The 72,089-nt window shown below is 40.0% G+C and overlaps 1 protein-coding gene and 1 pseudogene across 2 annotated transcripts; both read left to right on the forward strand.

The window, feature by feature from the left end:
- The first annotated feature begins 25,295 nt into the window (after positions 1–25,295).
- On the forward strand, positions 25,296–49,466 carry LOC149259672 (peroxidase 41 pseudogene; annotated as a pseudogene).
- Positions 49,467–61,715: 12,249 nt separating this feature from the next.
- Positions 61,716–62,692, forward strand: LOC149259673 (uncharacterized). Of its 2 annotated transcripts, none has more exons than XM_089376685.1 (3): positions 61,716–62,046; positions 62,170–62,229; positions 62,331–62,692. In XM_089376685.1, the coding sequence occupies exons 1-3, from the start codon at positions 61,785–61,787 to the stop codon at positions 62,420–62,422; spliced, it is 414 nt and encodes a 137-aa protein (XP_089232811.1). In that variant the 5' UTR covers positions 61,716–61,784; the 3' UTR covers positions 62,423–62,692. The 2 variants fall into 2 exon arrangements, with proteins under 2 accessions (XP_089232811.1, XP_089232809.1); XM_089376683.1 differs by having other exon boundaries at positions 61,718–62,046; positions 62,158–62,229.
- The last annotated feature ends 9,397 nt before the right edge of the window (positions 62,693–72,089 follow it).

Consider the following 72,089-nt stretch of genomic DNA (forward strand, 5'->3'; position numbering starts at 1 on the left):
CGGTATCAGACTCAGACCACTATTTTTCTTAATATCTTTGTATGTTGTGTGTATTATTTATTTCGGCACCATGTATCTACAATTGGTACTACGCGTTGTTCTATATTTCATTAGTAATTGGTTGTCGTTCCATTTCCAGTTGCTATCCAATTTACCCTCTGAGTAAAGATTGACATTTGATTCCTATAGGATAAGATTGTTGTACTTGTTTCTGTAGACTAAGGTGTTGCTGTTCATCAAACTCAGTTGCTGTTACATTTTCTAGTTGTTGTTCCATTTCTTAATTGCTATTCCATTTCCTGATTATTTGCGTTACCGATTGCTTTGGTGTGCAGAACGATCTGAAACTGTAGTGGGCATTGGCATTTGCTGTCTAGTCCCCAGATTGATGATGTGTTCCTTGATTACTTTTAGTCACATCAGTTTCCAAAGGGATGAGTTATTGTTACTGGACCCTTGACTGATAAATTGCTTAGTTTCTGAATGCATGATTCAGGCTTTAAAATATTTTGCTGTAAGTAGATTTCCTTTCAAGCATCTGTTTACTCTTGTGTTTTCTTGAGCACTATACTACTGGCATTACTCTAACAAATGACAGCCTCAAACTGAGTACACTCTTTGAGATAAAAAATCGTTCCTGGATTGACAAGTTAATGTGAGGTAATTAGAGGTGAAAAAGACCCTTTTTACGGCTCAACATAGGCCAAGGAACGGTGGAATGTTGAGCTCGAAGGCATTGTCCCCTAAATCCTTGGTGATGGTTTACTGCCCATATCAAAGAAAGAAAAGCTTACAGTGGGGCCCAATGAGGTGCTCCTTCTATAAATGTAACAAAACTTTGTTGCCTTCCTGGAACTTATGTGGTGCCATATGTTGATCATGACACTGCTTGTACTTAGCATTGGCTTTGTCCACTATTTCATGGACCTGCTAGAGGATGTGTTGAATGCACTCAATGAAGTTGTTAGCCCTGTTAGTTTTAGACTTGACAGGAGTCAAATCTGCTTAAGTAGTTGCAAATTATATGGCCACATCAATGGGACATAGTAGTTGGAATCCCAACCCCACTTGAAAGGGGTTGTAGCCAGTTGAGCTATGGAGAGATCGATTGTGGTTGTGCTAGACATAGGGGACACTTTCATCCCATGTGCATGGATGCTTTGAGTTGAACATGTGTAGAGTGTGTACAATCATCCTACAGAATATGTGTGCATGCCTTTTGGCCATCAGTTTGGGGGTGGAAGGTCGCATACTTAGTGAGCTTGGTATCCAACATCGACCAGAGACTTGACCAAAATGTACTCAAGAACCTGATGTCCCAATCTAAGATAGTGGATTGTGGGATCCCAAAGTGTACCCACACTCATTCAAAGAAGAGCTTAGCAATGGATTTTGTTGTGATACTCTTTTTGTGGATCATTAAAATAGCCATCTTAAAGAATTTGTCAACGAACATGAAAACACATTCATTTCCATGCTTATTAGAGGAAGGCCTAACATGTAATCCATAGTGATGGATTCTTAAGGATGACTAGGAGTAGGCAGAGGAGTATATAGGCCTTGATTATTGATTTTGGGTTTGGCAATGGCATAGGTAGTATAGGATCTGATGTACTTCCCAACATCTTGTCAAATATTTGGCCAATAAAAAAACTTCTACAACACTACCATTGTTTTCTCTACTCTAAAATATCGAGCGACCTAACTATAGTGCAACTTCCAAATCATCTTTTCACACTGGCTTGAAGGAACACAGAGGTGTCCCAAGTGGTATAACAATGCATCCTGGAGGTGAAAATCTAGCACTTTTTTTCCTTCCAGGAGCATCTGGTATGTCTTTCCAAATTCTAGATCGCTCTTGTAAAGATGCAGCCACCCTGAAGTCTCATGTCCACAAGAGTCGAGCAAAGTGGTCAGCACCATAACCAGTGGTCAGCTGAGATAGTCTGCAATATTATTAGTATTTACCTTCTTATACTTGATGTTAAAATGGAATAATTGATGATATGTGGACCATTTCTGATGGCGATCATTCTACAAGTTTCCTTATGTCTTTCTAAACTGCAGGGGTCGGTGGTCTGTGTGGACGATTGTTTCCTTCCCTAAAATGTAATGCTTCCATTATAGGTAGACCTACACAATGGAATACATCTCTTTGTCATAAGTTGGATAATTTTGGATTGTGTTTGAAAGTGTCTCACTGTGATATGCCACCGGATGCCCCTATTGGGTAAGAATTACATTAATAGCATAGTCGGAGGTGTTTGCCTCAATTCCAAATGGTTGTTGTAGGTCTGGTAATGTGAGCACTAGTGCATAGCATAGGCGATGCTTCAACTCAATAAATTTATTCTATTGGGATTCAGACTAAAATAAATTTGCTTTCACTTATCCCTTAGTGACTTGACTCAAAGGCCAAGTGATATGAGAGAATCCCAACGGAAACCTATAATAGAAATTGGAAAGACCTAGAAAGATGTGAAGCTTTTTTAGAGTGGCTAGGGCTAGCCAATCCCGAATAGCTTGTATCTTGGTTGGCTCCACATGCACACCCCGCTCATCAATGATATACCCCATATATTGAACATGAGTCATATCAAAAGTGCATTTCTCCAAATTGGCACACAATTTGTGTTGTTGCAGGGTTTGGAGGACCTAACCAATATGGTGTATGTTCTCTTCCCAACTCCAGATAAAGATAAAGATGTTGTCTAGGTACACTACCATGAATGAGTTGGTGAGGGGTCATAAGATTTCATCCATCAACCTCATGAAGGTAGCGAGGGCATTCATCAACCCGAAAGGCATGACCAACCATTCGAAAAGGCCCTCCTTGGATTTGAAGGCAGTCTTCCACACATTGGAGGGTTCATTTGGTACCTAGTGATAACCAAACTTTAATTCAATCTTATTGAAATATTTGGTACCTTTGAGCTGGTCCAAAAGGTCATCAATTTGTGGGATTGGATACCTATTCTAGATAGTGATCTTATTCAGTGCTTGATAGTCAACACAAAGCCTCCAAGTTCCATCCTTCTTCAGTACCAACATGATCAGGCTCCCATAGGGTGATGAACTTGGCCTGATGTTCCTTTCTACAACTGAATCTGCCTCCTGATCTCATCATTCCCTAGAACAAATAGTCAGTAGATTGGTCCATTGGATAGTAGCATGCTTGGGGTCATATCGATGGAGTGCTTGACTTAACATTGTAGGCGTACCCCTCTGGGTGAGGTGAAGATGTCCCGATATTTCCCCACTACCTTGTCCATTTGTTGTTGTCGTGCAAATGAGCCCTATCTGGAGGTTGTGGAGGTGGTCACAATCTTCTTCTTTACCTGAGGGCAAATCATAAGGAAGATAAACTTCCTGGTATGGGAAATGATCTTACTTCATTACTTCGCAATGATCAAATATATGGCAGTAGGTGTTGCTAACTCTGGTATCCTGTATAACTTATTTCTCAAAGTAATAATAACAGTGCGAGGCCTAAACTCACACAGCATGATGCTTACACAAGTATGGTTGGCCCAATAATACATCACAAATTTCAAGAGGATAAACATCACACATTACCTCATCTGTGAAGGGCTTGATGTTGTATGAATGGCGGCACTATTGGCTCACACGAAGCTCTCGTCCTTGGTGAAGTCACTTGATGTTGTATGGTTGAGGGTGTGGTGTGGTCGATAGGCCCAACCATTTCATGACCTCTTCTAATGAGGTTATTTTGGCTCCTTATATCAACAATGAACTGCATGATCCAGGTAGATGTTGGTGGCCACCCACCTGCCCCACTTGGACCCCCAAAAATGTCTCTTTCAGTCTTTCAGTTTCCTTAATTGTATCACAATTTACTATTTTTAGCAGTTTTTCGGGTCCTGAACTTCCGGAGCCGTTTTGAGGCCCTAAACAATGTTATTTTGGGAAATATGGGAGCAACAACAATCCATGTTCCCAAAGTTGTATTTCTCGGTTAGATCTTTCTAACGAGCTATTGTGCACATCAAACAGAGATCCTATACCAAAGTTACGACCCCGGAAGTTGATGTACCAATTTACCTGAAACGTGACACACAGTTTGGTGTTTCATCTCCTAGGGTTAGGTTTTTGGATGTTTAGGGTTTTCCATTGTTTCTCATTAATAAATAGGCCTGCGAGCCTCATTATAAGATAGTTCAGAAGCATGTAGCCACCACATCTCTTCTCAGAGATAAGCTACCATCACCCTAGCTGGTTTATTTCCATTTCTGTTTGTAAGCATATTTCAGTATTTTACATTAATGAAATGAAGTATTATTTCCGTTTCATCTCTACATTTATGTTATTTCTGTAATTTGTTGTGTTCCGATTTAAATCCAAATTAGTGGTATCATAGTGGTCTATTTTGTTTTCTCTATTTTTCTTTGCATGTCCCCAACGAGGTCAGGATATAAGGAGTTAGGGCTTGAACTGGTCGAACCTTTACAAGACCAACCTCACAAATCCCGATGGCCTCCCATGGTGGATGAAAAGAGAGAATAAGGGGCAGGATATCCTATCAAAATCTTACATGAAGAATCCCTCGAGTGACAAAGGAATGCGATGATGGATAGCTTTACCCAGATCCTTCAACAGCTACCCAGAGGCGATGCATTGGCTTCCAACAGCTACTATGGAAACGCCACACCCTTTAAGGTACAAGTTAACTTTGAAATCCCCATATTCAAGGGTCAGATAGATGCAGATGCCGTAGATAAATGGTTAAATCTGCTTGAAAGGTATTTTTATGTTCATGATTTTTCCAGTTTGGAAAAGATTATTTTCGCTCTTCTCAAAGCAGCCCCACACGTCAAGGACTGGTGGGAAACCTACTGCAAGTAGAAGGATGAAAGTACGGGCTCACTATTTTTAGCCACACCCACTTGGAATTCATTTCGGGATGCCATCATGGAGCAGTACTACCCTGTCAAAAGCTATGAGGACAAATACATAAAGTGGACCATGCTACGGCAGGGAAGGGACCAAGATGTGCTGGAGTTCACAAACATTTTTCGTACCCTTTGCACATAGTTGTGTATCAAGGACCCTGAGCTGCATTTGGTACTCAAGTACCGTGGCTGCCTACACAGATACATCCAAGACGAGATGGAGTTCCTGAACATCTCCTCGCTCAGCACGGCGTACCGATACACTATCAAAATCGAGCAAAAGTTTAAACAGAAGAAGCGAGACTTTCGATCTGTCAATTCGAAGCAAGGGAAAGGCTTCCCCAAATCGCAGAACCAAGGACAAAGCCAAGATGGGGCAACCCAAGACAACCCGTCGAAGCTACAAGAAAAGAACAACACCACGAAGTCAAAGAAGGACATAAGAAAGTGATGTGAGTTCCACAAGAGCCCCACTCACAACATAAGTGAGTGTCGGACCAAGCAGTCGCTAGTGGCCCAGTTGAAGGCTTCTAAATCAGATGCATGTTCTGACCCTGAGTCAGAACTTGACAAGGGGAATGACAAAGGGAAGCAAATCGTTTATGCAGAGCCCAGCACCACTGTTGCCACCGCCAAGGTCCAGAAAAATGAGCCCGAAGATCCAGAGGAGGGGGAGCGTCTTTTCCAATCACAGATGTGGGTGAAGGGTTTGCCGCTGCAATTCATTATTGATAGTGGGAGCTAAAAGAACCTAATTTTAGCAGAGGTAGTGAAGCGGTTGGGCCTACCGACTACACCATACTCGCATTCGTACAGTATCAAGTGGCTTCACCAAGGACGAGATCTCCGAGTTAGACAGTAGTGTCGCCTGCCCTACAGCATCAAACCCTTCACAGACAAGGTGTTGTGTGATGTTGCACCTCTGGATGTTTGTGATGTACTATTAGGCGAGCCATACTTATGGAGGCGACATGCTGTGTGTGAGTCAAGGCCTCGCGCTGTCATTATTTCTTTGGGTAGTTCATTATACAGGATATTGGAGGTAGCCCCACCTATCGCCACCTCTTTGATCACTGATAAGAAATGCAGCAAGCTCATCTCCTAGACTAGGAAATTCATTTTCTGTCTGGTTCGCTCCCAAAGTAAGGGGAAGATTTTCGCCACATTCATGACCCCCGCGAAGGGTTCCTCTATGCAGCAGCAACAACAGATGGATACAATCATGAAAGTAGACAGGAACATCTTCTCCTCACCCACAGGGACACCATTGCACTGTCAGGTCAAGCATTCATTCGATCTGACTCCCAGAGCACCTCTACCTAACGAGCTAATATATCACCGCTCCATTCTGAAAAATGACAAGTACAAGAAGCGACATGGTCCTTACACCAGTACCAAGGCTGTGGGGAACAATGCTTTGGAGCATAGCATTCCCCCATTCCTTCACTTGCACCGAGTGTTCAATGTGGACCGCCCTTGACCATGCTTCCCACCATTACTGGACACATCAGAGGTTGCAGAACACCTCACCAGGGACCCAGCTCAGAAGAAGCTTCCTCATCTCAGGGAGGAACTCAATGCAATGGGGACCATTGCTTCCTAAGGGGGGAGGAATGATCCAGGTGAATGTTGGTGGCCACCCACCTACCCCACTTGGACCACCACAACTGTATTTTCTAGTCTTTTAGTTTCCTTAATTGTAGCACAATTTACTATTTTTAGTAGTTTTTCGGGTCCTAAACTTTTGGAGCAATTTTGAGGCCCTAAATGACATTTTTGGGAAATTTGGGAGCAACATGTCCCCATGGACCAATGTTTCTCTTCCTAAATTTGTATTCCTCGTATAGATCTTTCTAACAAGCTATTGTGCACGTCAAACAGAGATCGTATGCCAAAGTTACGACCCCGGGAAGTTGATGTACCAATTTACCCGAAACGAGACCCGCAGTTTGGCGTTTCATCTCCCAGGGTTAGGTTTTTGGATGTTTAGGGTTTTCTATTGTTTCTCATCAATAAGTATGCCTACTAGCCTCATTGTAAGATAGTTTAGATGCACGTAGCCGCCACATCTCTTCTCAGAGATAAGCTACCATCACCCTAGCTGGTTTATTTACATTTCTGTTTGTAAGCATATTTCAGTATTTTACATTAATGAAATGAAGTATTATTTCCACTACATCTCTGAATTTATGGTTATTTCTATAATTTTTTGTGTTCCTGTTTAAATCCATATCACATCAGCAGAGAACCCTTCACCCACATTTGTGAGTGGAAGAGGCGCTCCCCCTCCTCTGGATCTTCAGACTCAATATTTTGGATCTTAGTTGTGGAAGCGGTGGAACTAGGCTCTGCATCAATAATATGCTTCCCTTTTTCATTCCCCTTGTCAGGTTTTGACTCAGAGTCAGAACATGCATCTAATTCAAAAGCCTTTAACTTGGCCACCAGTAACTACTTGGCTCGACACTCACTCGTGTGTGAGTGGAGCTCTTATGGAACTCACACCTATTTCCAGTGTTCTTCTTTGTCTTCGTGGTGTTTTTATTTTCTTGCGGCTTCGACCAGTTATCTTGGGTCACCCCACCTTGGTTTTGTCCTTTGTTATGCGGTTTGGGGGCGCCTTTCCCTTGCTTCGGATTTGCAGATCCAAAGTCCCGCTTCTTCTTCTTAAATTTCTACTCAATCTTGACAGTGTATCAATAGGTGGTGTCGAGCGAGGATATTTTTAGGAACTCCATCTCATCTTGAATGTACTTGTGTAGACAAATGTGTTACTTAAGTATCAAACGCCTCTTAGAATCCTTGCAACTTCATACGAAGGGTATCAAAAATATTTGTGAACTTTGGCACGTCTTGGTCCCTTCCCTGCTACAATGTGGTCCACTTTATGTATTTATCTTCATATCTCCCAACAAGGTAATATATCTCCTTGATGACGTCTTGGAAAGATTCTAAGTGGGTGCATCTAAAAATAGTGAGGGTTCCCTCTCGTCCCTCTTCTCACAGTATGTTTTCCACTAGTCCTTGACATTGGGGGCGGCTTTGAGGAGTGAAAACCTAATCCTTTCCCGATTGGAAAATCATGAACCAAAAAATATCCTTCTAAAATATTTAACCATTTATATACGACATTTGCATCTATCTAGCCTTCAAATATGGGGATGTCAAAGTTGAATTGTACCTTAAAGGGAGTGGTGCCTCTAGAGTGATTGTTGGATGAAGATGCATCGCATGTGGGTAGTTGCCGAAGGATATAGGAAAAGTTTTCCACCGTCACGTTCCTTTGTCACTTGAGGGCTTCTTCAAGCAATATTTTGAAAGTATATTTTTCTCCCTCATCTTTCTTTTGTTTGGCCAGGGAGGTCATCAGGGTTTTCGAGGCTAGTCTTGCAAAGGTTCAACCAATTTGAGCCCTAACTCCTTATACCCTGACCTCGGTGGGGACATGTAAAGAAAAACAAAGAAAGATCAAATCGCTCCAATACCACTAATCTAGACTTATATAAGAACACAACATAATACATATATAAACATAAACACAAAGGTGCAGCAGAAATAAAACTACATTTCATTAATATGAAAGAGTTGAAATATGCTTACATACAGAATGGAAATAAACTAGCTCTGGTAATGGGAGCTTATCTCTGAGAAGAGATGTGGTGGCTACATGCCTCTAAACTATGTTACAATGAGGCTCAAGGGCATTTTTATTATTTAAAAGCAAAGGGAAACCTTAAACAACCAAAACCCTAACCCTAGGAGATGGAATGCCAATAGTTTGTGGGCCTTGTTGGGGTTAGTTGGGTAACCAACTTCCCGGGGTCGTAACTTGGTCATATGATCTCTGTTTGGCTCATACGATACCTCATTGGAAAGATCTCTCTGAGTACTATAAGATTTTCGGGTCTACTGTAGAGCTCAAAAAAACATCATTTAGGTGTCAAAATAGCTCTGGAAGTTCAAGACTTGAAAAATTGCTAAAAATAGTAAATGTTGATACAATCAAGGAAATTGATTAAACCGACTGGGTATCTAGGTGTAATAGGTGGGTGGCCACCAATATCCACTTGAATCAGGGCTTGTATGTTAGTAAATTGGCAATGAAACCAATCCATTTCATTTTCAAGTAGGTTTACCTTGGGTTGAAGCTTTTGAAATTATTCATTGAGGAATAGGATGTGTGTAGATTGTTGACCAAATTGTGGCTTAAGCTCATTGGTATCATATTTTCTACAAATAGGAGGGTGAGGGTAGAGAAGAAATTGATTTGGACACTAAATCCTTAGGAATATGTACCCATATTCTCCATGACAGACAGAGAAATAGATTTGATAGAGAGGACGCACATTGAGGCATGCCCAACTTTAAATTTAGTTGAGAGATAGACTACAGAGAAATTATTTGCAAAGGAGACTAGATGATCACACTTCAGAGAGGTGATTTCTCAAATTCTGGAGTGAAGGGAGACTCTACAAAAGGGACAAGATAGGAAATTGCTTACCCAAAGAGATGGGAACCTCTAGAGAGAATTATCTAAGATATAACTAGTTGCTCCTGCTATGAAAATTGTCAAATTATTGTCCCAATCAAAACTCTAAGCTCATGGTACCTTTGAGGGAGAGAAATTTATGACCTTAGCATCAATACTTTCAAACAAAGATGGACCTAGGCCAAGAAACTATATGGGGACAATCCAATCTTCTATCCTTCTTATGATTAGGAGTCTACTAGACCAAGAGGAGCACTTGGTTTCACTAATGAAACTAAAGCAATTTCTCCCCAATCCGACGAATTTATCCCTGGAGAACACATTCTCAAATTTTCAAACCATTTGAAGCCAATATGACCCACACTTCCCTTCCATGAATGTCACACCAGGACCTGGATTTTCCCATGCTTTAGGAAGCTTGTCTATCCACATCAGCTTACATTCAATCTATCTGGACTCCATCAAAATTAAGGTAGAGACATGGGGAGAGATCTGAATCAACCTTAGATTAGTACTTTCCGCATGAATTCCGTATGGGGGTGCATGGCTATTATTCCATCTGTCTTCCACCTTACCTTGCATGACGCTAGCTCTACGCCATAGGAAGCCTTGTAGTAATTGAAGAGAGAGATGTGAAGTGATGTATGATTTAAGGGGAGTTTGTAGTTCATTATTGTTCATCAAACATTATTTCATCCAACCCATTAAGAAGGGAGGGCCTTATATATATGTGAAGGACCATTATGGGATAACTTTCCATCCTAATGAGTCATTCACTTCTAACTGCCCTGCTTCACGTTGACAAGCCATGTTAGCCTGAGCCTCTGCATCCTTGTTTTTACCTCTGAGGATATGGAAATAAGATTTAATTAAGAAGGACTCCAACATGGTTCTGATTCTGCAAAGGAGGGAGAGTTGGTTGTTCTTTGGACTAGTTCCTTTGAGAAGGTGTTGGATGGTGGTAAGAGAGTCCCTAATGATTAAAATTGAGGAAACATCCTGATTCTTGACTAACTAGAGGCCATAATATAGCCCATAGATTTCCGCAAGGTTGTTTGATTTGTGACCAAGCCCACAAGTGTACTTTATTTCCTATATTCCTTCGGGATTTTGAAGAATCTCTCCCCCTCCTACCACCCCTATTTAAAAGAAAATGTCAATAACATAAGGGAGATAACTAATCCTTCAATACTCAACATCGAATTGACACATGGTGTGTGTGCACACACATACACATATTAAAAACTAGCGTAGAACCATCTTAAATAAAAAATTATCATAAGCAAAAAGGAATCAAATTCTTAAAAAAAATTTCTTTTCTTCCTTTAAATTGGAAAATTTTGAGAAAATGTTTGCACCTTGAAAAATTTGATCCATATATTTGAAATTAAAATAAATTTATATTTCTATTAAAATTTGATTTTAAATAAATATAATAGACTTTCATGATAATAAGCATAATTGACACAATTTTTTTTATAAATAAACCACCACCACTCTAACTGGTTTATAGTAAAACTAGTTTAGTTTATAGTACTTTAATATCATTAATTTAAATTATATTAAAAATAAAACAAATATAATAATAATAAGTAAAATAAAATATAACATAGTAATAAAGTGAAACTTGCCCGCAGGGGTTTGGTCTCGTGGCCAGCGGATGACCTGCTAAGTCGTTCGTGTCGCTATGCAGATCACGGGTTCAAGTCTTGTCTTAACCTGAGGGCCGTTCTTGCGGGCTGGGTGGTTCCTCCTAGCGGTTATAGTGGCAGCCGGTAGGATTTGACCCCGTGTAACACGAGTACGATACCACCGCTATTGCCAATTCCACTGGATATAAAAAAATGTGAAACTCAAATTTTATTTATGAATAAAATAATAAAAATAGTAATTTTTAATTAACTAAATTAAAATTATTTATTTTATAAATAATTTAAAGTAAATTTAAACATTGTAATTTATTTCAACATTATTAATTTATATTATATTGAAAACAAAATAAATATTATAAATATTATAAAAATAAATAAAATAATATATAAATTTTCATTATACAATATAATAAAATCTAAATTTTATTAATATATAAAATAATTTAAACACCAAATGTCGGTGATTTAAATCAGAAATTCTAAAAATAATGTATGGTTATGGATTTGATAGATTAAAATTAATCACCTTAATAATATTCTTCTTTATTATTAATATCAGTATATTTTAATCATTAAATTTTAAAAATATATATTGACTCATTATTATCACATGTATTAATTAATAATAATTAAAATTTTATATTATTTTTATATTGAAATTAAAGTATAATAAAGAAAATTGATGGAAGAAATGTAAAGGGTTTGAATAAATATATATAATTTTAAAATTTATTGATTAATTGAGAATGTTATTGTCAATTTTAAGATCGTCGAAGCTCGGTCTAAAGAGATTAAATGCAATATCATAGTTAAGAAAGGTTGTTTTTTATCTCTTATCTTTTTTGGCATTTATATTGATAAGCTAAAAGAATGTTTAGAAGTTGCAGGGTGTGATGGACCCAAGCTTGATTAATTGAGAATGTTATTGTCAATTTTAAGATCGTCAAAGCTTGGTCTAAAGAGATTAAATGCAATGTCATAGTTAAGAAAGGTTGTTTCTTATCTCTTATCTTTTTTGGCATTTATATTGATAAGCTAAAAGAATGTCTAGAAGTTGCAGGGTGTGATGGACCCAAGCTTGCTGGAAGCCCTGATGATCTCAACAAGGAGCTTAGAATCCTCCATGATTACTACTGCAAGATGGGTATAACTATTAATTCCCATGATAATTAAATCCAAAAGGATCAACTATGATAATTTGATTTATGATAAAAAAACACTTGGAGAAGGTTTCCTCATACAAATATTTAGGTATTGACATCCACCATTTGCTCTGTAATAGCCTTGGTCAAAATTCCATGTAAAAAGTTAATAAAGGCAAAAATAAGAACAAGGTCATGGGACACGTATTCCAAGCTGAATGGTCAAAAAAACATCCTTGTGGGTGTTCATTCGGTTTATTATGGCTAAATAAATTGGCAAAGGCAATGGAAAATGCTTTGAAAAGGCAAAAGGAAGTATTTAACACGTATTTATGAAAATAATGGAAATTAGAAGAAAAGGAATGTGAAAGGTCACAAGTTGCATGTGAGGAGGAAAATGAAGGAAAATAATGGAAAATTAAGCAAATAGAGGCCTCATTGATAAAAGGCTTATGAGGATCAATGGGCAGGCTTGGTCATCATAAGTTTTTTGTCAATTCGGTTTTGGAGCTCTCATTCTATTCTCTCTCTCTCTCTCACTCTTGGACACTTTGATTTTTCTTGGAGCACTTTGGAATTGGATCAATAAAGGAAAAGAAGGCAAGAGGAAGGAAGGAGCAAGCAAGGAAGAGCGGGATCAAGCAGCTACAACATGATTCTTTGCAGGTATCGATTTGCATGTGTGATTTCCTTGCTAGATTTGGCATGCATGGTATTGCATGTGGTTCTCTGTTGTCATGGCATGGGCTTTTCCAGGTTTGACAGTGTTTTTAGCCTAGCCTTTCCATTTCCGAATAGCCATGGTGTAATGGGGTTCTCATGTTTTGGTTGAGTTGGATTGTTGGATGGATTCGAAGTTGAGTGAGGTGGATCTCCAAAAGAAAGAACATATTGTCACCTTCTGCAAAAAAAAATTCCAGCTATAAAAAAGAGTGCAAAGGAGAAGAGAGGTTTGCAGCCATCTTCCAAGCCATAGAAGCACACAAAGCCCAAATCAAAATCTCTCCAAAGGAAAGTGCTATGAACAAGATTTCCAACAGTATGTAGAAGTCCAAAAATGGAATTTTGAATCAGAAGATATGGCATGTTGAAGTCTAAGGGTATCAAAACTTAGGAAAGAGGGAAGCAGAGGCTTGATATCGAAGACCGATGATCGAAGGATCAGGTAGCATGATATAGTGGTGCCCCACATAACAAAGTTTGATATATTGGAGGTGGAGATCGGTGATCGCAATAAATCAGTGATCGACGATCGGGAATTCTATAACTGACCTCTATTAAGAAATTGCGAGAAAAAAGCGTCGATAGTATGAATTGTCAGGGGAATGCCTTGAAACATTTAACAAACGAAATCAGTCATAAAACCAAAAGAGGGGGGGCTTTTCTCTCTCCTCTAGAGGGCCACGTGGTTGAATATCATTGATTCCAATAAAGCCATGTGGAATTTAACGTCATCATGACATGGCAGTACAGATGGCACGTGGCTTGCAAATCTGGCATTTTCAAGGGTTATAAGGGGCCAAAACAGGGTGACACGTGTCACCACTCAAAAGGTGACACATGGAAGAGGATGAGGTTAGGTCACAAGTCGATCATCACAATATCAGACGTCCCGTAATATTGTAAGTCATGGAATATTAGCGATCTCAAATAGTTTGATATCGACATTTCACAGAGTAGTGTATCAAGGTTTCTTCTGATATGCATATCGAAGAAACTCCCGATATCATGGGCCCAAAGCGAGGTGGACAAGTGGCATAAGGCGGGTTGCATGAATATATGTGCCTTTTGTATCAAAACCAATGGTTGGGTGGAAAAGTTAATCAAAGCTTTTATAAAGTAGAGAGGTTGTTAAAGGTTTCTTTAAGCTTTGGTGTGGGCCCTTCCTCATTCCTTCTACGCGTGGATCGAGCCACATCATGCGTCACAATCGCAAGTTTTGGGAGGGTGCAACTATAGGCAAGGATTACAAATCCCCGATCTTCAAGCCCTGATATTGTAAAAGGGTCCCAGGAACATATGTAGTATGTTCCTATGTATTATGCATTGGGATCGGTTAATATGCAATATATGAAAGAATCAACCTCCATCCCAGCTAGAGGGATTTTAGCTTCTGAAGGCTTAGGCCTTGAGTCCCTAGGCCTTTATCATATAGTTTCCACCTAAGCCCCTAGAGCTAACGTAGAAGCGGTCAATCGGAGATTGACCTTCGCATTTTTATAAAGCCTGTTCAGTTTCAATTTCCCGAACGGTCCGAGCTTTGATACAACTGTATAACCGTTTCAAAGGGCATGTTGAGTTCCAGAGGATTGATAAAGAAGGAAAGGGGATAGATGAGTTGATAGTTGTGCTTAGGACATGTTATGGCAATCATGAGTTATCACTCCCCATTCCTGTAAGTGAAGAATTAAAGCTATTAAGATTGAAACCTATAGGGAACCGGCTAAGAGAGTATGAGGCATAATGTGGTAGAAACGTGGTTGGATGAAAGGCCAACAAAGGAAGTGGCGTGCAGATATTTTTACAGGACCATCACTTCAGTTCCACATGTTAATTCTATTTTGTTGATTTTGATTGTTTTTGTTATTATGTTTTAAAGAGATACATCTTTCTGTTGTAATAATTTGAGGCGATAGATCCTGCAAACGGAGACAACTATTCAAGAAGACAGTTGGATGCTCAGACCTGATATATTTTTGTAACTGATTTTCAAGCTCTCCCTCTCCTTATAAAAGGAAGGAAGAAACACTTAAGAAAGGTTCAGAATTTTCGAAAAATACTTCTCTTAAGAGACATGTTCCTAGTTTCATAAAGACATGTATTGAACTTGATGTACGTTGGTTTTTCTCAAGAGATTAATACAAAGTTCCATGGGATTCCAACTTATTAGATTTGCAGTATGTTCTTCTCTCTCTATTTCTTCATATATGTTTAAAATTCCTCACAAATTGCATGTCAATTAGCAGCTAGTTGTATTCCCCTTTAGATGCAGGTTCATTTAAATTAAAACATTAATGGATAATCCCTGCTTCATGGTGGAAATCAAGTCTTTAAAAAGCACACCATGTATCTTATCATTTCACAGCACTCTCTCTCACTCATTTCTCTCTGATTCTTGATATATAGAATTCTTATACCTTGAGCTTTATATGATGGACTCCTCTTTTACTGCCTTCTCCCATTACCTATGTTTCAATAATTAAATCACTACACATTCCTAATCTGATTTGACCACCTGTGAGTTCAAGATTATTTCCTGAGTACTCCTGTGTAGAAGCTACTTCGTATATTGTACCTTTAATAATGGTTCTGAATCAAACCCATTTGTATTATTTGTGACTAACTGAAGTGCTGCAAGTCTTTAATATAAATTTGTGAAGCACTCTTTAATATGTCCTAGACATTGGTCTCCCTCTTCAACCCGAGGCTATCTCTATGAAGCTTTCATATCTCTTGAATCACGTGTGCTACAAGTGCTAGAAAAAGTGATAACATCATTTTTACACCATTGACGGGGAATGAATGTGAAATACTTTTCCTTGGGTACAAAAAATATCTACATTCCCTCTATTAGGTGAGCAAGGGGAGTGCGGGTTGAAGATCCCTCACCTTGGAAAATCCATTGTCTGAATTCATTTATAAACACCTTGGTGAATCCACTGTCTATATTTTTATTTGATCATTCTAGCTTATAATAGGACCCATACCTGCTCAGATACCTCTCAGCAAAAAATGCCATTTGTATCTAACCCAGAAAGAATAATATTCAGAAGTATTTGAAAAGAAAAGACTCCAAATATTGATGCTACTGTCTCTTCATTTCCTAAAACATATTCATCCACTTCACAGAAGGTTGTAATTCATTGTTCTGAATTTCCTCCCAGAGTTCTGTGATATCCTCCAGAAAGTGGCCATTTGCTCAGTGTTGCCTCCTTGGAGGTCAAAGAAGAAGTTGAGGAGATACAAGATAAACTCCAAAGCAGTCCTACCCACAGTGTGAACAGTTTCTCATTCCATTGTTAGTCAGTTGTCTTACCATTAGTAATACCTCAAGATCCTCCAGTAAATTAAGCACTACCGCCTCTGATCCAAATGGTTGTCTCGGGTTTCTTTTTGAACAAATATGCTCCCTTAAACTTGCCTCAAGATTTAAATGCTATGCCATAGGACTATCTCAATCTCTTTCCCAGGTATAATGAAGAAGTTGATATAACATCGCAGAGACACATAGAAATTTTATGTTCCTTAGTAGAAAATCTGAATGTTGAACACCAGGATGTAGTGTTGAGGCTTTTCGTCTGATCTTTGGACAGGGAAGTCAGGAAAAGGTTCAAATCCTTTCCAAATGCTACCATTAGCACTTGGGAAGAAATGGAGAACTTATTTTTGCAAAAATCGGGTGAGAAGAGAGACCATGGATACATTCTCGCTAAGTTTAATGCTATCAAGAATAAATCTGGTGAGGATATCTCATATTTTATTAAAAATTTTAATAAATTGTACAATAATATGCCTGCTGAAATCAAATCGCTACAGGTCGTTGCTCAAGTAGTCTTTGCTGGGGCCTTTGATTCAGAATTTGGCTTCACACTTAGAGAGAGGAAGTCTCATTCCTTAGACCAAATTCAAACTAATTCTCTCTAGGTAGAAGCAAATTTTATCTCAACCAGGAAGTCAAGAGGCAGATTTGATCCCCAGAGAGAAGAAAAAGGGAAGAGAGGTGACAACTTCCTCAAGTGGGAGAGAATCCCAAGAACATAGGATAGAGGAGATGGATAAGTTGATAAAGAAACTATCAAGCAAACTGACAAAAATGGAGCTGGAGAATTAAAGCCTTCAAAAATAGAATTTCCCAGCTACTAATCGAGGTTTTAATCCCCAATATAGAAGGCCTCCCTTATAGATAGTGCAAAGGGAGAGGAAAGAGAAACAAGACCACATTCATCCTCCATTGTATATAGAAGATGATCCTGAGGAACTGATACCATATACTAGTGATGTTTAGGGGCACTTGTATTCCTCTTTCTCAGATGAAGGACTCAAAACATATGTAGAAGAGGAGGAGGATCTTGATGCAACACTGGATGATGACGAGATCGATGACTACTACAAACAGTTCGTTGATTTCATGTAGGGTCAGTTGCATAAGAAATGTGATTTGTGATCATCTAGAAAGATATTGAGAGGACAAGATTAGAATGAAGGTACTTCCTCCCAGGAGCCTCCTAAGCCTAATGACAAGGGGAAGGGATCTGTAGATCCAATTATTCCAAGAAATAAATATTCCTCATATCCGAACTACTATAAGCTTGAAGTCCTCAAAGAAGGTAAATCACCTCCCCCTACTAGACCCATCCATTAAAAAGAAAAGGAGCCTGTAGAAATTATCATTGAAGAGAAAGGCACTACCATATTTAAACTTCAGAAAGAGCTTGAGAAAGTCAAGACCTTAGTCCCATTGTTCGAGCTCTTGAAACATCCCACCTATAGGGCCCAAGTCTCTCAGTTTATGTTTCCTTCCGCTTCAGTCCAACCACTTGAAAGTTTAAACCTACAAGAAGAAAGGCGAATGGTAGTCTTTGGATCTCATGTTGAAGAACAAGATCCCTCCACTCCACCTTTTTATGTTACTCCGGTAGTAAATGACCTCCTTCTCCATAATTCCATGTTGGACTTGAGAGCTTCTCATAATTTGATGCCACTATCATTGATGGAGCAACTAGTTCTAGAGGCAACACAACTGTATAAACATATTTATTCTTTTGACTCTAAGAGGGTCAAATGCTTGGGAATGATCAAGGAATTGGTGGTGAATTTGGCCTGGATCCCAGTGAAAAGCATGGTCATCGACATTGTAGTTTCCAATATCCCTGTGAGGTTTGGTATGATTTTGTCTACATCTTGGGGATCAAATGCTGGAGGTTCCATCAAGCTAGATCTTACTTATGCTACCATTCCTATCTTTGGTGGAGAGGAAAGGAGACTGTACAAAGAATCCAGATTCGTTAAAACAGACACAAGAGCTGATTGCCCAAATAATTCCCCTGTGTATGGGACAGAAAGGGATATCTCCTGCTTCATGCTAGAAGAAGATCACTTTATCCTAGAAGAAACCCAGGAACATCCTGTAGTCAAATCAGACCAACAGCGCAAATATTATAGCAAATTATGGAAGTTGTATTTTGTAGAAATTTGAATAATATAACACTTATTCACATAGATTATTCTGATTATACACTATTTGTGGAATGCATGCATAATACATAACCTCCTCTACCATTGATCATCAATTTGCGAAATTAAAAAAAGACAATCGCATGCGCACATTGAAACATCAATCACACATATCAACACAGTATGTAATGAGGAAAGCATACAGCTGAAAACCCCCAACTATTTGTATATTATAATGATAGAGAACATGTAACAATACATAGTACAATACTCCTCACAAGTACTCAGTACTATCTCCACATGCTACACACAAACTAGCTCAGATCTGAACAAGTCATGGGTTCAAATCTCCTCCACTGTTTGCTTGCCTCTACTGCGCAATCCAAGTTGAGAATAGATAAAATCCAAGTTCGAATTCCCTTGGCTTGTACTACGCAATCCTCATTGGCAATCTCAATCAATGATTGTGCAAATCTCATGCACAACTATAGTCACAACTGATAGTATTCTCACCCTTTCACCCACCTCTAACACTTGTCTCCATTGAACTGTCCATGCACTGAGTTAACTAATGTATTCTTTAGTTGATTTATGAGTTAATGATTAGTTAATTAATTAATAATTAATTTACATCACTCATCACTAGTGTATTTGGCATTTAGACTAAATACAACTAGTTCAACTAAGTCAAACTGAACACAACTCCATCAACTCCTCAATCAACTCCACCAAACTCAATCACTTGATTTCTAACTGAAGTCCATCATGCAATAGTTCAACTAACCCATAGGAAAAGGGTATTTCCTTCTGGCAGTTGCATGTTCCACATCCGTAGCTTGAACTGAAGTGCTGCAAGAGGATAAGATAATGTTTATAGTCCAAATATTATTAAGAGCTAATAATATTCGACTGTTCTATTTTTTGACTAGCAGTCTAAAAATAGACTCTGCCCATATGTCTAAAAATAGAGGTCCATCTATTTTTACCAACATGACCAATCATCCATAAATAGCATCCTGCAACTCATAGACCATGATCCATATGTCTAAAAATAGACTTTGCGCCAAAAATAGCCTGCAGGCCCACTTAGTGAAGGCGACTTCTTTTCACTAAGCTCCATCATCTTGTTGCATTTTCAACACTCCCTCTCAACAAGATATGGATTATCTGCAACCCCTATCCTGCCTCTGTGGTATTTGAATTTTCTCCTGGTGAGTGCCTTCGTCAAGATATCAGCATCATGATCCTCCGTGGGAATGTATGAAAGTAACATGATTCTCCGCTGCACACAATCTTTGATATGATGGTACCTAATGTCGATGTGCTTGGATCTATCATGAAATACTGGATTAGTCGAGATTTTAATGAAACTCTGGTTATCACAATAAATCACAGTAGGCTCCAAGTGTGACCCAAACAACCTGACCAGGATCTTCCTCATCCATATAGCCTCGCATGCAGCCAAACTTGCTGCCATATACTCGGCCTCTGCTGAACTGAGTGCCACGGATCTATGCTTCCTGCTTTTCCAAGAAACTATTGTCGACCCGATACTAAATATCCCTCCAGATGTGCTCTTTCTGTCCGTTGGGCTCCCTACCCAATCTGCATCCGTGAAGCCACATAGCTTCACCTCATCCTCCTGTCTGTACCACAATCCATATCCCAATGTGCCTCTGAGATAACGCAATACATGCTTGCCTGCCTTCCAGAAGAGCTTGGTTGGCTTAACCATAGCTTGTGAAAGCTAGTTAACAGCATAGCATATATCGGGTTATGTATTGACCAGATACATAAGCAACCCCACCAACTCTCGATAAATAGTGGCATCCACTACCTCTACTGAAGTAGCATCCTCCTTTCTCCAACCTCCAGGAAGAGGAGTATCAATAGGCTTGCAGCCATGCATGTTGAACTTCTCCAGTATCCCCCAGGCATACATACCCTAAGAAACAAATAGTCCATCACTACGCTGCCAAATTTCCAATCCCAGGAAATAATGAAGGAGGCCCAAGTCCTTCATCTCAAACTCTCTAGCAAGATCCTCCTTGCATGAAAGTATCAACAGCTCATCTCCCATCAAAATCAAATCATCTACATAAAGTACAATGATCAGCAACTTACCCTCCACCACAATCTGGTATAGGTTAGGATCCGCCTCACTCTTGGAGAATCCAAGTCTGGTGAAATAATTGTCTATCTGTGTGTACCAAGCACGAGGTGCTTGTTTCAACCCATACAACGCTCTCTTAAGCCTGCACACATGCGACTTACTGCTGAAGATCTCGAAACCTTCGGGCTACTCTATGTACACCTCCTCCTCAATGACTCCATTGAGGAACACAATCTTCACATCCATTTGATGGATGTGCCACCCCATCTGCGCTGAGAGAGAAAGAATCGTCTGTATGGAAGAATACCTTGTGACAGGTGCAAAGGTCTCCTCATAATCAATCCCCTCTACCTGTGACAAGCCTCGAGAAACAAATCTTAACTTGTACTTCTCCACACTCTTGTCAGCTGCCTGTTTCACTTTGTAGATCCATCTCAAACCCACCACTGATTGCCCCTCCGGTCTTGGGACAATCTTCCATGCACTGTTTCTGACAATCGAATCATACTCTTCCACCATGGCATCTACCATGTGGGATCCTCCACAGCTTCCTCGAAAGAGGATGGCTCAGTCACGACACATTTGCTCATAAGAACCATGTATCCAGTGTACCGATCAAGTGACTGTCTCTGTCTGCACTGTGTTGTAGGTGGTCCTATAACCTTCTCTACATCTTGAGCCAGTCGCTCAGCTTCTGTAGTGCACTTTCGCCCTCTGATGGTTGGCGCTGCATGAGTGGTCTCTTCCACTCCATGAAATTCATCTTGTGGCTGATCCACATCCTGAAGCTCATCCTTAGGAACTAATAGCTCCTCATCTGCATGCAAGTGTGGCTCCCTCTCAAGCGAACACTTCATGGCTTTCTCCTCCTGAAATTTGATATCCCGTCGCACAACAATCTTGTGACTGTCTGGAAAATATACACGATAGTTGTGGGGCGTATCAGTGTACCCCACAAATATCCCAACCTCTACGGTCAGCTCCAGCTTCTTCCTGGCATCCTTCGTCACATGCATGCAAACAGGAGAACCAAAAATCCTCAAATGGGAAATATCAGGCTTCTTACCAGAATAAGCCTCCTCGGGTGTACTCATGCCAAGTATCTTGTGAGGACAAAAGTTTTGCACATATACTGTAGTATTGCATGCCTCTACCCACAAGTGAAGGGGTAGGCCCTGATCATGTAACATCGCCCATGCAGCACCCACGATCGTTCTGTTCTTCCGCTCAACAACCCCGTTCTGCTGTGGGTTATGGGGAGCTATGAGCTCTCTTCAAATCCCTTCTGCACTGCAGAAGTCCATAAACTCGCCAGAGATGAATTCACCACCATTGTCGCTCCTAAGAGCCTTCACCTTCATCCCCGATTCCTTCTCGACCAGTGCTTTGAACTCACAGAACTTTGAGTATGTCTCGCTCTTCTTCTGCATGAAGAAGATCCAGCACTTTTGAGAGAAATCATCAACAAAGATCACATAGTACTTGTGCTTTTTTGTCGAAGCTATTGAGAAAGGTCCACACACGTCTGTGTGAATTCTCTCAAGGATCATCATGGCGCGACTATCCTTCTCGTGAAAGGTGGCTTTCACAAATTTTCCCAAAGTACACCCCTTGCACTGATCTGATTGCGCAAGAGCGCCTTTAGGAAGCCCAGTAGAAATCTGCTGCAGTATCTTCAAGGCTCCATGGTGAAGGTGGCCCAATCTCCGGTGCCACAGCTCGCCATCATCCCGGCTCACCAATCCTTCTACCTTGCATGCCATTGCTGCGTAGCCATCTACATCCAATTGATAAAGGTTCTTGACTCGAACCCCTATCTTCCGGGTTTCTCCAGTTGTCTTAATATGCAGGAAAGCCTTTCCCTCGTTGAAGACAACATCATATCCCTTGTATTCTAACATCGCCATAGAGATAAGATTCTTCTTCAATCCTGGAACATGCATCCTTTCCTTCAATACGAAGGGTTTACCAGACTCCCTCTCAAAGGAAATGGTACCGATACTGGTCGCATTGTATCTACCATCATCGCCCATCTCGATGTGCACTCCAAGATCTTTCTCATCCAGATCAGAAAACAAATCTCGATCTCCTGTCATGTGAAAAGACGCACCACTGTCCAAGAACCATACCAATCCCATCACACTTTATACCAAGCATGTGATCAGTGAAAAATCCAGCTCAAACTGCGAGGCTAAGGCCTCTCCCACTGCAGATCCAACAGCTTGCTTATTTTTCTTCTTCTGCAGAAAATTTGTGGCATAATGTCTGTGCTGGTGATAGTGAAAGCACTTCACCTTGGACATGTCCTGCTTCTTGCCTTTCGCACCAGAATGAGAAGCTTTCTTGTTCTTCCCCTTCTTTGCTTTGGCAGCCAAAGCGCAATTTTCTTCATCAGATGCCTTTGATGAAGATTCATCCCTGGTATTCCACCTGATCTCCTCTTACACAAGATCAGACCAAAGTCTCTCCCATCCTGGAAATTTCTCCCGACCATTGATAGAGTCCTGATAGGAATTCCAACTCTTTGGAAGACCAAGGAGAGCCAAGCTCACCAAGTCCTCATCATCGACAGTCACCCCCACACTTCCCAACTCATCCCGGCATTGGGTGAACTGCGTGAGATACTTGGGCATACTATCTCCTTTATCACACTTAATGTTTCTGAGTTTATCCTTGAGCGCCAACTTCCTCTGGTTGCTCTTTCTTTGGAATAAATTTGTCAACGCTTTCCACATCAAGTATGGAGAAGCCTTTCCATGCAGGTTAGATACAATGTGATCCTTCACGCCCTCCAACAGAATCCTTCGACACTTTGTTGTCTTCTTTTGCCAAGCCTCAACTTGAGTAGCATTAGTAGGCTTTGGGACCTCAGCATCTATGAACTCCTTCAACCCATTGTCATCTAACACCGCCTCCATCTTGTCTTTCCATACAATATAATTCGAGCTGCCTTCAAGGGCATACTCCAATCGCAATCCATTGAAAGACATTTCAACTTTGACACCAAGAAAACACTGTTGCAAATTCGAATTCCACCAGCTCAAAACTCAACCGCTTCTGATCTAAAATTTGTGAGAACAAAGTATTTCTCGTACAGAGATTGACTGTATGGGCATTTACCGAATATCTCACCTTCCAAAATAAGGATGAATCCAGAGGCTACCTGGCCTGATTACAGACTCTGCCTGAAGAAATAAAAATGTAATCACTTTTTGAATAATAGATTTGATGATCAACTTCGCTCTAATACCATGTAGAAATTTGAATAGTATAACACTTATTCACAGAGATTATCCTGATTATACACTATTTGTGGAATGCATGCATAATACATAACCTCCTCTACCATTGATCATCAATTTGCGGAATTAAAAAAAACAATCGCATGCGCACATTGAAACATCAATCACACATATCAACACAGTATGTAATGGGGAAAGCATACAGCTGAAAACCCCCAACTATCTATATATTATAATGATAGATAACATGTAACAATACATAGTACAATACTCCTCACAAGTACTCAATACTATCTCCACATGCTACACACAAACTAGCTCAGATTTAAACAAGTCACGGGTTCAAATCTCCTCCACTGTTTGCCTGTCTCTACTGTGCAATCCAAGTTGAGAATAGATCAGATCCAAGTTTGAATTCCCTTGGCTTGTACTGTGCCAATCCTCATTGGCAATCTCAATCAATGATTGTGCAAATCTCATGCACAGCTATAGTCACAACTGATAGTAGTCTCACCCTTTCACCCACCTCTAACACTTGTCTCCACTAAACTGTCCATGCATTGAGTTAACTGATGTATTCTTTAGTTGATTTATGAGTTAATAATTAGTGAATTAATTAATAATTAATTCACATCACTCATCACTAGTGTATTTGGTAGTTAGACTAAATACAACTAGTTCAACTAAGTCAAGTTGAACACAACTCCATCAACTCCTCAATCAACTCCACCAAACTCAATCACTTGAGTTCTAACTGAAGTCCATCATGCAATAGTTCAACTAACCCATAGGAAAAGCGTATTTTCTTCTGGCAGTTGCATGTGCCACATCCGTAGCTCGAACTGAAGTGCTACAAGAGGATAAGATAATGTTTATAGTCCAAATATTTTTAAGAGCTAATAATATTCGACTGTTCTATTTTTTGACTAGCAGTCTAAAAATAGACTCCGCCCATATGTCTAAAAATAGAGGTCCATCTATTTTTACCAACATGACCAATCATCCATAAATAGCATCCTGCAACTCATAGACCATGATCCATATGTCTAAAAATAGACTTTGCGCCAAAAATAGCCTGCGGGCCCACTTAGTGAAGGTGACTTCTTTTCACTAAGCTCCATCATCTTGTTGCATTTTCAACATATTTTGATGGTGCCAATTTTAAAGAAGGAAGCGAGGAGGGGTATTGTTTATATCTCCATAGTGTAGCTTGATTCCCATCTCTTTCAAATTTGAATTTGAAGCAACCAACAATGTGGCAGAGTGTGGGGCATTTTTATTAGGCCTACAAGCAACGAAGAATCTAAACATTGACTACCTGATTGTATTTGGAGACTCAGAAATGGTAGTGAAGAAAATCAAGGACCAATGCCAAACCAAGCACCCCCAGCTGAGGGCTTACAGAAATGAGTTTTAGGACTTGATTGATAAAATTTTCTCATATTTTAATGTATAATTATTTCCCAGGGAAGGAAATTGAATGGTCAATTCCTTAGCTATAGCTGCCAGCAATTTCAAACCACCACAAAATCCATTTCTCAAGTATGAAATTAAAGTTAGGTACAGACCCTCAATGCCTGACAATGTGAAACACTGGAAAGTGTTTGAGGATGATGAGAAAATAAAGTGCTTCATGGAAGTCATTGGGGAATTCTCAAACTCTGTGATTGACCAAGAAGAAGAAGAAGTGATAGAAGAACATCCAACTGCCTGGGAGGAAACTATCGCAAGACATAGAGTTCTGCAGCTGAAGGGAAATGCCATTCCACAAGGTCTAGTTCCTTTGGACAGGATATTCAAATACAACGATGTGGCTTCTAAACCTGCTGAATATGAAGCTAATGAACAAGTGAAGGATTGCAATATAGGCTCAAAGGATGAACCCCAGATCGTTAAGTTGTCAAAAGGGATCCCTTAGCAATACAAAAAGGGTACTTAAATATCTTAAAAGATTATAAAGATGTTTTTGATTGGTCTTATGATGATTTAAATACTTTTGATATAAATGTCATTCAACATAAGATTCCTTTCAAGAGTGGGATGAAGCCTTGTAAGAAGAAACCCATACAGATAAATCCCCTTTTGCTCCCATCCATTGAGAAGGAAGTGAAGAAGTTGCTTCAGGCTAAGATCATTATACCACTGAGGTACTCAGAATGGGTTGCAAATCTGGTTCATGTTAGGAAGAAGAATGGAGAAATAAGATTGTGCATAGATTTCAGGAACCTCAACAGAGCTTCTTTGAAGGAAAACTACCCATTGCCTAAAATGGATCATATTTTACAGAAGGTAGTTGGCTCTGCTCGAATGTTTGTGATGGATGGTTTTTCAAAGTATAATCAAATAACAGTGCATCCTCATAATCAAAAGAAGACTGCATTCACTACACCATGGGGGACTTTCATGTACACAAGGATGCCATTTGGCCTTATAAATGCAGGAGCAACTTTCTAGAGGGAAATGGACATAGCATTCGTGGGAGAGCAGGACAAATTTGTGGTGGTTTATCTAGATGATATCATTGTTTTCTCCAAAACAAATGAGGATCATATTGAACATCTGAAACTCACCTTTGAGAAATGATGGATGTATGGGTTATCTCTAAATCCCAAGAAATCCCAATTCGCTTTGAGTGAAGGCAAGTTGTTGGGGCACATCGTAGCATATGAAGGGGTAAAGATCGATCCTAAGTGGGTGGAGGCCATCAGTCATATTTCCCTACCAAGAAATAAAAAGGAGGTCCAAGTCTTCTTGGGGAGGATTAATTTCTTGAGGAGATTTGTGCCTAACTATGCAAAAATAGTGAAAGGCATTATGGAGATGTTGAAGAAGGAGAACGAAGTAAAGTGGAGCCTAGATTCCCAAGAATCCTTCTCTAGAATCAAGAGAGATTTTGTAGAGGCTCCAATGCTAGTCAGCCCAGACTATTCAAGGCCATTTTACATCTTTTCTTTTTCCTCCCCCCATACTATAGTCATTGTGTTACTACAGAAAAATAAGGAAGGCCATGAGCAGCCTATAGCTTTCTTCAGTCAGGTGTTGCGAGATGTTGAACTAAAATATAATATATTGGAAAAATAATCATATGCTCTAGTAAAAGCTTTGAAGGATTTTAGAGTTTATGTTTTACACTCAAACATCATGGCTTATGTCTCGACAACAGTTTTTAAGGACATCTTGGTGCAAGGGGACAATGATGGTAAAAGGGGTAAGTGGATTGAAAAAATATAAGAGTATGACATGGAGGTAAAGCCCACTAAACTCATTAAAGGACAAGGGTTGGCAAAAATCCTATTGGAGTCTAACTAATAGGCCTTGGGGATCAACCTTTTAATAGAAGAAGATAAAGAGGGGGCACAACCCATGATTAAGACTTCAATCCAAAAGATTCATATCAAATATGAAACCTCTACCTAGTATCAGAATGTCATCCACTCTCTCCTATTTTTGAGGTGCCCAACAAATATGGAAAAATCCAAGTACAGAGTAGTAAGGTCTCAAACCCAGAAGTTCATTAAATCCAATGGGAAGCTATACTGGAAAGACTTGGTGGGAATTCTACTATTGTTTGGTTGAGACAGAAACTCAAAGAGTGATGGATGAGTTCCATAGTGGCATTTGTGGGCGTCACTACAACTGGAAGACCACTGCGCATAATATATTGAAGGTAGGTTTCTATTGGCCCAAACTATTCAGAGATGTTCACTATTATGTTAGGTCCTTGTAAGCAGTGTCAATTTTTTGTTGAAAAGAAAAAATTAGCTCCACTCCTCTTGATCCCTGTTTGTGTAAAAGAACCCTTCAGGCAATGGGGATTGGAATTTATCAGAGAGATACATCCCCCTTTGAGCAGCCAGCACAAGTGGATCCTCACAGCCACAAACTATTTCACCAAGTGGTTAGAAGCAATCCCAGCCAGGAATGCAACTAAAACTGTGGTAATAAATTTTTTCGAGGAGAATATATTGGCAAAGTTTGGATGTCCTGTGAAGATTTTGACTAATAACACATAGGATTTTAAGTCTGAAAAATTTAGCACCTCTTGTGATAAATTTAACATCACAGTTGGCCACTCTACTACCTACTCTCCTCAAGGAAATGGATTGGTTGGGTCTTCCAACAAAACAGTGGTGAGGTTCCTGAAGAAGGCAATTGCAAAAAGCCATAGAAACTGGGATTCTCAACTAATTTTTTCACTATGGGAAAGCAGGGTCACTCCGAAAATATCTATGGGTAAATCACCTTTCGATTTGGCCTATGGAAAATCATTTGTATTCCCTATACAACTTTGCTATGTCAGTTGTTAAGATGCTACAAGATGTGGAAGAAGAACCCAACTCCCTGACTAGAAGGATAAATCAATTAGTAGAGCTCCAGGAGACTAGAGAATAGGTAAATCACAGGTTAGACAACTACCAACAAAGAATGATTACCTTGTTTGATAAGAAACCTAAAGACATGCCTCTCCAACCAAGAGCTCTAGTTCTGAGGTGGGATGTGAGAATAGAAGATAAAGGGAAACATGGTAAATTTGATCCCTTATGGTTTGGACCCTTCAAGGTTGTTGAGACTAAAGGAAACAATAATTTTATGTTGGAGAACTTGGAGGGTGAAATGCTTGAGCTTCCTGTAAATGGGAAATTCCTCAAGCTTTATTTCCAACATTAAGAGGTTCAGTTCTCACCCATTGTACATACCGGTGAGCCATTGTAAAATATCAAAAATTCTTTCAGTTCTTTATATTTATGTTTTTTTTTATATACATGAATAAAATGACTCCATGCCCAATAGATAGAAGGTTGCTAGTCTACAGGTTCTCAACACCTTGCTAGCAAGGCACTATCCCCAGTTGGAGCCAATGTTGTCACCTTCTGCAAAAAGTGTTCCAATTGGAAAAAGAGTGCAAAGGAGTAGAGAAGTTTTCAGCCATATTCCAAGCCATAGAACCAAAAAAACCCAAGTCGAGCCCTCTCCAAAGGAAAGTTCTTTGAAAAATATTTCCAATGGTATATGGAAGTCCAAAAAACGGACTTCTGGATCAAAAGATACAACATGTTGAAGTCTAAGGGTATGAAGCCTTAGGAAAGAGGGAAGCAGAGGCCCGATATCAGAGATCAGTGATCGAAGGATCAAGAAGCATGACATATTGGTGCCTTGCATAAAAAAATCTGATATATCGGAGGCGGGGATGGACGATCGCAATAAATCGATGATTGGCGATCGGTGATTCTGGAAGTGACCTCTATTAAGAAATTGTGGAAAAAAAACGTCAATAGTATAAACTGTCGGGGTAACACCTTGAAACATTTAACAAAGGAAATCAGTCGCAAAACTAGAAGAGCGTGGGCCTTTTCTCTCTCCTCTAGAGGGCCACGTGGCTAGATATCATTGGTCCTAATAAAGCCACGTGGTGTCTGATATCATCTGATGTGGCACTACAGAGGACACGTGGCATGCATATCTGACATTTTCAAGGGTCATAAGGGGCCAAAACATGGTAACATGTGTCACCACTCACAAGGTGACACGTGGCAGAGGATGTCTTCAAGTCGCAAATCGGCAATCGCAATATCGAAGGTCCCGCAATATCAAAAGTCATGGAATATCGTTGATCACAAACAATGTGATATCAACATTTCATAGAGGAGCGTATCGGGGTTTCTTCCAATACGCATATCACTCCCAATATTGTGGGCCCAAAGTGAGGTGCACAAGTGGCATAAGGTTGTTCACATGAATATATGTGCCTTATGTATCAAAACCAATGGTTGGGCATAAAACTTAATCAAATATTTTATAAAGCAGAGAGAGGTTATTAAAGGTTTTTTCAAGCTTTGGCGTGGGCCCTCCCTCATTCCCTCTACACATGGATCGGACCACGTCATGCGTCATAATCACAAGTTTTAGGAGGCTGCAACTAGAGGCAAGGATTAGAAATCCCTAATCTCCGAGCTCCAATATTGCAAAAGGGGCCCAAGTGCATATGTAGTATGGTCCTATGTATTATGCATTGGGACCAGTTATAATGCAATATATCAAAGAATCGGCCCTTGTCATAAATAAAGGGCTTTTAGCTTCTGAAGGATTAGACCTTGAGTCCCCAAGACCCTATCATACAGTTTCCACCTAAGCCCCTAGGGCTAAGGCAGAAGGGGCCAATTGGAGATCGTCTTTCACATTTTTATAAAGCATGTTCATTTTGAAGTTCCTAAACGGCTTGACCTCCAATACAATTGTATAACTGTTTCAAAGGGCATGTGTAGTTCCAAAGGATTGCTAAAGAAGGGGGAAAATGAGTTGGTACTTGTGCTTAGGACATGTTATGGCCATCATGGGTGATCACTCCCGATTCCTGTAAGTGAAGAATTAAAGATGCTAAGACTGAAAGCTATAGAGAACCGACTAAGAGAGTATGAGGCATAATGTGTAGAAACGTGGCTGGACTAGAGGCCAGCTATGGAAGTGGTGTGGAGATATTTTTATAGGACCATCATTTCAGTTTCACATGTTAATTGTTTTGTTGATTTTGATTGTTTTTGTTATTATGTTTTAAAGAAAAGCATCTTTCTATTGTAATGATTTGAGGCGATATAACCCGCACGCCGAGACAGTTAGTCGTGCAGACTGTTGGATGCTCAGGCTTGAGACATTTTTGTAACTTATTTTCAAGCTCTCCCTCTCCTTATAAAAGGAGGGTAGAAACACTTAAGGAAGGTTCAAAATTTTTGGAAAAGACTTCTCTTAAGAGACCTGTTCCTAGTTTCATAAAGACATGTATTGAACTTGATGTACATTGGTTTTTCTCAAGAGATTAATACAAAGTTCCAGGTGATTCCAACTTATTAGATTTGCAGTATGTTCTTCTTTCTCTGATTCTTCATATATGTTTAAAATTCTTCATAGCTTGCAAGTCAAGTAGCAGCTAGTTGTATTTCCATTCATATGCAAATTTATTTAAATCAAAAAATTGATGGATAATTCCTGCTTCATGGTGGAAATCGAGTCTTTTAAAAGTGCTCCATGTATCTTAGCATTTCACGGCACTCTCTCTCACTCGTTTCTCTCTGAGTATTGATATATAGAAATTCTTAGACCTTAAGATGTATATGATGGACTCCTCTTCTATTGTCTTCTCCCATTACCTATGTTTCAAAAATTAAATCGTTACAGATTCCTAATATGATTTGGCCACCTATGAGTTGAAGATTATTTCCTTAGTACTCTTGTGTACAAGATACTTCATATAGTGTACCTTTAAGAATGGTTCTGAATTAAACCCATTTGCATTATTTGTGAAAAACCAAAGTGTTGCAAGTCTCTATTATAAATTTGTGAATCACTCTTTAAGATGTCCTAGGCATTGGTCTCCCCCTTCAACCCAAGGTTGTCTCTAGGAAGCTTTCATATCTCCTTAAGAACTTGAGCTACATGTGCTAGAAAAAGCAACAACATAACACATGGCCTAGTGATTCCTGAACTGGATTGTGGACTGTGGTAAAGCCACTGACCTAGTGACCCCTAAACCGAACTATGGGTTGCGTTAAAGCTAGGTTTGTGTGCCTCGGTGGGCCTATGAATCATCGACTGGTTAATGGAGGGATATACGGTAAATATTAGATGTAGTTGCCCTTGATTAGGCCTGGGAATCCTCGCTAGTGAATGTTTGGATATACAGTAAATCCTAAAGGGTGGAGTCTCAATTAGGGCCTAGTGATCCGGTGTAGATTGTGGTAAATCCTAGAGACAGGGAACTTCCTCACGATGTAGGTGGTGAAATTTGGTGGCATCCATGCTTGTTTTATGGCCTAGTGATCCGGGATGGATTGTGGTAGAGCCTATTTTTATTGATGAGGATGAGGTGGTGTAGCCTCGAGAAGCCCTAGTTGAGTTTGGTTTTAAGTCCCACATTCATGCTTGGCTTATGGCATGGGGGATATTAGCTAAAGGAAAGATTTGATTCAGCCAATCTATGGTCGGGTGGTTCATGGAACTCCCAAACCCAGTTAGTTGTTGCATCATTAATATGAGGTTATTTCTCCTATTTAATTCATGAGTATTATACTGGTTTATATTTGGATTATATGGTTGTTGTTTCCTCAATATTTCTGTTATTATTATGCTAGTTATGACCATGTATTATGATAGTGACTATGTATGTATCTCATCATGTTTTTACTTGTAAATGAATGAACAATGTATCTATGGCCTAATAAATGAAATTACGCTAATGTTTTCAGGCATTAATGCTTCTTAGAAAATCTCAGATAAGTATGAGACCCCTATGCTTAGTTATGTTGTTAAGGCCTACAGCTATCATGTTTGTGACATGTTTGATGAAATTCCTGTCATGGCTAGTAGGGGTCAGTCTAGTCCTTGTTTATGTTTTTGCAAATGTATCTTTGTTCCACTGTGAAATTTCATTTATGAACCTATCATTGAGTTTTGGGTAGTGACCTAGGCTCTGGGCCTAAAAAAATGGCACAAATTCTGGAGTCGCAAGCACATCACTAGGGAAAAAAGTCCCCGAAAGTTCCCTTGCCCTTGTTGTGGTACCTACTAGAGCCTCCCGGACACACCCTTGTCCATATCAAGGGAGCATGTAGGGGTTTGATGCACTACAAATTTAGTTGGTCTTAGGGGTTGGTTACCTGAGTCGTTGGGATGGATCCTAGGAGTCTTGTTGCTGATGTGGAAGGTTTGTGTGATGTGTTCCTCCATTTCATCTTCCTTAACTGACACATAGGGATTCGAATCATACCATAGTAACTTCTCGTTACATATTTACCTTGGTTTTCCAGTTACTTGCGTAGATGTGGGAGAAGGGTGTTACAAAGTGGCATCAAAGTGGGTTGTGCTCTCTTTGGGTGTTATCTAATACCACAGAGTGGTAACAGAGTGAGTTTCGTTCTCTTTGGGTGGTGTCTGGTTTCAGTTCTTTCGGGTGATATCTGATACCATAGAGTGGTATTAGAGCATGGTTCAACACTTGGACTAGATTGGCAGAATGTATTTGACATGCATGCTTGTAGGTTGTATATGTGCTTGTTATGTATGCATGATAGTGGTCATTGTTACAGTTGTGTTGTCATGTGAAAGTTGATGATGTTGTTGTTGGGATGTGTTTGTCATGAATGCATGTCGGATGTATATGCATTTTTTATGCATGTCAGTGTCTATATGTTGTTATGCATGCATTTTCATGGTTATGTTTATAATAGGATAGATATGCATTGTGAGGTCATTGTATGTGCTTATGTCATCATGATGTAGTTGTTATGTTATGATTCTAATGTGTTGACTGAGATAGAGCAGGAGATGCAGACCATCAAAGTGAGGTTGTAGCACTAGACTTTGGGGTAAGAGAAGATTGTCATACAGATATTGTATGTTTGGAATGCATGTATGTTAGTTAATTGATTGTTATATGCATTAGGGTTACATACATGTTTGTCATTTTATTGTTGTTGTGGTTACATGCATGGTAGATGTTAGTGAATTAGTGTGGTCATATAGTCATGAAGGATAGTAACATGTTGTTATATGCATTGCGGTCATATGCCTGAGGATTATGGTCATTGAAGTAGAGGTACTGATGTTATTATGTTTTGTGCTAATCTGAATTGACCTATATAGATGATCATGTTTATGACATTTAGGTATGTGTTAATACATTGTGATATTATGTCATATTAATCTAGACTGACGGTGCATATGTGATTGTTATGCATGAATGAAAATTGTTTATGAGTTCACGATGTGAACATGTTAGCTAGTTACTGCTATGGATATCATGACCTTATTTATGGTTGATCTGATATGTTGTGAAGTTATATCATGTTAATCTAGCTTGATTGTGCATACAAGATAGACCCTCCTGAGATACATTAAGGTATGAGCTTGCTTATGTAGTATATTTGGTGCTTAACTGTTTGATTATGTTGTCTATTTGGTGTTTGAGTGTTTGGTGTCTATTATGTCATCTAGTTGATTTATCTAACATGGTACGTTTATAGTTTGTTTGAATGTTTGATTAATAGCATGATATGAGTATGTGTCCGGAAGATTGCATGAAGAAATGATCTTTTTTTAAGATGGTTGTACTAACACAATATGTTGAGGTAGTTGATATGTACTTGAGTGTAACATTATGTATTATTATTGATTAATGTGAGTTGATTTTGATTATTACATGGTTGTTAGACTTGGTGAAGGTTGATTTCCAAGTAATAGATATGTTTCCTTGATCTTTCGAACATGTGATCGACATGTGTGAACAGTTGCAGGAAACATGCTTGGTATTAGCATGACAAGGTAATAGTTGATTTGTTTATATAATTATCCATTGGGTGATGTGATAATACATAGTAAAACTCAGTTGCAACAAGGTAAAGGTAAAAGAAAGGAATTGGGTGAGAAGTCCTTTGGCTATGTTTGGAAACCACAATTCCAAATGAATGAGTTCTTTACATACAGGAAGTCTTCTTAACCCTAATTTGTCTGAAATTATGTGGATATGTGTTATATTCCTGAACATGTATTTGATAGGTATATCATCTAGTTTCTAATTATAGTTGGATCCATTAAGGAATTGCAGTCCCTTGAGAGATGGCATGGATGTGTTTGGTTACAAGGCAGCGTGCTTGGCACATCAAGGTAAGATAACTCGTATATTGTTATATTGTTTATACACAGACAGTTATGTGTTTATGGTAGTATGTTTCAAGGATTGCATGGAAAAAGAGACTTCCATGAAATCTTGAAGAAGGCTCATGTTGAGATTTCCTTTGGAAGCACTGGGAAGCCATGGGCATTGAGTCATGGTGTTTGTTTCTAGTCTTATGCTTTCATTCTTTGTGATTTGTTGTGCTTGATTTCCGATTTGTTTATGTATAGTATACAACCATACTGCTTTATTTATGGTGTCGTATTGTTATTGGTTTTCATGGTTTTCTTCTTTTTTCTTTTTCTTTTCCTTATCTTTTATGTTTGAGGGTCTTGAGAATTGGTTGGGAAAAGAGGAAAGTTAGTGGAACTCGGGGAGAGCTTAATGAAATCCAGCAGGAAATGTAAGACTCACATGAAGTTGCTGCATGTATAAGGGAAGTTGAAGGCAAGAGTATGACAACCAGTTGACTTGGTTGGGTCCACTGAGATAAATGAATGATGGTAGAACAATCATGAGAAAGGTAAAGTAAATGGGCTTAAGGTAACATATGGCTTGGCTATGTTTGGAATCGTTGTTCTCAATGTTGTGAATGTTGTGAATAGATAAAGGGAGTTCTCTTAACCTGACCTTATGATATCTGGTAATTATTTTGTTATCATGATTATGTTGATGTCTATATATGTATACATGTATGTATGTATGTATTTCATGTCTGACAGGGTCATCATGGATCATGATTGTTTTTATGCTAATGTTTATATGTATATATGTGTGTATGTATGTTGTTGTCTAATTGGATCATGATTGTTTTATGCTAATGTTTATGTGTATGTATCTATGTATCTATGTATCTATGTCATTGTCCAACAGGGTTGTCAGGGATCATTCTTGTGGAGGAATGATTTCTTATGCAGGTGAATGGCATGAAGAGGTTCCTGGTCTTATGAGGAATCAAGTGGGAAGATGTTATAGCTCCAAATCTCACTCTTATGGTTTGTGACGCTACACTCACGGCCTAGGGCAACCCCTCCTTCCAGACCTGGTCCAAAATTTAAAAAACAGTGTTTTATCCCTTATACGCGACATTGCCCTGAGTTAAACGCGTGTATACGCGGGTAGGCATATACCCAACCCACGTATATGTATTAAAACACTTAAAAAAATATAAAACTCCTTAATTTCGGGCGGAGATCGCGGGTTTTACCTGCTGATCACCTGTTAGTGCCCGTGGCCCAACTGTTCCCAACCAACTCCCAACTAAAAAACTACTTTGGGAGAGGTATAAAAAGACCTCAATGGGAAGGCCTAAGGGAGGAGAGAAGAGAGAGAAAGGTTATTATGCTGAGATTTTTCCCTGACCAGGTCTAAAGATCCTTGTGCCTCCTGCACTTCCCCCATTTGTACAGGAAACCCTTGTTTCCTTGTGTGTTGATGTTCATCCACTACTTGTGACATCATGGAGTAAGTCATGGAAGGAGTTTGTTAAAGGCTTGAGGCTGGACAAATCCAGAAGAAGGCTTTGCTTGGAGCCTGCGAAAGGACGACTCAGGTAAAATTATTCCTTTTCTGTACTTTATTTGTCTATAATAAAAGAAACACATGTCTTGGTTCTTGATATAAATCTTCTTTATGTTCATGATATTCATGTTAGAATTCACATGTGAATGGTTGTTTATATTTCATAACTAACTACCTTTCTTTATAACATGAAGATGGTTTCTTTATAAGGTTTTGTCCATATACTACTGTGCTCTCTGGAATTGGTTGTTTTGCAGGACAAAAGAGCAAAAGGAACTCGAAGAAGGGTTTGGACCCTAAAGGACCTTCTCAAACATAGGACCTAAGGTATGCCCCCTTATCATAGAATTTGCTTATAATAGCATAATGGTTGTGTGAATGTGTGTTTCTCTGTATAGACAACTTTCAGTCTGCTAGGGTTTCAACCCAAAAGCCCTAGGGGAACATTTCCCTTAACAGAAGAGCAATCCTGACTATTTATTAGGTCAATATCATGTGGATATGAGTTTATATTATGTGATTATACTATATCTACATTTATGTTATGGCAGGCTATGCTTAGAGATACATCAGCGGAATGAAAACAGTGTGATCCATGACATGCTAAGATAAGCATGGATGGCAGAGCAACACTAGAAGAAAGGTTGCTTGGTAGAGATAGTATGGTTTTGGATGTGCAGTGCTATTGTTGTGTATATGTTGTGCATGTTGTATATTCATTGATTATAGCTATGGTGATGTGTAATGTTGTATAAGTAGTATTGTGTACATATGATGTTGTATGCATGTTGTATATATGGTTTTGTGTGTATATTACATATGTAGTGCTAGGTATAGATGGTGTTATGTACATGTTGTATATGCAGTGCTATGTACTTATGGTGTTGTTTGCATGTTGTACATATGGTACTATGTACATATGGTGTTGTGTGCATGACCGTACATGTGGTGTTGTGTACATGTTGTACATGTGATGCCGTGTGCAGGTGGTGTTGCGTGCATGTCAAGCATGTGGCATTGTGTACTTGTGGTGTCGTGTACATGTCGTGCTTGTGGTGTTGTGTACATGTGGTATTGTGTACACATTGTACAAGTGGTGTGGTGTACATATGGCATTGTGTACACGTGGTGTAGGTGTTTACATGTGATGTTGTGCACTCGTTGTGCAGGTGGTGTTGTGTACATGTTGTACATATGGTACTAGTGTGTATGTGGTATTGTGTGCATGTCATACATGATGTGTTGAGGGCATATGGTACTATGTATGTGAATTGTGTAGTCATGGTATTGTGACATGTGTATTTGTTGTGTTGTACTATGTGTAGAAATTCCTTGTAGGTTTAGACTACAGATTATAATATGCTAAAAAAATTGACTTGAATCTACTATACTCATTAGCGGAAATAATAAACATCGATGAAATCACAAAGCATAAAAGAGAAATAATTCAATCACGCATAACACAATGATTTTCTAGGGAAATCCACAGCTAAAAACCCTTGCTATCTATATATTTCATTAATCATAAAAATTGAGAAGATTACAATGTTTTGCTCAAGCTCAAGCAACCTCTGCACTATCTCTATCTATCTCACTACCAACTTGTGCACAAGCTTCTCTTGGCACACCATTCTCTCATAAGCTCTTCGCACAAACTTGTGTTTCCTATTGCTTGGTATCACCAACTCATGCTCACCAAAACAATGATTAAACTTGTGCCTTCATTCCTCATTTTAAAGGCAACTCGAATGGCTAAAATTAGTGAGTTTTCTAATTAAGGAATGATTTATTTTAGGCCTTTTTTTTATTACATGCACCATCTGTTTAATTTAGATGATTTTACAATTGATGGTACACTGTCCTTGAACTCCAATCTCAACTGGGTCTTTCTTTGATCTTACATGCATGAGTTAATTATGAGTGAATCTTCAGTTTACTGACTGAACAGTGTTGGTTACACCCCACTACTGCAGATTACACTCCACTATTGGATCTCCCACTAGTTCCTCCATCAGTTGGAACTAGTTTAACTGAATTAAATAATTACAACTCAAAATAACTCAACCTGGGCCCCTAAAATTTAGGAACCACTCTACATGTCTCTAGATAGACTCCCAACTCGAATTAACTGAGCCAACTAAGTAAAATTAACTTAGTTAACTATTACAAGCTTCTATGAGAATTAGAATTACAATTTAATTCCTCATTTAATTCAAGGACAAAATTAAATTAGGATTTTTCTTGATGCCATTTTTAACATTTCTTGTTTCTATTTTCAAAGTTCCCTCTCATCAAGAAAGCAATTCAACTCTATCTTGATCTGGTACCTTTGGAATGTTTTTCATGGAACTCTTGTCATTGTTATTGTTGCTACTACAACATCTGCAACCAAAAATCATCCAAACAAAATAAATTGAATCAATTGTGTTTGCAATTGTGTACTAGGAAAATTGTGTTGTTGTTGACGCTGCTTTCCACTCCTTGGTATCTGATTGACCTGGATCCTCCTACTACTAACTATTGTGGGCCCCCGTAGCAAGGTAATGATCCATCCATGGTTCGTACAAGGTGTTGCAAAAGATTGGTACTATGGAATACAAATTGGAGCTTCCTACAGCTTCCCGAGTGCACCTAGTTTTCCATGTTTTATGCTTAAAGAAGGTTATAAGTGACAAGCTCCAAGTTCAAACAATATTTCCAGAATTTGACGAGGAAGGAAAAATCATATTGGAACCTGAAGCAGTCACAGAAACAAGAACTCAAAAGCTACGAAATTGATCGATTTCAGAGTATCTCATCAAGTGGAAGAACTTACCTTCTAAAGATTCCACATGGGAGGATGAGAATTTTATACATAAGCATCTAGAACTACTTAAGCATTGAGGACAACACTTTTATGAAGGAGAGAGGCATGTTAGGCCCCTATAATACTAGTGTATTCCCTTATTATTATTGTCATTGTATCCCCTTATTGTTATTGTTGTGCCCAGGTTGACCCCATATTGTTATTATTGTGCCCCATGGAAGCCCGATGTTGTTATTGTTGTGCCCTTATATTATTATTGTTATGTCAGCTTGACTATATTGTGACCCCTTAGACCACTATATATAGAAAGGAGGTCTTGTAATTTGTATCATCCAAGAATTTTTCATTTGTGTAATGTAAAGGAGGTCTCCCCCTTGAAGAGGCTAATTTTGAAGTTGTTGCTCTATCTTTTCTACTATTTTGTGAGCTGGTTGCATAACAAGATCTCCCACTAATTCCTCCATCAGTTGGAACTAGTTTAACTGAATTTAACTCAGTTTAACTAAATTTAACTCAGTTAAACTAAATTAAATAATTACAACTCAAAAGAACCCAACTTGGGCCCCTAAAATTTAGGAACCACTCTACATGACTCTAGATAAATTGCCAACTCGAATTAACTAAGCCAAATAATTCAAATTAACTTAGTTAACTATTACAAGTTGCTATGATAATTAGAATTACAATTTAGTTCCTAATTTAATTCAAGGAAAAAAATTAAATTAGGATTTTTCTTGATGTTATTTTTAACATTTCTTGTTGCTATTTTCAACACTCTATGTACGTATATGTATTGTGTTGTATAATAGGTGTAGGTGTATGTATTGTGTGGTGGTGTACACCGGATGTAGGCATATGTATTGTGTTCTGTTGTACAGTGGGTGTAGGTGTAGGTGTTGTATATCAAGTGTAAGTGCATGTATTGCATGGTCTTGTATGTCGTGTGTGGTTGTATGTGTGTGATGCACACTATGTGTATGTGCACATGGTTGAGGAGAAGGCACTAGGTGTTTGTCGGGTGTGGCAACCGATTCAGAGTGTGTTATATGGAATTTGTATCTACGGATAAACACATTTTCCCTAAGTGGGTAGTTACACTTAGAACAATAGAAAGAAAGTGGTTTAACCTTTTCCTATAATAGATATATGAGATGAAGGAACTTAGTTGTAGTCTTTCGCTTCCTTGATCTCCTTTGAATTTCTCCTATCACTCCCACTTGAACTGAATCTGCTCAATTGGTACCTGTCAACAAAAACAGAAAACGACAACAATCAAAGCATACATTATCTATCTACTATAAACCAATGGAATTGACAACATTGAAACACATAATCATCATAGATATGAACAAGAATATGAGAAAAGGAATAAACAACTTTATTAATGTAGAAGGAAGAGTTTCACCCAATGCGGTTCGATCCCATGTCACTCATCCAGCTTCAGTCCAACCCTCGTCACACCAAAATCACACCAATCCAGCAGCATAACATTACTTGACATGAACTCAAATCTCAAACCAACAATATTTCTCTACAATCTTCAAATTCCAACCTCCTGATCACTATGATGAGTGGTCAATTTATAGGGAAATGCAGGTGGTTATGCCATAAATTGGGCATTGAATGATTTTCAAAAATTGGAGTTAGTTTCCATGGAGAAAGGGATGAGAGGATAGAGGGATAATTGATCCATAGCCTATCCAAAGTTGACCTCATAGGATGAGATAAGAGTTGAGCATCCTTCTAGAATGATCTAGAATCATATAATATTCCCATAATCCAATGTCAATTTCACTCATTCTCACCCAGCACAGGTCAAAGAGGGCCTAAGTGCACTGTAGTGTAGGCCTGAATGGGCCTACCTGCTCTGTAGTGCAGTTACCCCTGACCAAGGTTGCGCTGGTGTCCCAAGGAGGCATTTTAGTAGGGTTTCAAGCTAGGAAACTTTGATGGATGGAAGCATTCAATTTGACAACTTGTCTAGGGCATGTAAAACCTGAATTAGGGTTTGATGGGCCCTAATTGTACTGATCTGAATGTCAGGAGTGATGTGCCCAAATAGACCTGTAACAGAGTGCGTACAGAATAAGGACAAAGGTAGAAGCTAAGGATTAATTAAAGGATAAGTAGCAATATTTTATTTCAGTTTTATTATTTATGATTCTAGTCTATGATGATTACATGTGATCTATGATTTTGGTTTATGATGGTTACATGTCATTTATGATTATGATCTATGATGGTTGTGTTTTGAGCTAATCTGATGTGGTATGTTTATACATAATAATTTGGTCAAAGATGTTAGTTTGACTTGTGTGACAGGAAGCAAATAGAACTACAAATGTACCTTATTGACAAGCCACCAATGAGGTATGATTTGAAGCTATTTAATTCATTTTGAATCTAATGGAAATTATGTGCTTGGTACATGAAAGCATGAAATTCCCAGTTGGGTGGTCAAAACTGATGGCAAGCATTAGAAACAACAACAAAAGGAAATGGAATAGGAAACAGTATGTTGGTAAAGTATTCAAGAGCAGGGCCATTGTGGGACACTAGTACCCAATAGTGTTCATTGATTCCCATGAGCATGTTATGGCTGGTATGATGGTTTGAGGTAGGGATATGCCTTGGTTTTTGGATCTTCTGATGCAAGAAAACCTTGCCGAGGGATGGACTACCTGGGATGGGGGTGCCAGCAGAACGTAGAAGGTGTGTGACTGCATGGAAGGGGGTGACCGAATTGCCCAAAGGATTGTGTAGTAGAGAAGGGAAGGTCAGGGATGGATTTTTTTTGGTCTTTAGCATTTCCAGATGGAATCATATGCACATTGAGTGTGAACCCTAGAACAATGAGCTAGTAACTGTTCGCTAAGAGGACAAGTGGCATAGGACTGTAGCATTGGACATTGCATGAAACTTTGACTTTGGCAACTGTGGATTCTGGACTTCTTGGGAAGGAAGTGAATCCTAGCGTTACTTTTGAGGGTGGAGGTGTAAGCCTCTAGACTCCCTTGTTGCTGATGCAGGCATTGTATCCTTTTATTTTTTGGTTTAGCAAATGTGAATATGTGTATATGTGTATATCATTTTAAATACTGTATCAAGATGGATTTATAAAGCTCCATAGATAGTATGGTTATTTTCTTATTGAATCAAATGTGTATAAGTATATGTGATTGTTATTGTAAATACTGTAATGAGCTATGTTATAAAGCTCCAGTAAACAATATGTTTGTCATGTTTAAGTAGTGGTCATTGTAAATACTGCAATGAGTTGTGTTATAAAGCTCCATGGGCAGTACGTTTTATTTTCAACAGTTTGCTAGTTTGTAAGTTTCATTGAACACCAAGGATGGTGTTCCCCCAAGGGGGAGGGTTCTGTAACAACCTTGGTCAAAATTTCATGTAAAAAGTTAATAAGGGAAAAAATAAGACCAAGGTCATGGGACACATATTCCAAGTTGAATGGTGGGAAAAACATCCCAGTGGTTGTTCATTCGGTTTATTATGGCTAAGGAAATTAGCAAAGGCTTTGAAAAGTAAAAGGCATTATTTGACACTTATTTATAAAAATAATGGAAATTAGGAGAAAAGGAAGGTGAAAGGTCACAGGTTGCATGTGAGGAGGAAAATGAAGGAAAATAATGCGAAATAAAGAAAATAGAGGCCTCATTGATAAAAAGGCTTCTGAGAATCAGTGGGCAAACTTGGCCAGTGTAAGATTTTTGCCAGTTCAGTTTTGGAGTTCTCATTCTATTCTCTCTTTCTCACTCTTGGACACTTTGACTTTTCTTGGAGCACTTTGTCATTGGATTAAGAAAGGAAAAGAAGGCAAGAGGAAGGAAGGAGCAATGAAGAAAGAGCAGGATCAAGGAGCTACAATATGATTCTTTGCAGGTATCAATTTTCATTTGTGATTTCCTTGCTAGATTTTGCATGCATGGTATTGCATGTGGTTCTCTGCTATCATGACATGGGTTTTTCTAGGTGTGACAGTGTTTTCAGCCTAGCTTTTCCACTTCCGAATAGTCATGGTTTGATGGGTTCTCATGTTTTGGTTGAGCTGTATTTTTGGATGGATTCGAAGTTGAGTGAGGTGGATCCTTGAAAGAAAGAACACATGGCCTAGTGATCCCTGAAGCGGACTGTGGATCACAGTAAAGCCATTGGCCTAGTGACCCCTGAACCAGATTGTGGGTTGCAGTAAAGCCATGTATTGTTTGCCTCAGTGGGCCTAGGAATCCTCGACTAGTTAATCGCAGGATATATGATAAAGCCTAGAGGTGGTTTCCCTTAATTAGGCCTAGGAATCCTTGTTGGTGAATGGCGAGATAAGCCTAGAGGGTGGATTCTTGGTTAGGGCCTAGTGATCTAGTGTGGATTGCAGTAAATCCTAGAGACTAGGAGAGAGGAAAATTAATCACAGTGTAGGTGGAGAAATTTGGTGGCATCCATGCTTGTTTTACGCCCTAGTGATTCGGGATGGATTATGATAAAGGCTGGTTCTCTTGATGAGGGTGAGGTGGTGTAGCTTTAGGAAGCCCTGGTTGAGTTTCGTTTTAAGTCCCAAACTAATGCTTGGAATATGGCATGGGGGTGATTGGCTAAAAGAAAGATTTGGTTTAGCCAATCTATGGTCGAGTGGTTCGTGGAAGTCCCAAACCTAGTTGTTCGTTGTATCATTAATATGAGGTTATTTCTCCTTATTAATTCATGATTAGTAGTGATTGGTTTGTATGTGGATTATATGGTTGTTGTTTCCTTAGTATTTATGTTGTTATTAAGTTGGTTATGAACATGTATTATGACAGTGGTTATGTATGTCTCTCATCATATTTTTACTTGTAAATGAATGAGCAACATATCTATGGCATAATAGATGAAATTTGCAGCTAATGTGTTGAGGCATCAATGCTTCTTAGCGAATCTCAAATAAGTATGAGACCCCTATGCTCAGTTCTATTATCAAGACCTGTAGCTTCCATTTTTGTGACATGTTTGAAGAAATGTCTGTCATGGCTAGTAGGGGTCCAGTCTAGTCCTTGTTGATGTTTTTGAAAATGTATTCTTGTTTCGCTATGAAATTTCATTTCTGAACCTGTCATTGAGTTATGGGCAGTGACCTAGGATCTGGGCCTGAAAAAGTGGCACAAATCCTAGAGTCGCAAGCACATCACTAGGGAAAAAATTCCCCGGAAGCTCCCTTGCCCTTACTGTGGGAGATTCTAGAGCCTCCCAGATGCACCTTGTCCATATCAAGGGAGCTTCCAGGGCTTTGATGCACTAAAACTTCAATTGATCTTAGGGGTTGTTTACCTAAGTGGTTGGGATGGCTCCTAGGAGCTTTGTTACTGATGTGGAAGGTCTGTGTGATGTGTTCCGTCGGTTCCACTTCCTTAATTGACACATATGGAGTCGAGTCATATCATAGTAACTTCTCATCACATATTTACCCTGGTTGGATGGTTAATTGGGTGTATGTGGGAGGAGGGAGTTACATGCTCAACTTGAAGTATAGCATGAGAAAAGGATTATAGGAGGCTAGAAAGCTTACTATGAGCTTGAAAACAATTGCAAGTTAATTGATCTTTGGGATTGGAGTAAAAAGAAGTTCCTCTTCAAGACTCTTGTCACCCTTGTTATTTTATATGGACGTGAGGTTTGGGGCTGCAGTGTATCTAGAGAATCATGTAGAAAGATTGAGAAGAGCCAAAAGAAATTTATAACTTACAACATCTAAATTAAAGGAAATACTCCCTACCATATTCTCTTGATTGAATCTAGCCTCTCCCCCATTGAAATCATGGCTATGTTTAGGTATCTGATGTACAAGAAGAAGTTGTACAACATGGAAGCCAAGAGGCTCCCCAAGATTGCTTCTAACTCTAGTTAAAACCCCCACCTCTGGCTCAAGCGAGGCTGGTATAAGGATGCCCAGTCTTGGCTTGACCATTGGGGGATAAAGGAAGAGATCATCTTGGAGAATAAGGATAATATTAAAAACATTATTATTTCCAAGTTCAAGGATAAGTTGTGGGATGATGAGGAGTTAAAGGGAAAATTCAAGCTAAGATATTACAAGGAGGTGATCAACCCCACTCTTGCTAACTAGAATTATTTTTTTGTCTTGATTAGTGCTAAGAAGAAAATGAACATTGCAAAGATAAGAACTAATTCTCATGAGCTTCAAAGTGAAACTGGACATTGGTCTATTCCCAAAACACCTTGGGATGAAAAAATATGCCCCCTTTGCAATACTAGGAGAGTTGAAGATGAAAAACACTTTCTCTTAGATTGTCCGACCCTTACATCTGTTCTCATTTTTAAAACATTTGTCATACTACCAACCTTCTTGACTTGTTAAGTTAGCAAAACTGCAGTGATCTCGAAATGCTTCTCTCACTTCTTTTTTATCATAGAAATCAATTATTAAAGAGCCTCAGTTAACTACTTTCTTTCTTATAGTCTAATAGAGCATATTAACCTTTGTGTACATTAACCATCATCATCATCATCAATTTTAATATTAAAATTAAAACATAATAAAAAAATCTATTTAAAAGACATAAAATATTTCAACTAATATATCTTATCTGTAAATTTATCAAATTATTGATTAATTTGAAATATATATATATATATATATATATATATATATATAACTTTTTGAAAATAACCTAACCATTCTTATCCGTTTTGCAAAATTGACCCCAAAAAATATATATATTTTACAAAACTTAAAAATAGTAAACTAAATTTTACAAAATTTAAAAGTAATAAACCAGCCTAGATCCATCTTAACATTGGATCTATGAAGTGCGGAGAGGGATCAAATCTCTCGAGGTGCAAACCTATTTTTTGAGTGAAAAACTTGAGGAAAGGTTTGCATCTCGAGAGATTTGATCCCTCTTGGCGGTTGATAGATCCGGTGTTAAGATGGATCTAGATTGGTTTCAGTCGTGTGCAGTCATACAAAATTTGTTGAACATCTAATTATTTTGATCATTTTAAATATGCTAAATATGTCTAAGATTAATTTGGTCAATTTAGTTTAAAATTTGCTTAGTTATCTCAATTTGTTGAGATGAGAGAGACTGTTAGTAACTTGAATGATGAAAAATGATGAAATACAAATTTTAACTGCAAAGTGTTAATGTAACAATTTTGATAGATAGAAAATGTTAAACACATACACGGCAGACACAAAGTATGAATGATAAGCATGAGAGTGTATCTATTATTAACAAATGATATACATTTATAGTACATTCATATGATCTTTGGTTTCATATTCCAAGGTCTCTTCGACTTCCTTAGACTCTTCAGCTTCCACACCAACCCTTAGAGGATTAGCTGTCCAACATTCCCCCCCAATATGAAGGGCTATGTATGAGTCCAAGAAGAGAGTTGTAATACAAAACGTGCAAAAATGCATGGCGGCACTACGCTGAATGTGCTCTTTGAAATGTTGGTATAAGGGAGGTGGTTTAAGGATGACCATCAACACTGGAATGCTTAGTGTAGTTCTGAGAACTCTTCCAAGTCTGGCATGAAGCTCAGGTCTTCTGCTAGAGGAAGTGCTCCTGATGTTTTGAAGAGGGAAACCTTCAACCATGAAAGGGAGGTCTCACCCTGCATAAAAGGGAGAACTTCAACCTAAAAAGGGAGGTCTCAACCTGTGATGGTTTAAGGATGACCAACAACTCTGGAATGCTTAATGCAATTCCTCGAACTCTTCCAAAACTAGCAAGAAGCTGAAGCCTTCTGCTAGAGGAAGTGTCCCAAATGAAGGCATGATCATGGGCATATTTGTCTCTGGCTACAACTCTGAATCTGGTATGGCAGGTTGTGGCTCAGGCTCACTTGATGTGGCTTTGAAGCTTGTAGATGACCATAATTTCCCCCCCTGTCAGATACAAGGTGAGATGATGGAGAAAAATCAACTGCAAGATTGTTCAATACTCTAGAACAAGTTCAAACATATGACTAAAATATCTTCTTAGTTGTTGATGCCCATTGCCAAGAAGCGATCCATCCAAGATGAATCTTTGTTCTTGCAGGAGGCTTGTTTTTGAAGCATTTGTTTGAAGAATGACTGGTTTTATGACAATGCTTACATGGATGAAGATCAAAACAGTGATCTTTCATATGGCCAAGTGTTGGCATTTCACAATCTGTTTTTGTTGTTGTGGAAGAGGGGCAAAATTTGGAATAACTGAAGGTGAACTGTCATGAAGAAATCCAGCACTCTGAAACTGGATGGGATTTGAGTAATCTGGAATATGAAAGGAAACCTCCTTGTCATATCCAAGACAAGTTTTTTTCTTGTCGTGGACAATATTTTCCCAAGGTCTGATGATGGTCTTGTGAAGTGCAAACTGAACTTTTTCTTGTGCATGCAATTCTGTTGCTTCATTGGGAAATGGATCTAAATCAATTGCAACATTATTTTCTTGTTGTTTATGGGAGTTTGTTTCGATCTTCTGAACAGAAATAGGTTCAGAATGATGACTCCACTACTGTAATTCTTCCTGTTGTAGTTGAGATTCAAGCTGCAAAAAATCAATATGTTCTTGTGCATATTGTAGAAAAGTATGAATTTCTGAGAGAGAGCCTTTGCTGATTTGGAATGTGTCATCAGAAGTAGATTGTATCATAGTTTTCAAGAACTCTAATACTTCACCAATTTGAGTCATTTTTTCCAATGTCAAACTTACACTTTAAAAAGCTGATGCCAAAGAATATGATGCCAATAAAACAAATAATATGTAAACTATCAAGATTCGAAAATATGCATGGATCTAAAAGAACGTTTGTTCTTCCCCACGGCCCCTACCAATGATCTCTGACAACAAGATCATCAAAATGGAACCATCATAATACACAAGATGAAATTTGATTTTCTAGATGTAATGTCTCTAGTTGTGTCTTTGTATTAGGATTGAAACCTATTTATTTCTTGCCACGCATTCTTGTCCAAAAGAACCATAAATTTCATATTCAACTTCGCAAAGTGATCATGAATGGGGGAGCTCCTCCTAGAGAACCGATGCCTCCAAATGTTGCTGTTAGACTTCCAACTATAGAAGAACTAGAGAAATATGCTCTAAGACAATGGGAGAATTTTCTTTTGCAACTAGTCAGCTCTGGCTTTGAAGAAAACACTTCTGAACCTTTTAGCCCTTCTATGTTGAAAATTTTCCAATGGGCTAGCCTCTTTGAGTTCGAGGGAAAAGGAAGCACCAAGGTTAACAGAGAATGGTTTCCAGTTTCTGCTGATGGAAACAAGTTCTCAACTATGGCAGATCATTAGAGAGTACATCTCAACATCTGAGGATAGAGGAATTCATGCCACAGATTTAATTTCTTTTCTATTTGAGCTTAGTTTCCATGCCACTTCTCAGGCTTACAATGTTAATACACTCACAAAGATGCAACTAAAGGCTATGGAGGAACTTGTTGTACTTGGCTTAGTGCGATTTTAGCAGGGTATGAAAGAGAAATGGTTTATACCTACAAAGTTGGCTACAAGTCTAGCATTGAACCTCTCAGATTCATCATCCCGGAAAGTAGCTGAGGGATTTGTGGTTGTGGAGACAAATTTCAGGGTATATGCATATTCAACATCTAGATTACATAGCTTGAATATCAACTTCCAAATCTAATTATCGGAGGAATAAGGAAAATAAAGCACCACTATGCATTACAAGTTGTTGTGGGTATACGTTATGGAAAAGTGTGCATAGTAATGACAAGGTTGAGTTTACCAAAGAAGGAGGGGTCGTATGTGGGGAGGCTGAAATTTATCTATCCAAGGAAAGAGTTATCACGGTAGAAATACCAGCAGCAAATTTCTCTATTAAATAATCCTCTGTGAGATCAAGAACCTCAGGATACAAAATGGTCTAATGCCAAGCTTCTTGCAGCATCAATGAATGCCTGTATATCAGCAATTATGTGATGGTGATTGAAGCGAGACACCATGCGTGGTGGGATCTGGTGCATCACTGCTGGTGTCGTCGATGGGTGTTGGTCATAAGGTGGAGCAGGACACAGACATCAATCTATCGTTGCCCAATGACGGATTCAACACAGTCGCCCGAACAAAGACCGTGGTCAAAGCTAAGTTCCCTGGTGTCGTCTCATGTGTAGACATTCTCACCATTGCAACCAAAGATCTCATTACTCTGGTAGGGGGGCCAAAGTACCAGGTCAAGAAGGGGTGCAAAGATGGGCTTGTCTCAGAAGCCTCTTGAGTTGTAGGCAATCTCCTAGAAGCAACGATGAGCGTGGACGAGCTAAATTCCTTGTTCGAATCCAAGGGCTTCAATCAGTCGGAAATGACAACGCTCTCGGGAGCTCACACCGTGGGCTTCTCACACTATAAGGAGTTCATGGGGAGGATCTACAAAGAACCCATGGATCCCACCATCGATCCTCACTACGCTGCGGGCCTGCAAAACGTCTACCCCTAGCAGAACCTCAATCCCAACATGGTCACCTTCAATGATGTCCTTTCTCCCAGGACTTTCGATAATGTTTTCTATCAGAATCTGCCAAAGGGTTTGGGCTTGCTGGCCTCTGATCAGATCCTCTACACCGATGCTCGGACCAGGGGCCTCGTGGAAACATATGCTTCCGACCAAAATGCTTTCTTCCAGGACTTTGCGCTTGCCATGGATAAGCTCGGCAGCGTGGGTGTTAAAACAAGCTATGAGGGAGAACACAATATGACTGTTCGTAACCGTTGAACATTAACTATTACAGGAGATTCTCCATATGGGAATTTTGACCACTGTACATACTAGAAATACCACTGCACCTGAACTACAAAATTCACATAAATTCAATGGTCGAAGTAGGTGACTTGAACAGGAATGAACCAATGCTGGGATTGTGTCCTTTTATTTTGTTAGTACTGCATGCAACAGAGTTGGCAAGGAATCAAGGAGACAGAGAATCATTAAATCATGCAAGAGACCAACACTATTTTTTTTTTCTATTTCAATATTGTAGACAACGCAAGGAAGTAGCTAACAAAGAGACAATTATGCACAAAATAGAGAAACACTGCAAATCACTACACCATAAAATTAGCGATTTAAATTTGAGCAAGGCAGGAAGGAACCCGCTCTGATACCATGTTAAACACATACATGGTAGACACAAAGTATGATTGATAAGCATGAGAGTGTATCTATTATTAACAAATGATATACATTTATAGTACATTCATATGACCTTTGGTTTCATATTCCAAGGTCTCTTGGACTTCCTTAGACTCTTCAGCTTCCACACCAACCCTTAGAGGATTGGGTGTCTAACAAAAAATGTGAATACTAAGAATATAGTCAATTACAAACAATATTCATTGCAATTAATCTAAAATCATTTTATTCTATTGTTCTCATTGTCACACCTATTAGTTTTTCCATTTTCTCATATCGATCATATGAAAAGAGTAGTTGGAATCATAGACCATTCAAATATTTAACTCGAGCTACTGTAGTAAACAACATACCTTGTCTCTGTTTCTCTCCAATATTAACAGTAGTTTTCTCAAAATTCAATCATTGTGACTTATGGAGTGTTAAACCCAAAATAATTTTCAATGGTAGTTATTTTCTACCCCGCCCCATCCTCGACCCATATATATCTCTATCTCCCCTTGTCTCTCCTCCTCACCCCCAAAACACACACACTCTCTCCATATCCATATATATATATATATATATATATATATATATCTCCCCCTTGTCACTCCCTCTCCACCTTTCTCTCTCTATGTCTTTCTTCCCCTTCCAACTCCATCTCTCTCTCCTCCCTCTCAAGTCCTCTCTCTTTTTCCTTCCTCTCTCTTCACCCTCCAAATCTGTCACTATCTCCCTCCCTCTCTCCTTCTCTCTCCTCCTCTATCCCCCCTCCATATATATGTCTCTCTATCTCTCTCTTTCCCTACATTCCCTATCTATATCCTCTAATTTCTCTCTCTTCCCCTATCTCCCCTCTCCCTCATTCCATATTCATCTCTCCCTTATCATTTCCTCTCTTTCCCCCTCCAAATACGTCTCTCTCCTTCCCTCTCTCCCCCTCCTCTCTCTCTTCCTTTCTCTCTCTCATTGTGGCTCTCACTTCTATGTCTCTTGTTGGGCAAAAGATCCTCGCAGAGTATGTTTTCGGGGCTTGAAGCCCGAATTTTGGTAAAAGTGTAATGTAAAGACCCCGCGAAATGTAGGCACGGAGCGCGAGAGTCTACGGTTGCCTACCCTAAAATGATATAATTTAATGTATGGTATGTTGGCCTACCCATGGTTCCTGAACCATGGGATGGTATAAATAGAGAGAGGCTCTAAGTGTAAAGTCAGTTTCTTAGCTTTGAGAATTCATATGGGTTTTGGATGATGAATTAGCTCTGAGTCTGTAAGTTCGAGTCTTGGGTTGTAGTAGTAGGAATAGGCTCTGCAGCTGAGTGTGCAGAGGCCTGGTAGAGTCCGCAGTTATGTGCGTGGACCCCTATAGCTGAGTGCGCAGGGTGGAGTTGGGATTGTACTGGGACAAAGAATTAATAAAAGATAAGTTGATTTTGGAATATTCTGTGTCTATGCTTCTGTTATATTTATGCATCTCTTTACAGTTTATGATTGCGCGCACTTGTTATGAATGTTGAATGATTAATGAGAATATTGGGCCCACATAATTAATAAAAGCACAGTAAGGAATAAGGATCTGGACAGCACCTCTTGGCGCTCTTTACAGAGCTACGCGGAAGCAGTTGCACAAGTTGCAAAGGATAGACAGTTGTGCGGAGTAGCGCAAGCACGCAGGATCGGTTTGTGAACTTCCCAGACTTCATCAAGACATCCCTAGGGTGTGAAAACCTGGTTCCATCACCCTCCCATACTACTTGGGTGAGACCTCAATCCGCGGTGCGCGGACTGTTGCTGAAAGGGCCAGTAGTTTCAGGATTTGTTTGGCTAAATCACTTCTGAACCTGGGTCAGGCCCCAACAAGCCAACAAATGGTTTCATTGCCAGGACTGGGATCTGCCTAAGGGATGTCTAATGTCGTGCCACTAGAACCCAACAAAGAAGGAAATTGAAGAGTGGTTGGACAAGAAGCTTCATGAGTTCGTGACACAGGAAAACAGAACTCCGTAGGTATCTGAGAAAAGGTGGCTGGATCGCTACATGTATACAAAAATCCACGAGATCTTCTTTGCATCCTTTCCTTCTGAACTATATGAGTGGATCGCGAGGTTAGCCAACAGCTAGGGAAGGTGTAAGCTCGACCAACCGATAGTGTGGACTCCGGAGTTAGTGCACAGACTAGAGGCATCAGAAGATAAGATCACGTGAGTTGTGGACCATTGGCTCGACTGAATAATAGGGGGGTTTATCACTGAGTTCGCAGTAGACACGACCATGAGCTATAGCGAAGCCGAACGACGTTTTCTCAAGGGATCGCGAGGTAAGTACGTTAAATCTTTGAATACTTGGATTAAGATGTTATTATGTGAAAAGCAAGTTATGCGAATACATTAATGATTGGAACGACACGTAGTGGAAAGATCTACCAAGGTAGCGACGGATTAGGGAACACTCCCTTAATATCACCTTCATGAGAAAGCGAGTAAGAGCTCACTCGGGTTTCTCTGAGAAGTGTGGTCAGTTTGATAAGGTAGCGCATTCTGCAGTTATCACCTCCACTTACGACATCACCTGCTTCACCTACTTCACCTCCATCTTCACCCACTCCACCTCCACCAAACCTACAGTTTAGCATGGCGAGCGCGATCAAGCTACCCGTATTCAAAGGAGTAGGGAATGAGGATCCAGACTAGTTCTGGTTCATGGTGAGAGCAGTGTGGGAAGCACAAGGGGTCATGGATGACAACATTAGGAAGGCTACATTGGTAAGCGCACTGCAAGATCACACATTGACATGGCCTATTAAGCACTCGAATGATCACCCAGATGCAAGAATAACAGATATCCAGAATGCACTAAATAGAGAATTTAGCCAGTCGAAATCAAAGACATAGTCAATCATCGTATTTAAAGAGATCGTGATGCTTCCAGGAGAGACCCCCTCGGATCTGTATCAGCGACTGAAGAGTACGATCTGTGAGGATAATATGATGCTCACGGATGCGCAACATTGTGCATGGTTTGTGGCATCTCTAACACCACACCTGAGGATGGCGTTCTCGCAATAGAAACTCGCTACCTAGGCTGAAGCGTTGGAAATGGTGATGAGGTTGCATGAAACATTGATATAGGATCAGGGGCTAGGAGTTTAACAAATCCATGTGCAACTACAGAATCTCTGCCTTGAAATGCACATCTTGAAGCGGGATAGGACACCGCGACCAGAGGTGCGTGAAGAAGTGTGGTGCATAAAATGCAAAGGCCAGGGCCATGACAAGGACCACTATCCGGTATTCGCGAACTAGTTGGCAAGAGGGGGGCCAATGCCATAAAGACCGGAAGCACAGGCAGGGCCGAGTGTAGCACCAGCGCTATGGTGCATGATCTATCAAATAGGAGGAAAGCACACGATAGATAATTATCATTTGTTGTAGTAGTATACACAGACTCCCCAGTAGTTGTTTTGTAATTTTTGCAGGTCAGTAGGCCACGATGAGCGTACTTGTCAAAGTTACAAGTTAATGATGGATCGAACCCCAACCTATAGAATGTAGACAGAAACGTGAACCCTCGACCCAGTGGTGGGAATGGCGTGCTGTGGATTTCAGGGGCGAGGTCAAGGACGAGGAGGAATGGGGCCAGGAAGGGGCTGTGTACAGTTGATTTGTTACAATTGCGGAGGACCGAGGCACTACGCCTGTGATTGTACCAACCCGACGAGAGTCTCCTATTCATATTGTGCTCAGTTTGATCATGAAATGGTAGATTGTCCTACGCTGATCGAATAGATGCACGAGAAAGGGGTACTCCAACCTACTCTGACTCAAAATATTCAAATGATGAGGTATGAACCACGCGAAGAAGACCCAAATGTGAATATAGTGCTCAAAAGCGGTGTGGCTACAGGGGAAGATAAGGGGAAGCGGCCCGAGGAAGATACATGGGTTCGCAAGACTCGTACAAAGGAACCTGAGTTTGACTTAGAACGTGCAAAGGAGACGTTCATGGTAGCTAAGAAGAGCTTCGTAGAGGCCTCCACTTCAGGTAGTAAGGATCAACCAAAGATAGGGATGGATCCTTCTATGCTTACTACCTTCTTGGAGACATGGATGAAATTGTTGTGTGACAATAAGGTGGTTAAAGGACTACAGGAGTTGATAACTGGGTGCACAAGGTTAGGGGAACTGCGCATAGTCCGGAAACTGGGGAAGCATGCATTGCACACTGGGAGGGAAATGAGATTGACGGTGCAGATTGGCGAGTATGAAATGGATCAGGTAATCCAAAACCTGGGTTCAGATGCGAATGTATTGCCACAGAAAACATGGGAACGTATGGGCAAGCCCACATTATAGTGGTCCCCTATTCAATTACAGATGGCGAACCAACAGAAGATTTTTCCCATGGGGAGGTTGCAAGGGGTAACAGTTGATATCGAAGGCGCGAGCACACAGACGAACTTTGAAGTAATAGAGATTGTTGATGACAGCAATTCGTATCCCATGTTGCTAGGAATAGACTGGGCCACTGATATGAATGGAGTCATTAACTTGAAGAAGCAGAAGATGATATTCGAGAAAAAGTCCCTTCACGTAGTAGTTCTGATAGATCCAACCGAAGGAGCGCGCTACACCAAACCAGTAGTAGTCATTAACTTGAATGGATTCATTAACTTAAAGAAGCGAAAGATGATATTCGAGAAAAATTCCCTTCGCGTAGTAGTTCCGCGACGATGAAAGTGACAATGAGCTCGATTGTATTTACCAGATAACGACACAAGACCATGATCGGGTGAACCCGACTGCAAATGGGAGAATCTCATGGGAGCGCGACAGTTCCTGTACTTCGAATTCAGATGAAGAAGTAGAACGATGGTAGAACCCGCTGCACGAAGTGACAATGCTAAATTGCAACATGATGATTAGATCCCTGCATTGTGTGACGACAAAGGCAAGGGAACTACCAAAATATGATGGAGTAACAGTGATGGATGAATTCCTAGACAAATTTTAAATCGTAGCACCGGAATTGCAGTGGTACGGTGCGCTGGAATGGGTGTTGTGCTCAACACTCGCACGATGGTGGAGTACACATCAGGAGACCATTGTAAACTGGCGAGAATGTAGAAGGTAGATGCGCTTGCAATTTGGAAGTCTCCAACATCGAACGAGAGCCAGGCATCCAGGATGAAGCACTTTGCGCGCCCACCTGTGTCGATGGGTGCAAACGTGTGTTGTACAAACACATCCTAGCAAGGATAATTCTAGGGGCGAATGTTCGCCCTTTGGCGAAATTAAGGGGTTTCACCTCAAATAGCCCACCTTATTTTAAGGGAGAGGGTAAAAAAGGTAAATTTAGCCCTTGAATTTAGGACTTACAACCTTCCATTCACCCATTTTCAAGAATAGGTTTTATTTAAGTGAATCCATTCGCCCATTTTCAAGAATAGGTTTTATTTAAGTGAATCCATTGGCCCATTTTCAAGAATAGGTTTTATTTAAGTGAATCATATGGGCCAAATACCATATTTATAAAAGAGGTATGGTAAATTAATAAAAATATAAATAAATGAGAGGTATGGTAAATAAATAAAACATTTTTTATATTTACTCCATAAGTCACCTTATATACATGTAAGGGTGTAAACAAATAAAAATATAAGTAAAGTGGAGGTATGGTAAATAAATAAAACGTCTTTTTATACTTACTCAAAAGGTATGGTAAATAAATAAAAATATAAATAACCTAACGTATCGTAAATAAATAAAACCTCTTTTTATATTTAGTCCATAACCCTCGTTCTATTTATGAAGGCTCAAGAAAGAGGTTTTATTTAAGTGAATCCTATGGGCCAAATACCATATTTGTAAAAGAGGTATGGTAAATTAATAAAAATATAAATAAACGAGAGGTATGGTAAACAAATAAAACATTTTTTTATATTTACTTCATAAGTCACCTTATATTTACGAACACTCAAAAAATGGGTTATATTTAGGTGAAACCTATGGCCAAAATACTATGGGACAAATACCATGGACTAGATTGTTATTAATACCATGCAAAAAACCATTATTAACCCTAATATTAGAATTAATAAAAATAAAAATGGCACATGGTATTGACCCATGGTATTCACCAAAATGGCACATGGTATTGACCCATGGTATTCACCCGGAATGTAGTCTATTTAAATGGGGGAATTAAACCAGCATGTAGCCTATGCTAAGATTCACTAGGACTTTACAAAGTTTTATTATTTAGTGAAAGACTCGCCAAGATCTTACAATATTTTATAATTGAGTAAAATATTCGCCATGCCTGGTGAGAGATTCGCCAAAAAATTATATATACATATTATATTATTGATAAAATCGCCTTCCATTTTTCCTATATACCATGGAGATTCGCCCATTTATTATATTTATAAATTTAGGGGGGGTTCTTAAAATTTTCCCTGCATCCTAGACTACGGATCGAAAATCAGAACCAGACGTGGTGATGCACGCCACAAATATTCCATGACAGAGCATTCAAAAAGATATGCAGAATCAAGAACAGAGTTCACCAGGCAAGACGAACTGACTGGGACCTGTGCATACCAACGGTTCGATGGGCCTATAGGGCCATAAGCAAAAAGTAGAGTGTGGAAATGACCCCAATACTGATGAGAAGAAGAGTAGGATGCAAGGACCTGGGTAATGGAATTACGCAGTTATAGGAAGCCATCCGACGAGGGAGCTTGTAACTTCACGAACTCGAAAAAGATTGGGTACGGCTGAGGAAGAAAAGAATGACATTGGATGAAGAAATCAGCAAACTGGAAACCAAATTCACGCAAGCAGGTTGCGCCGAAAATCTAAGCATGATGGGACAAGGTCTAGCCAGCCATACTACTGCATTAGAAGAATTTGTGACCCTAATACCATGGCTACGACCGCGCCTTACTAAACAGGGGAGCGTACCATACAAAGAAGAACGCGATGCACTGACAGAGGCAAGGGTAGTTGAGGGGTGCCCGTGGCCCGAGCTAGTAGGAAAATGGAAGCCTCGCACCGAGGGTGAGACCACTTGACTATCCATAGGAAGCACAGTCTCAACATTCCAAGCAGTTGAAAGAGAGCGCGGGACTATAAAGGAGCCTGTATGGGAGATGCGTGAGATGGAGGTTGCGCATAGGATTGGGACATCACAGGGGTCACGACCGCGCATAAGGGGCTGCGCTATGTGGGTAGGCTAGAAGGTGACCGTTGGTGTCATTGTTCATGACAAGAGATCTAATTTAAGGCAAAAGGGAGCAGGCGGTAGACAATTAAGACACGAATTAAGAACGAGATTTGGGACGATCTGCCACCCAAAAGCCATTAATGATGCAGAAGTAGGGGGAAGGGTCGAATTCAAATTCAGAGGTCGCTATAAAAACCCCAGGGCCAGCTCCAAAACAACACTTGGTTGTTTGAGAATTGAGTAAGTACAAAGCATTGAGCGCTACATACTCTTACCATCCTTAATGGTAGACATAATGACAACTGCTAGAACAAGAGTGCGATTCGCCGAAGTTACCACGAAGCCCCGTATGGCCCATGAGGAACCTGGAGGGGTGGCAGTTGCGCAAAAAGTTCCAAAATCGCCACGCATGCTATGGCCACAAAAATACAAGAAAACGATGGGGCCAGTCCGAGTATCCCCAAGAAACCCACGGTTTGGAAAATTGTCAATGGCGGAGAAGGGAAAAGCTGTCACCATTGAAACAGTGGAGGAGGAGGAAGACTTGTAGGCCCTGATTGCCCAAATTGAGGCACAAGACGATGAGGTGGAGGATGTCTCCCAAAATCATTCCACGATGAAGTTACCTCTGTACATCCCCCCATGGAAGGGGAAAGCCAAAGTATCGAAGGACCTGGAGGCCACAAAGAGTGTGCTCCAGACCCCACTCCTCCCCGATGATATAAGATTCGAAGGTCGGTGGTTGGGATGAGTACCAACTATGAAGTTCAAAGATTGGGACCTCACAGACAGCAAGAAGTTCCCACAGTTGTTCGTAGAGAAGTTAGTAAAATAGAAATGGTTGCGCGGTGTGGAGAACGTTGGGTTACTCCATCTGTGATGGATACCCCACTACCATAGTGTGCCCGTCACCATTTTTGTCATCAGGAAGCTATCGTGCCTAGTGCATGATGGGTATCTCTGGCTGGAGGAGCCGATTCCCGTCACGGCTGATCTAATCCACCGAATCTCTCGACTGTCGGTCAAAGGAAATGACCCCACGGTTATAGCAGGAAAAAGCAGTGACTTGGGCCTCGCAAAAGCTATGAAGGCCAAGTATAAACTAGAAAAGAGAAAGCAGGGGTACACAATAGCCAGTATTAAAGACCAAGGGGTGCGCGTAGCCACCCAACTATTGGCTGGAAATCTAATGAATAAATGTCCCGCCGACGAAGTACCAGCATCTGTGATTGCGTTGGCAGAGCAATGCACAGAGAGGGTCCAATTCAACTGGGTGCAGTTTCTATGTGACGAATTTTTTACAAACTACAGGGAGGCCTAGGAGCAGGGTAATACCTTCCACTATGCATGGTTACTCTTATCCATCCTGTTGGTTGCAGGGGAGCTTCCAGCAGACAGTCAGTTTCCCGCTACTGAGGGTGACCTACCCGAAGCCACGAGGTACACCTCGTTGTGGGCTACAAAATATGTGAATAAGATTTGCGAGATAAAGGTGTTCTGGGTGTTTGTCTAGGTGGGAATCCAAACATGGATCAACCGCAAGTCGTGCTTGTCCCCTACAATGTATAATAGCTTACAAAGCACGACAGAATTCAAGCCGGATATGCATAACGTATATATCCGGGCACGCAAGGATCCAGCCCAAACGTGGATGAAGCTTCTTTTCATTGCAATAGATGATGCAATCTTTGATGTGATGGCTTCATGGTCTCTAGAGTGGCGCGCTCCAGACTTGGCGGAACTGGAGAAGATCGCATCACAGCAACGAAAGAAGGACACCAAGCTGCGCCTCGCACATCTGGCTGAGAGGACGCACTGGGAACAAGAAGTAGCCACACAGCAGAAGGTAGTTGATGCAGCAGTAGTAGCACAGAAAACAGAAACCACAACAATGCCCACCTGAGAGGCCGAGGAAGGCCAGGAGATGTCCTCGAAGCAGTAGGCTAGGGAAGTAGACAGGGAGGAGGACCACGCGTATCTAAGTACGACATCAGCACAACTCAAGCGGCCGCATGATCCCATGAAAATAGGCCCCAGGAAGAAATGAAAAACCACGAAGACATCCGGCGACCCGATCACGCTCACAGAAGGTGATCTATCAGATCTCAGCAAAACGATTTGGGAAGTCATGGAGGACATGCTACAGGGATTACGGATGGAGTAGAACACTGTGTTGGGGGTGCTCAGCGTGCAGCTTCAAGGTTTACAGGTACATCACCCCCAAACAGGCACCCTAGCCTAGCATGTTGCAGTAGGAACTAATGAGGCTGAACAGCCACTGCACGACCGTATGGGTAAAACCTTCATCTTGCTCGAAGGTGCATTAGCAGCAGCAAGCAAGGAAGACCAAGCTGTGATGAGCAGCATGATAGGCGTCAGTTTTAAATTGGCTGCCTTGCCGCACAAAATATTGTACCAACTGCAGGATGGGGTCATCACCGAACTCTGCGCCCGGGAAGGCCAAGCGATCCACGTCCTGCATGAGAAGAAAATCAACATGGACCAGCTCAGCATCTAGAGGGATGAGTTGATGGCACAGGCTAGTAGATTGGAGTAGGCCATAGAGGATGCATGCAGGAGCATTCTAGAGTTGGTCGTGCCGGTAAAGCTACCAACAACAAAACAGGTCCATAGATTGGCAACCGGAGTCTGTGAGGCCCGGGAGGAAATGGCAAAAGTTCAGTTGGAGTTGAACTTGCAAATCGCTAAGCTACGATTGAAGGCATAGCCCTCCACACCCCCGAAAGTCAGAGAGCAACGCACCTGTGCTATCTAGATGGGGTTGGAACAAATTGGCTAGGCGACCCAAGGTTGCACTGGGATGTTGGAGCAAGAACTCACCATACTTACGCACCTCTAGGAAGACCCGAACCTACAGCGCCTAGAGGCAGAGGCACGTGTGTTGTAGTAGGAGTATGACAGTGTCCGAGGCACCGTGCAGACGATTTCCCTTACTCAAAGACTCGCCAGACTACGGCAGGCAAGGACACTGAAGGACTGATTAGATGTCGTACACCAAAAGGAAGCCCTGCTTAAAGCACGCATCCAACCATGGATCAATGAAGTGTTCATAGTCACAACTACCATTGAAGGGAAGCTGGCACAGATGAAGGAACTATATACGGTCAGACAGGAATGTGAACCGGCACAAAAAAGTTCAGAGATACATGTGCAACAAGTACAACAGGCAGTGGAACAGTGTGCTGCGGACACCCAAGCCATGTGCGACCTGCTGGATGGACTTCGTGCAAGGATCGCCACACCAGCAGAGTGACTCGGGACGAGTCACGATGATTGTGTTGGGGGCCTATTGGGCAGTGGATCCCCCCATAGTATGTTTTTGGGGCTTGAAGCCCGAATTTTGGTAAAAGTGTAATGTAAAGACCCCGTGAAATGCGGGCGCGGAGTGCGAGAGTCTAGGGTTGTCTGCCCTAAAATAATATAATTTAATGTATGGTATGTCAGCCTACCCATGGTCCGCGGACCATGGGATTGTATAAATAGAGTGAGGCTCTAAGTGTAAAGTCAGTTTCTTAGCTTTGAGAAGTCATATGGGTTTTGGATGATGAATTAGCTCTGAGTCTGTAAGTTCGAGTCTTGGGTTGTAGTAGTAGGAAGAGGCTCTGTAGCTAAGTGTGCAGAGGCGTGGTAGAGTCTACAGGTGTGTGCGCGGACCCTTGCAGCTGAGTGCGCAGGGCGGAGTTGGGATTGTACTGGGACAGAGAATTAATAAAAGATAAGTTGATTTTGGAATATTCTGTGTCTATGCTTCTGTTATATTTATGCATCTCTTTACAGTTTATGATTGCGTGAAATTGTTATGATTGTTGAATTATTAATGAGAATATTGGGCCGACATAATTAAGTTAAGATCTATAATAAAAGCGTAGTAAGGAATAAAGATCTAGACAACACCTCTTCACGCTCTTTACAGAGCTACGCGGAAGCAATTGCATAAGTTGCGAAGGACAGATGGTTGCGCGGAGCAACGCAAGGATGCAAGATCACTTCACAAACTTCCCAGACTTAATCAAGACATACCTAGGGTGTGGAAACCTAGTTCTAGCACCCTTCCATACTACCTCTAGTGCGACCTCAGTCCGCGCACCGCGGACTATTGCCAAAAGGGCCAGTAGTTTCGAGATTTGTTTGGCTAAATCACTTTTGAACCTGGGTCAGGCCCCAACAAGCCAACATCTCTCTCCCACACTCTATTCCCCCTTCCATCTCACTCTATTTCTTAAATCTGATCCCATTGTATTGTATTTAAGAAAGTATCTAAATTAATAAAAAATAATCTAAATTAATAAAAAAAATTAAAAAATCACACACTATCTTTCCTCTATCATTGTTAATTAGTTTTCTTTCTCTGATAAGGTGGGTCAATTCATCAATCCTCTCACTCTAACTAAGTAAATTGACCATTATCTTTAATATCCGCCAGATCTCTTTCCCCATTTACCTATATATATATATATGCTCTCACTGGCCCAACCCAGCTAATACGCATGTCAATAAACATATATAACACCTTGTCATTACTCAGGACCTTTGAACATGGTCTTACGCCTTACGAATGCTTGAGGATGGAATTTAATGCACTGGAGTACTGTGCTGTCATATCCGGCTTGACGTAGATGTTAAGAGCCAGGTGGTGAGCGAGTGGTAACCCAGCTCACCTTCTTCCGTGACCAGATGGCTCCAATTCACGTGATGGCATGTGACTTGCGGTGGGCTGACCCACACTGGGTTTCGCGCCATGACCTCCCGCCTAAATCTACGATGGAGATCTATCAACCTCATCGAACGGCTCCGGTTAATCTAGGGTTTGGCATTCAATATTTATTCACCGGGTTCATCGGACTGGGTTCATTTGCAACCCTCCGCAGCAGCCGAGCTCTCACGCCACTTCTACAGACTTCTCTGCAACCACTCCGGTGCCTATCTCGCAGCTCGGGTAAGGATAATTCTATTGTCAATCTATATTCGTGTTACAGTTAGCTCTCAGATATGTTTTTTGCTTTCCTTGTAATCCATAATCTGACTGTGGCCGAATGCCCCTCATGAGGGTTATGCACAGGCCATCCACAGCTTCTCCTACCGCGTGCAGAAGGATTTGGGCGTTTAGTGAAATTTACAGGTATGCCTGTACTGGCTTTTCCTTGGTTAATAGCTTATTGATATACTGTATGCAATGACTTCTAGCTGAGACATAGTTTATGGTTTGCTTACCTGTCTCAGGTCCGATTAATTTGTCTCAAACCCTGGTTACGCTTATACAGGCGACCTCTCCATGCCGGCCTGTCTCACGTGAGCCCTTAGGGTTTAGATAGGTATTACTTGTGGCTTCCACGCCATTTACTATATTTCTGTATATTTGATTTGGACTTGGTCCTCAGGCTTTAAGAAGTCACCGAATGTATATTTTGGAAGCTCACACGAGCAATTAACGAATCTGTGAAGCTAAATGACTATGTATTGGTTTCATCATTCTGTGGTTTACCACCGTTTTCTATGCCAGACTTCTCACGGCTATGATAATGTTTTGCAGTTTTTTAATGAATGTTTGCTTCCGATTCTCAGATTCTAACAATAATTTCAAATGGTTATTTTGCTCTTACATAGTCAGTTCATATGGAAAGACTTATGTTCTGGGTGTTCTACTGTATGCTCATATTCCTGTTTATTTAATAGATTTCGTAGAACTTTAGGGGTTTACTTCAGTGCATATTAATACAGGATAATCTCGAGGTTTTCACATGTATTCGATTCGTGCAGAACAGTTTTCATTTCATATGTATTTTCAAAGCGATACTGAGGTAATCCTGCGCTCAGTTTATGAGCGTAGCGTCTACCTCTTCCGCGAACAGTCATTACAATGACCTTGAATGTCAGGTTACTATATGTTTAATATGCAGGTCATATTTTGATATTGTTGACTTATCTTGTAATGATGTATTTGGTTCCCGGTTTCGCTAAGCGTAGCTACTACCAGGTCCGTTACTTAGGATTATAAACCCTACTCGGGTCTGTTAATACAACTTGTCTTATTATAAACCCTCATTCGGGTCTGTCAATACGCCTTGATTTGTTATAAACCCTCTTTAACTGTACACTGCTATTTTACGATACTGTTTCCATAATGATGTTCCACTACACAGTATTACATCTGTATGTTGTTTCATGCTTATACAGCATTATGTTTATGCCATGTCGCTTGATATATATATATATACAGCATTTCGATTCGGCCATTTCGTTTAATTTATACAGTGTTGTTTAATAATTGCTCTACACAGCTTAGTTCGCACTCGTTATCATTGGCATGCATAAAGGTATTGCTTCCATGCAAGCACTAGTTCTGTGCTAGTTAACGGTATTTGTATAACTCGGTTTCCTACCCAGCATTTCTAGACCTTTTTCTTGGTTCTGTTTTTACTTCTGTTCTCTGGTTTTACCTCACTGATATTTGATACAGCTTCCATACCTCCTCAACAGCTCTAAGAACTGACTCTGTTCTGAGCGTAATAAGACTGTACAACCCTAAGTTCTTAATACAGTGTCCAGGGGTGACCACAGTCACACATTAACATGTACAAACATTTCAGGAACTGTATACATTAATCTAGTTACCATACTACAGTAACTAAAGACAAATAATACAAGTTCTGTGTCCTGTCTGTCTTCTTCTATACCTTTTCTTCATTCATTAACTAGATCAGAGAATGCATACCTGGTTTTTCCCGCTATCGATGTCCTTACTTGCAGAAGTCACCTGCAATGTTTTTGCTCTTATCCTCCCAGCCATGAGATCCAACGCTATGTTGGGTTCTCCCCCCGAGCAGTCCTGCAGGCCTACAGCCCTCAACAGGTCTATTGCACAGATGTGCTAGGGTTATCTGGTCCTCACCAGACTTAACCCTTCTATTCTTTCTCTTTTTCTTTCTTCAGTTCTCTCTCTCTCTCTGTCTTCACAGCACACTCCTCCTGTTAGGGTGCTCGCTGATCCATTTAACCAATGCTAAGAATTAGTTGTAACTGATATGTAATTTAAAATTACTTTTACGCAGGTTTGATTAACTGATTGGTAATTTAAAATTACTTTACGTGGGGTTAATCACAATAGGTATATTACATACTCCCCCCCTTAACAGGAACACCACAGAACTAGTGCTTGCATGGAAGCAATACCTTTATGCATGCCAATGATAATGAGTGCGAACTAAGCTGTGTAGAGCAATTATTAAACAGCACTGTATAAATTAAACGAAATGGCCGAATCGAAATGCTGTATATATATATATATATCAAGCGACATGGCATAAACATAATGCTGTATAAGCATGAAACAACATACAGATGTAATACTGTGTAGTGGAACATCATTATGGAAACAGTATCGTAAAATAGCAGTGTACAGTTAAAGAGGGTTTATAACAAATCAAGGCGTATTGACAGACCCGAATGAGGGTTTATGCGAATGATTAAACTCATACCCGAGTTAATGCCTACGAATGGCGTACTTCAATATCCTTTCCGCTTACCAATTCCCAAAGGCACCAGTATTGCAACCTTTGGCTCTGATACCACATTGTCACGACCTCATTGTCTTAACATAATTAATAAATAAATAAAAAATTATATGGTGGGCTCACCTATGACCACACCCCGTAATTATATGTTTACCCATGTGGGAATTCCCGCCAGACCTTCACGCAGTATCTACAGGTATATACATGGCAATTGATTTAACATCTGGATTCAAACCCAAGGTGGGCAATCTATGTTTAAGACCTTAATATTTATCATACCCATCAATTATGGATTTTTTTTCCGCTTTACTAAGGTTTGATGCAATATACGTTTGTTTGTGGGCCATGAGCTGTCATACCTCTGTGATATAAATGTGAAGCGCCACATGGAATACGAAGGAGCCAACTCACCCCTCTCCATGGCCAGATGGCTCATCTTCACGTGCTGTCACGTGTCTCGTGGAGGGTTGACCTGCTCTGGGGTTTGCGCCAATCCATCCCGCCAACATCAACGATGGTGATCCCTCCTTATCATCGGACGGCTCAGCTTTGTTTAGGGTTTGTCGATCCATATTTAACCACCGGGATCATCGGACTGGGTTCATTTGCGCCCATTGCAGCAGCTGAGCTCCTCCACTCCTTCGTCAAGTTCCTCTGCAACTCCTCCGGTTTGCATCCTCCTGCCAGGTAAAGGTTCACTCCACTGACTATTTGATGTTTAAGTTTCATAGCTAACCAGTCAGTTTTGTATATAAGCTTGGAACCCTCGTCATACCCTGACTGTGGTCTTTGTTGACAGACGGATGTACACAGGTCAGATGCTGTCCATGGATGGTCTCCACAGCGTGCCGGAGGGTTTGGATAACGCGCATTTACAGGTAAGCTCACTCTACTATATACTTTATCTTTGTTACGGTTTTACTGTGTTGATGTGCGATGACTCTGGCTGAGACAGGGCTTGTGTTTTATGCCTAATGTCTCAGGTCCAACACCATGTCCAACCTCTTGTGCGCTTAGCAGGCGGTCTCTTTATGCCTGTTTGATCCGCATGAGACCTTAGGGTTATGGCGTTACGCCCTTCATTTATGTATCTATGTATTGAACAGTTAGGGTCTCAAGTTCGACTGTTAATGTTTGTATATCTGAACGCTCTTCTGAGCCGTTGACAGAGATGTAATGTTATATGTAGTTCTGTTATTTAATAGTTGTATTACTTGCAGCTTCCGCATTTTACCCTGTCAGGACCTCTCACGGCTACAGGGGTGTTTCCATAGTTTCTTAATAAATACAATTTCTATTCACATATTCTATCAATAGAGGCTAAATATCATTTCGTTCTTGCATTGCCGGTGTAAATGAGGTTTATATGTATCGTGCCTCGCTGTTGTTCGTTTTCTATCTAATCCATGACTACATAGTTTTTGTGATTCGTTGTCATACGGCTTACTATGGTTTACCCATTGAGGGTTTCACATGCAATATTTCTTCGAATACCTGTACTTGTTCTTTATGAATCTTTTGTACACCTTAATACTTATTCCTAATCAATAATTGGATTAGAAGATGCGTACCTGGTTAATCCCGCTACTGATGTTCTTATTCACAGAAGTCACCTGCAATGTTTTTGCTCTTATCCTCCCAACCTTGAGATCCACTGTTGTTGGATTCTCCCCCCGAGCCGTCTTGCAGGCCTGCAGCCCTCAACAAGACCCTTGCACCACTGTGCTAGGTTATCTGGTCATCACCAGACTTAACCTCTTTTCCTCGCTCCGCTCTCTTGGAATTCTTCTCTCTGCTTGTTCCTCAACAACCTAGAGACTTTTCCTTCCCAGGACTTTTCCCCTGGGTGAGAAGCAGTTGCATCAGTTTTATAACTGATTAACTAAAAATAGAAATCCTCCTTCAGGAGGCTGCCAGCATTTTCAAGAACATATCCATGTAATTTAAAAATAATTTAAATATTAACTTTCTTTATTAATAATGTCATTCCAAGTCATGAGTAACCACTCAACACTTTTTACCACAGTAATTATCCAGATTTACAAGTTACCAGGGTCATTACATCTTCCCCCCCTAAGATTGGACATCGTCCCGATGTCTACTCTCATTAAATAAATGTGGATAAGTTTTTCTAATGAGTTCCTCGTCTTCCCATGTAGCCTCCTCAGGCCCATAGTGCTGCCACAACACTCTAACTTGGGTAATAACCCGTTTCCGCAGCCGCACTTCTCTCCGGTCGAGAATGCTCTGTGGTTCGACCAGGACCTCGCCTTCCGGTTCGACCTGCAAACCACCAATACCTTTAATCAGTTCCTTAAAAAAATAAGGCTGCTTAATCAAACAACCGGATTAATTCTTACCCGCACATCTTGCCATCGAATGACATGTTTAGAATCATATACATATTTCTTTAGGACAGACACGTGGAACACATTATGAATCCTAATGTGACTTGGCATGGCAAGTTGGTAGGCCACTGGCCCCACTCTAGCCAAGATCTGGAAAGGTCCAAAGTATCGAGGCCAAAACAATGCAGCTAATTGCCTTTCTTGTGTACCAATTAGGAGAACCATACAGAGACAGCGACCTGCTAGCAGCTAATAGCAAGATGGAGGAAATGCCGGGAGCTGGCGGCATCCCTCAAGAAAATGCTGAGTTGTGGGTACAGCTTGGTGCCGAGACACGCAGTACCAATCTGGCGATACTGCAAACTGTCCAGGAGCTGAAAGGTGAGATGGCGCGTCTGCGAGAGGACAATGCGCGATTAACAATGGAACAAGAAAGAATACTGAAAAGCTTGTCAGATAAACAAAATCCACCCTTAGCCAACCCCAGTGCAGAACAGCAAAGGGGCACTGAGGAACGGGATTACGCACCTGAGCTTTCAGAAGAACAGGAAGACCATTCTGATAATGTGCAAGAGCAGCAAACCTCCAAGAGACAGAAAGTGGAATTACAGGGAGAATTCCGAAAAATCAAACCTCCACTTTTCGATGGAGAGCAGGAAGAAGCAGCAGAAGCCTGGTTGATTAATATTAACAAATATTTTCAACTTTACGAATATGACCAAAATCTGAAGGCGCGGCTGGCCATTTTCCAGTTGCAGGGCAAAGCCACCTTGTGGTGGGAAGAGATTAAAATTGTGAAGGGAGTAAGTGAGCAAAGCATAACCTGGGAAAAATTTCAGAAATACTTTACCGCCATTTCCACGGCTGCCTTTGTTATTTCCAGCAATTCTGTTTCCTTTTCTTTCATTCCATCTCTTGTTTGGAATGTCTCCTTTTTGCGTTAGTTCGCACTCGTTATCCTTGGTAGTTGATGGGTAACTAGGTAATGCTTACAGTCTTTAAACTGTTGTGAATGAAAAGTGTAACTGTAGCGGCCACTGTAAACTGTATTTATTTAAGGGTTACCTAGTTATTTTGCGCTCAGAATAGAGACAATCTGAGAGCTGTTGGGGTAGTTTGGGAGACTGTGTCAATTAACAAGTAAGGAAACCTGAGTATCAACCGGATAGAAAACCTTAAAGAACACAAACCTGGAGGGAAGGGTCTAGAAATACTGGAAGAAATAAGCTAGTTAACTACAGTAATCTAGCACAGACTCGGTGCTTGCAAGTAAGCAACATCATTATACAAACTCGTGTATGACTGCGAATTAAACTGTATAGAAATATTCATTATGATAACACTGTGTAAAGCTAAATAGAAAGATGTGAACGAGATGTGATGTATACGAACAGTAAAGTATGAGCCAACGCTGCCGGAGCAGAAATGTCATGTTCTATCACTTGGATCCTTCGTTAAGATGCATCTATCCTAGTTCTTTACAATATTATTTATATTATATAAATTTCACATATGTATATATAAAATTATTCTGATTTTTTAATTTATTTAAACCTCCATTTAATCTCTGTGAAAATATTGTTAGTAGTCGTGAGGATGGAGGGTTTAGATATACCTCATAAGTAATTATAACATTTTTTCTCTTAGATTTAATTAAAAAATGTTATAAAATTAAATTAAAATAAAATATTTGTAAAATATTTTTATTTTGAAATAGGCTATTGTTTTTGGGCATGTGGTATTGATAGGCCATGGTATTGGCCCATGGTATTGTAGCAATTAAAATCCTAGATCCATAAAATAATAATCCAAAGTCTAGATGGCATCATGGCCCATGGTATTGATAAACCATGGTAGTAGCCCATGGTATTATAAATTTCTTCCCTCCTCTCCCTCTATATCTCTCTTGTGGGTATAGGCCCATGGTATTGTAAGAAAACCTACTTAGAAGTTAATAATATCGATGGTAAATATTCATGATTAAAAATCTTGTCATATTGTAAATATTAAGTTTTTATCCACTTATTAATTAAATTTATAGATAAAACACATCTATATTAATTGTTACAAATATATTGATTACATAAAATATAATATTACAATATTATATGTTACCCAATATTTATAACCACCCCCCCCCAATAAATAGTGGCCAGGGGTGGGGAGAAATACTAATTAAAATGTAATATTAGTAAATTTTACCTAATATTTCAGGTCACACCCCACCCTAAATCTTACATTCTACTCAATATTTCCCCTCACTCTTATTAATTTTTTTGAGCACATTCCATTATATTGACTTTACCTTACTACAACTGAAAACCTGAAATTTACCTGGTTATGGTTATTATTACCGGATATGCCCAATTAAATCCTCCCCTTCCTTCACCTAATTTTCTTTGGTAATTTATGAATAAGCTAATTGATCTCTTTTTAAATTGTATATATATTGCTTTCAAAATTGAGTTTGTTAATATAACCCGACACATTTTTTTATTTAATTTTTTTTAAAGAAATGCTACACATATTACAGGATATGCCCAATTGAATCATTCACTTCCTTCACCTAATTTTCTTTGTTATTCGGTGAATAAGCTAATCAATCTCTTTCTAAATTGTAAATATATCATTTTCAAAATTGAGTTTGTTAATATAACCCGACACATTTTTTTTTTTTTTTAAACATTACACATGTCTTTAGCAATTTCACGTTAAAAGAAGCTCACTCACAAGAGGAGTTAAAACTGTGGAACTATCTATGGACGGATTATGGTTGGCCCAAAATCATGACCTTCTTATGGTTGATAGCTTGGGGGTGTTTGTTAACATGGGATTAGTTCCGAAGGAAAGGCTTTGAGGGTCCATCGATTTGTTTGTTTTTTTCTCAAGAAGATGAGTTTGCATAGCACCTATTACTTGTGTGTCTTTTTTCCCATAAACTATGGGATTTTGTTCAATAATTATTCAGGTGTGCTTTCCTAAACACCACAATAATTAGAACATGGTTAGAAGATTGGTTCGCGTGAAAGATCAAACACCCAATGGTCTCAAAATATTTGCACCTAGCTCTAGGTTTTATGCTTTGGAATCTGTGGAAAGAAAGGAACCTAAGAATATTTGAAGGAAGACAAAGGACTATGTCGATCCTACAAGAAATTATTCTCAAGAACATTAAAGAAATCGTGTTGGTGTCCCTCTGGCTACTCAGGATTGTCAACCTTATGAGACTGAGACGCTCATTTTAAAGGAACTAAACCTCCAAGCCAATTAGGGGGTCAATGATTCTTCCCAGGTTGTAAGGAGTATATTTTCCAATGCAATCTTGTTTGTCCCACCCCCAAAATCTTTCATCAACTTAAGCTTTGACGAAGCTTCAAAGGGAAATCTAGGTAAAGCAGGTTTTGGAGGAATATTTGGGGATGTGAACTCTAGTCCCATACATGTTTTCACATCCTCTTGTGGGACAACCACAAATGATATTGTGGAATTTATGGAACTTGAAAGAGGGCTCCAAATTACTGTTAGAGAAGGCTTCATATTACTTCAGGTCCAGGAGATTCTCAATTAGTAATCTCTTGTATCAGTAAATTGTTACTTGATCACCCGTCAAATAAAATCATCCAAACTTGGCATCTAATGGCGATGGTTAGCAATATTAGCGATCTGATAACAATATTTGACTACATAATCCCCATCCACACGTAGCGAGAATGGAATAAGGTGGTAGACTAGTTGGCGAATTGGGGTAGTTCAGAGAGACACATCTCTATTGATGAATCATGGTTGGAGATGGAACAAAGGGATGGTCTCCAAGAAGTAAAGCATTGGGTAGAACAAGATAAATTAGCTTCCAAGGCCTACGTCCCAAATGGGGGTGATAATACGGCAACAGATTTTCGGCAGGAGAATTAGAAACGGCGGTGTCAAATATGGTGACAACCTCTCTCATAACTCCATTTTTTGGATCAGCATTATAATTTGCATGTGTTTTTTTATATGGGCAAAGGATTGGCGGCCCTTCGTGTCAGAGCCAGACTCTACACTTGGCCTTGCATTGAATGCGCGTCGCTTCTCCACACTCCATGTACTTCGAGTCACCTACCTCGGTCCTCTTAAATTAATTTTTTGCAGCTAAGAATTGGTGGTTTTATGCTACAGGATCATGAGTAAGGTCATTCCTTCTGTCTACTTCTATATGGCATGCTCTTTCCATGGTGGATTAGTTGCAAGAAGGGAACTCTCTCACATGCGGGTAAAACTCATTTATGAGCTCATCATGTGACATTGCCTTGGGATGGTTGAGCTCTAGTTCAACCTATACACTTGGCCCTTGTCGTGCAGTTTGTATGGTGCTCACCTCATTCATCATACTTGTCTCATCACATCTGCAATGTATTATATAGGCTTTACAATGCTCTTAGGGTGGCGGAAAGATGGTCATTTTGTCATTGTCATCATTGTTTGTCGCCTGGAGCCTCATGTGTCTCTATACAAGTGGTCTACATGATATGCGAGTAAGAGCGTTTGAAGGTTAGTTTCCACTCATATACCCTCAATTGGTCATACTAGGGTCAAGTCATTGTCATTATCATTATTGGGTTTCAAAGAGTTTTGTGGTCATTTACAGTTAGAACTTCAAGACTATTGAAGGTCGTTTTCTTTCTCTTCTAAAGAGTCAATGTTTTTTGTCCTTTTTTTACACAACTTGAGGACTGGTTTGTCCTTCGAATTGGTCGCAGTCTTACCCTCGACATATATCCCAACCTATGACCCCACCAGGATTTCATTTAGTTTTTTAGTGCTCACATGTGGGGTTTGGTACCTCAGCACCTTCTCCATTTAGTTCTAAAACTTGTTATGGTATTTCTTAATCTTTGGTTTTGCAAGTTGTGTAAATTTTGGTCACTCTGGTTTCAAAAATATTTAGGGGATTTGGGTAGCTTGGGTTTGTGACGGGTATCAATTAATCCTCTTCTGCTTCCCTAAACATTCCTCTTGTTTTAAAATTAAGTTTTCCTTTCGAATCCTTGTGGGATTGCACTATTGGCAGGTCAGTTGTTAGGTTGTTGTTTATTTCTCTATGTTCATTGTCAAGCAGTTTGTTTTTAGGTACTATATGG

Source organism: Pinus tabuliformis, chromosome 6 (genome assembly GCF_031772625.1).
Source record: "Pinus tabuliformis cultivar Carrire ecotype Pingquan chromosome 6, CPIR1, whole genome shotgun sequence".
NCBI lineage: Eukaryota > Viridiplantae > Streptophyta > Pinopsida > Pinales > Pinaceae > Pinus > Pinus tabuliformis.

Bases quoted from the DNA above. Each gene is read 5' to 3' on its own strand.
- LOC149259673 (XM_089376683.1), top strand. From the start codon at position 61,785: ATGGCTCCAATTCACGTGATGGCATGTGACTTGCGGTGGGCTGACCCA. The intron at 62,047-62,157 runs GTAAGGATAATT...GCCCCTCATGAG, and splicing joins GTGCCTATCTCGCAGCTCGG to GGTTATGCACAGGCCATCCA. The intron at 62,230-62,330 runs GTATGCCTGTAC...TACCTGTCTCAG, and splicing joins GCGTTTAGTGAAATTTACAG to GTCCGATTAATTTGTCTCAA.